The sequence below is a fragment of the Cupressus sempervirens genome, chromosome 1, assembly GCF_028749045.1.
Source record: "Cupressus sempervirens isolate cs-2001-9-10 chromosome 1, ASM2874904v1, whole genome shotgun sequence".
NCBI classification, from domain to species: Eukaryota; Viridiplantae; Streptophyta; class Pinopsida; order Cupressales; family Cupressaceae; genus Cupressus; species Cupressus sempervirens.
Window position 1 is genome coordinate 616,267,765 of NC_143118.1, and position 72,089 is coordinate 616,339,853.

General features: G+C 35.3%; 1 protein-coding gene across 2 annotated transcripts; it reads left to right on the forward strand.

Annotated features, from left to right (window-relative positions):
• The first annotated feature begins 5,725 nt into the window (after positions 1 to 5,725).
• EMB2394 (Ribosomal protein L6 family) lies at positions 5,726 to 35,410 on the forward strand. Of its 2 annotated transcripts, XM_089832620.1 has the most exons (3): positions 5,726 to 6,143; positions 6,361 to 6,675; positions 34,801 to 35,410. In XM_089832620.1, the coding sequence occupies exons 1-3, from the start codon at positions 6,106 to 6,108 to the stop codon at positions 35,135 to 35,137; spliced, it is 690 nt and encodes a 229-aa protein (XP_089688746.1). In that variant the 5' UTR covers positions 5,726 to 6,105; the 3' UTR covers positions 35,138 to 35,410. The 2 variants fall into 2 exon arrangements, with proteins under 2 accessions (XP_089688746.1, XP_089688755.1); XM_089832629.1 differs by lacking the exons at positions 5,726 to 6,143; positions 6,361 to 6,675 and adding an exon at positions 7,362 to 7,649.
• The last annotated feature ends 36,679 nt before the right edge of the window (positions 35,411 to 72,089 follow it).

Here is a 72,089-nt window from a genome sequence, read left to right on the forward strand (position 1 = left end):
TCAGAGTTCCATTAGTGGCTCTTTTTGGGGACGTATGCTCCTTGTGAGCATAGCAAGATCTCAACTATCTCTAGAAGAGAAAACTGAGCATTGATGCTTAATATGATGCATGGTGAAATTTGGGTGGCCCTAGGCCCCACAAAATGAACACAAATTCTTCCCTCTATCAAACACTCAATTCTGATTATGTAACACCTTCTTTCTTCTGATCATGATATGTTTTCCTTTCATCATTTTGGTTTGCTGTCCAAACATCAAACTTGTAGTAGGTGTGCCATCCTCATGAAGAATATTCATTGGCTCCATTTCATCATTGAAGTCTTTGGTATCTATTATACTTGCCTTTGAGAGATCATGAGGTGTAAAGTGGTCTTTGCTGAATAGAAGATCCCCATACTCATGCATTTGATCAATTGCACAAACATCTCCTTGAATGTCCTTCTCTGCACAATCTGCCCCATACTTCAAATATTGTTTCTCTTCACAACAAGGTTTTGAGAATGACTTATCTTCTAGAAGTACATTTTCCCTTTCACCAAGAGTTTGATTAGCTAGGATACTTTGGAATTTTTCAGCACCATGCTTCAATGCAATCTCCTCTTCGCACATATCTGATTTTGTATCTCCTTTACATGTTTGAAATAACCCCTTCTCATAGGATGAACTAGTGCATGGCTCATTTGCTAAATACACCTTCTCATTCATATATTGAGTTTCATCATCTTCAAAGCTATCATCAGGCCTTCTACCTTCATCATGGTGCCGATGGATTTGGCTGCATGGAAAATCTTCCTCAAATAAAGGATTCAAGAACATAGAAAATTCAAACCTATCTTCTATTACTTCTTCTTTAAACAATGGGTTTAAGAATATAGAGAATTCAACCATACTATCATGAGAGCTTTCATCTGGATCAGCAGATGTTTCATCAAATAGTGTACTAAATTCACCCTTATGGGAATTATCATCTTCTTGACCAATAAGATGGATATCTTCATCAACAATATATCCCAAAATTTCTCCATGTTCATATGTCATGCAATTCTATATCATCTTCACTATATGGTTCCTGTGAATTATTATCTCATCTTCCAATACCTCTTGAGAATACACTAATCCATCGCCTTGCTCATCATGGTGATTCGAGATAAAAATTAAGCCACTTTTCTCAACATGCTTCTAATATTCTAGATCTAAAAAGGCTGAAATCTCCTCTACACTAAGAGAATCCTCTTCCTCATTTTCAAATTCACTATCATATGTAGGCGTATAAGCATCATCATGGGCTGATTCTCCTTCAGAATATTCAAAATTTTCATCTCCATTTGAATTTGAAACTTCATTTAACTCATATGTTATTTTAGTCCTACATTTGTTTTCCTCTACAACCAGTTCATTATCCATAAGTTTGAGAAGGTTTTTTAACTAATGGTCATATAAGAGACCTAATTCCCATATCTTGTTGAGAAGATTAGATGATGGAGGTCTGTATTCTAAAGGTATTTCTTGATAAGCATTAAACATCCTCATAAAAAAATGTATTGCAGATCCATCTTCTTGCTTTTCTAAATTCAAATATGCATCAAAATGAGATATATAACTTGGACTTTCGTCCAATATTTGGAAAATAAGCATCAAATTAGGATCTTTTGGCGAGATTCCCAACTCACAAAACTTTCTTATCAACCAAATAGTTTGTGTGAGATAACAATCAAGAAAATAGTTTGTGTGCTACATTTGGACACATGCACTTCCAATGTTAATTGTGGAGTCTTTGATTTTATTACATTGTTCTTGATAATGCTTCTTTGTACTCATTCTCATTGCCATGCTAGTGGTTTGAATATGTCATCCAAGCTTAATAGACTCTAGGGTCTCATAAGATCTTATGATTTAATTTTTAATTATAGAAAATAAAATCCCAATACCACTATAATCATGTCCCCTACAGGGAGTCGACTCAATCTACCCTAAAATTTTGATTGTAAATTCATTCTCTAAATTGTTTCCACAAAAATCACTCTCAAAATTGGTCATACAAATACCATTCTAATATTGCATTCATGCTCGAAACTACTTCATATAATAATTTCTTCTACAATAGTTGGTGGCTATGAGAATATTATTACCCATATACTTGTCAAGTATTGTTCATGTATACTAAATACACACTGACAAAAAGAAGTATTATACACCAATCAAGGTTTTGATTTCTTTCTTTGTACTAAAAGGCATTATCTACAAGTTTGTGGCCTTCAAAAGCATTGATATTCAACAAACATCCTATTATCTGAAGTGGTAGGGCTTTAGCAACTAGGATATATCCTTTGTACCAAATGTAATGAATCAAGTAATTGCTCTGCATAAAATCTATGGAACTAGGGGCTCTATACATACTTCCTCATTTAAATGTTTTAAATAGGACTATGCACATGTAATGTCCTAAGTTAGGGTTTCACCAAAGAAGAGATACTAGTAGTAAGCAGATTGTCTATGAATACCTTATCTCTTTGACCTAATATTTTATTTTGATTATCATTCTCTTTTTAAGTTCATATCTTTGTATCCTAGTTGTTCTCATTGATTTGTGTGCTCAAGAAAATAGTTTGTGTGCTATGTTTGGACACATGCACTTCTAATGTTAACTATGTAGTCTTTGATTTTATTACATTGTTCTTGAAAATGCTTCTTTGTACTCATTCTCATAGCCATGCTGGTGTTTTGAATATGTCATCCAAGCTTAATAGACTCTAGGATCTCATAATATCTCATGATTTAATTTTTAATTATAGAAAATAAAATCCCAATACCACTATAATCATGTCCCCTATAGGGGGTCAACTCAATTTACCCTAAAATTTTGGTTGTAAATTCATTCTCTAAATTGTTTCCACAAAGATCACTCTCAAAATTGGTCATACAAATATCATTCTAATATTGCATTCATGCTCGAAACTACTTGATATAATAATTTCTTCTACAATAGTTGGCGGCTATGAGAATATTATCACCTATATACTTGTCAAGTATTGTTCATGTTTACTGAATACACACTAGCAAAAATAAGTATTATACACCAATCAAGGTTCTAATTATCTTTCTTTGTACTAAAAGGCATTATCTACAAGTTTGTGGCCATCAAAAGCATTGATATTCAACAAACATCCTATTATCTGAAGTGGTAGGGCTTTAGCAACTATGATATATCCTTTTTACCAAACGTAACAAATCAAGTAATTGCTCTACATAAAATCTATGGAACTAGAGGCTCTATACATACTTCCTCATTTAAATTTATTAAATAGGACTATGCACATGCAATGTCCTAAGTTAGGGTTTCACCAAAGAGTAGATACTAGTAGTAAGCAGATCATCCCTGAATACCTTTATTTCTTTGACCTAATATTTTATTCTAATTAGCACTATCTTTTTGAGTTCATATCTTTGTATCCTAGTTGTTCTCATTGATTTATGAGTGGTGAACATGCAATGTTATGACCATCCACATTTATAGAGAAATAATTTTTTGTTGGCTCACCAAAGTGGAATACATTCAATCACATAGGCCAGACATACAAACACATAAATAAAAATGTTGGGCTATTATTTGACATTCATTTAGTTAAAGAAAACAACGTTTATCAAGAATTCCTTTTATTTTTCATGATAGTCTTAGACTAAACACATAAATAATGAAATAGTATAAATAATTGTACAAGAATTGGAACCTGGTATTTCCAGACCAAGGGGTCTCCTTCTAGTTATCCTACTACAACTTTCCCAATCTTGCTTGACCCTATGTGTTCAGCTCTCCAACCTTTTCCAGCTCCGTTGTCCTCCATTTACCGATTCATAATGGTTTATATGATTAGTCCCTAATAGTAATTGACCCAATTTCACTTCCTAGAATTGAAAACTTCCACCCCCTTTTTGTAAATTTGGGAGGAATAAGGTTTTAATTGTTGCATACATGTATACAGTTATTGTCATTTTCAAACATTTTTCTATCATTATTTAGTAATTAAAACACATGAATTTCTCATGTCTTGAATATAATTGGAATGCAATCACATCAACATTAATATATCCTAACTTTTTATCATTGTATATATAGCAGTCAGGGTTAGGGAAGAACAAAATACTATATAAAATTAAGTCAAGAACTTTAAACTTCCTAAGTGGTGTATGGGCTACCAGATGATTTGACCATCTCCTTCCAGGGAGCTATCCTCCTCTATCTCAATCACACTCTCATCTTGAAGTTCTTGTAACTTCTTAGACCCTCAAAACATATTACAAAATCAGAGCATCATTTGAATATATTTGTTTGGAAGAACAAAACTCTATAATTTCAGCATTTTCAAAAAATTAAAAAATGGGCTTAAAAAATTTTAAAAATGAAAAAAATCTTACTAAATTAAATAAAAATAAAAATTATAGACATAAACTTTATCCAATTTTACAAATTTTATCAGTTTATATCATCTTCAAATTCTAAACAAAAATGCCACTTTTATGTTGTGAAAGTTGAACAATTTAAGTTATGAGATCATTTTTAAAAATAAAATGTGACATAGGTTTGTGCTTTTACCCTATTACATTTTGTTTTGAAGGTAGCCTGTTGGAAATTATGAAAGAATACAAGTAACTTGGGATCAACTTTAATTTTAGTCTTAGTTGGGAGACATGTAGAGGGAAAAGGATATGGCGAGGGCAGGGGAGGAGAGGGACAGGGGTGGGAAACTTAGTTTCTACTCGACAACGTATGGAAGACAACTAAATTTTGGGATTGGAAAACCAAGAAGACTCTTTTCAGTTTGTTGATCATGCCAGTGGTTCTATTTGGCTGTGAGGTTTGGAGTGACAACATGTCGAACTGTGGATGGAGAAGCTAGAGAGATTTCAGAAACACCTAATCACAGGCAATCTCAAAGTTAAAACCTTTGTTCCTTATGTTATTCTTTTGGCAGAGGCTAGGACTTTTCCATTGGAAGCCTTAGGGATAACTCAGTTAGTTAGTTATTTAAAGAATGTTGAAAATAGATATAGCCAACACTGGCCAAAAATTGTAAAATGAGAGGATCTTAATCGTAGAAGAAAAACTTGGATCAAGCAAAATAAACAGTGATTGAATAAATGAGACATTAAGCTTCATGAATGTCCTAATACAAATGTGAACATAAAAAAGTTTGCCATAGAGAAAATTTCGAGTGCCATATGGACCACTAACATTAGTAGAAAAAGGCTTACTACATTTAAGAACTAAACCCAAGTGGGGAACATGGTGAGATAGCTTATCTAGAGGTTGCTATTAAAGGAAAAACAAGGTTGTTAGTAAGACAATTGAGAACTGGATCTGATCATCTAAAATATGAGACCAATAGATGGAAGAGGTCCGAAGAGGCTTGGGAAGAGAGAACTTACATGTTTTGTAGGACAAGCAGTTGAAACTCAATGACACTTTCTCACTAAGTACACAATACATGACAATATTTAGATTCATTATGAAATCATCTGAAGACGGACAACATGCACAATTTATTTGAAGAAGATAATATCAACTAAACGATCTATTTTTTGATTACGATCCATAACAAAATAAAAATAAAAAAATAAAAAGAAATATAGAAATTACTTAAGACCATTGTCTTTTTCGGATCCCTTGGATTTGACTGAATGAATGTGAGATTTTAATAATGCCCACAATCCCACAAGTGTCTATGGGACCCACGATCAGCGTATGCTGCAACCAAATGGGTCCTAACATTCTTTGGAGAGAGATTAGGGAAAACACTGATTGAGCTATGACAATCTCCAAAATAGAGTTGTTTTTGTGAGAAATTAAACTGAAAGACAACGCTTGAGTAGATAAGGTGAAAGATGGCCATAGAATCTGCCCGGCTTCTATGTACAATCTTCCTGAAACTGTATCGATTGACGTCGTGACTGCCTTCCCCAGTGCAGACAAAACAGCGTAATCTGTTAGAAAAGTTCACCATCAAATCCCTCGACACCTTCTGTATGACACTTTGCATCCTGCGAGACCCCTGATAGTATCACACTGGCATAACATTGAAACAGCAACACACGACTAGGGAGGCAGAGATGGCCTCTCTCACCTGCACCCTGCCCCACTGTACCTAGTAAGCAGAATTGACGTAGCCCTACTACATTTGTGTTTTCATGGTGTTTTTTTTAATTAATACTCGTTATAGTTGACAGGTAACAATGCAATTCTGCGTATCTGCTTACTATATTGGATTGGTCTCTACGTTGTCGTGTATATATGCTTAATACATTAGATGGTTCTCAGAGCCGTCTCGTATAAATGCTGAATCTATTTGATGGGTTTTAATGCAGTGCTCTGAAAAGCACATTCCTGGGTGAAGACAAGGGCCAAAGAACCCCCATTAACAGACATTCAAGAGGTTCCGTTTCTTATAGAAGGCTGATTATTGAGTGTAAAGAGTCCAGGATTGGGAAAAAGCCTGTGGAAGTGCCATCCAATGTGGAAGTTGTGTTGGATGGACAATTTATTAAAACAAAAGGACCCCTTGGGGAACTTTCGCTTACATATCCAGATGAACTTAAGACAGAGAAGCAGGAATCTGGGTTCCTCAGACTCTACAAGGCTGTGGAGAACAGGAAAGCGAATCAACTACACGGACTATTTCGGTACTGTTTTCTTTCAATTTTGTCGAAACGAAAAAATGCATCGAATTTTTAGTTTTATTCTCTGGCAATGCTCTATTAATGCATGTTTAGTTTGATTGCACATGCTTTCCTTTTTGTTCATTGGTTAAAACTTCTCGTGAACGATTTAAATTAGATTCTCTGTGTCGGTACCGTTTCGTTTCAGTTGTGTCGAAACGAAAAAAAATCCATCAAAGCTTTTGTGTGTAATTATCTGCCTGCAATGCTTATGTTAATGTATTTTTACCTTGATTGCAAAAGCTCTTCTTCTTCTTCTTTTTAGTAAACAAATCTTGTAAAAAATTCAAAATTAGATTCTCTGTTTCGGTACCGTTTCCTTTCAATTATGTGGAAACAAAAAATGCCAAAGTTTTTAAGTTTAATTTCTCTGGTGCAATGCTTATCTTAATGTATGCTTAGTTTGATAGCACATGCTTTCCTTCTTGTTAATCAGTCAAAATTGTTGTAAAAATTCAAAATTAGATTCTCTGTTTCGGTACCGTTTCCTTTCAATCACGTGGAAAGAAAAAAATAAAAATGTTTTTAGTTTTCTTTCTCTGGTGCAATGCTAATGCTAATGTATATTTAGTTTGATTACACATGCTTTCCTTCTTTTTCATCGGTCAAATTTTCTTGTAAGCAATCCAACATCAGGTTATCTATTTAAAATTGAAAAAAATTAAAGGCAAAATGAATCTCCGAGCTTTGTCTTTTCCTTTATGGGGGCTTCTTTTAGCTTTCGGTAGTAGGCACATTTGGATTGATGAGATCAACTACATTGTATCAGAAGGAGGAGGACTGAAGGCCCTATTAACCCATCACCTGGCTATGGAAACATTAGGCAGAATGGCACATGAAAGTCATCTGGACCTGTGTTGTATTAGAATTTTCTGCAATCAAGCCAGCATCTTGGCTTTTGATTCGTGTTACCTTTGTCAACGAAAAACATTCAACCAGTAGGGCACCCACTAAGCCCAGCATCCTTTTCTTTGACAGTTTTTTATTAGTGTAGAGGCTTTTGTGATTTTATTGTAATAGGCACTGTGATGGGATTAATCAAGTGTTTTTAGAGAAGATTAATGGATTAAATATTAATGTTAAGATCAATTATAATACGTGACAAGATTAAATTAGATTTAAATAGTTAAAGTAACTATGACATGTAATAATCTAACAGGAATTATAAAGTCAGTTGTTAGCACAATAAAATGAATAACATAGCCACATCACTCATTCGTATGACATTAAAATCTATCCTTAATATATTTTTATCACCAAGGTTTTTTTCAATATTTGTCTTATTCTTGAGCACTTGGAATGGTCATTCTCGCTCTAAGAAGGTTCCAATGGCTTTGGGTCCTTAATGGATATAGCACCATCAGAGGAAACTGGTTTTTATGCAGAACCCACTGGTTCTTACATAGAACCCAATCTGCCTCCACAACAAAAATAACACAGCCCCAGCTAAGACACTCCTGGATGTATGCTATACTCTGAGTTGGACACACACTGTGTGCCCCTTCTCCAAGTGGCTCATAGCTCACCAAGCCACCACCACCTTCTTCAATGACTGATCTCCATGCCCCCTTCCCAAGTCTCACATAAATGCCTTATAGAATTCTAGAAAGGTTATTTTGTAACTTTATCTTCTCTTGGAGAAAAAGTCACGTAATAGGCAGTGGCACAACCAATAGGGCACCCACTAATTGTTTCTATATTTGAATGCTTTTAAAAAATGGGAAAAATAAATTTGTGTATAGCCTTCTTTGGCAGCTTTTAGTGTATAGGCTTCTGTGATTTTGTTTTGATAGGCACACTAACATCCACAAAAATGATCTGTCACATTGAGCCAGCAGATGGGTCTGACAAAGGTCACCACTAGGGGTGAGAAAACAATGGATGTATTGCTTAAGAAATCATATCAAACCCAAGTTTGTATGACTAGGTGTCATCATTCTATTATTTGTTTAAATTAGGGAGCGGCTTATGGCAGTTACCTTCAACCAACAAGCGCCTGCAAGCACTTTGGCATCTGCACCAGCCTTAGAAGCCTTAATGGAAGATAGACTGGGAAGCCTTACCGTTTTCACTTTCTGGGCCATGTATATTTTTTGATAAGTATGTTAAGACACTCACCCTGCAGGCCTCTAAATGTGAGCATATGTACCTTCAAGGTTAGATACTTTTACTTCAGAAATGTAGAGGGTTTCTTTACTGTTCAAGTTCACCTGTAACTTTCTTGCATCTCTTCCATTTGTGGCCAATGTTAAATGCATAGGGAGTATGCCAAGTGGGGCTTGGACCAGATTATCGTCATTGCACTTGCTCTGTCCTACCATTAGATCACGCCGAGGTAGACACTGTGTATGATTCATTATCTGTTTTACTTTGAGCTCTGGAAGATTTTAGTAAAAACATTACTGATCTATTTGGAAATTAGAAAATTCTGTCAAAAACCTTCCCCAAGGCATGGTGGCCAGGTCAAACCTCAATAAGACTGTTATTTCTTTTTCTTTATACATAATGAGTATGAATGGAGAAGTTGGACACACATTCTGGAATCTTCACTGCCAGGTTTCATTGGACACAGTAAGAGGCAGACTAAATTTTAGGAGATACTTGGATAATCAGAGAGCATCTGATACAGTTGTATGGCATTTGATTTGCTTTGGAAGACAAGATGTGAGACAACCTTCGACGAGGATAGTTCTACATTCAGAATAGAAGAGTCGTATAGTTTTAAGCAAGTTTTTGGCATTCATGTTAAAGCCAAAATTGCTTACCAAGCACAGAGGTGTAGATTCTTTGTTGTAGGGGGAGCAAAGTTAAACAGATGTTAGCTTTTCTGGCATTCATAAGCTGACTTTTACTGTGTAACTCATTGTTTAGTTGATATAACAGTCATGTTCTTTGTTGTAATATAAGATGCATATCTTAAAAGAAAAAGAAATTGGGAAAGACTGCAGATTTTCTAAGCTTTCTACTGTTGTCCATCTTGCCCCTCCTGCAGATTTTGCACTTTCAATATGATCCAGCTGATGTTAGTAAAATGAAATCAGATATATATTGGCTGAAAATTTGATGAATCCAGAAGTTTAATGTGTTACAAGAAGTGGTTTTTAACATTCATGTTTTGAGTACTGAGCATTACTATATACCACAAGTTCATGTCCTTTTTGTTGATATGTGGTGACTGATCAGGAAAGTACTGTAAACTTTTAATAACCTGTGGGATAATTTTTTTTATTTGGTTAACTCATTAAGGATATTTGAGTTAAACTTGTCAACCATTTCCCAAGGTTGACACGTCAAGCATGTTTATGGTTAACTTGTTAAGCTGATGTAGGAGCATCCTGGGTTGTACTGCTATCCTACATGTTTTCAGTTTTTTGTGTTTCTATTGAGTTGCAATGTCTTGCATTGCCGAGTTCTCAGTCATTGCCGAGCGTCCTAGTTGTTGCCGAGCTTACAATTGCTGCCAAGTGTTCTCTGGTCGCCGAGTCATACTTTGGATGAATATATGAATAAAAGCTTTTTACTTCCTCTATCTCCCAAGTTGTTGACATTTGTTGTCATTTCCGCTGTGTTGACTTTGGGCAGGTGGTTTGAATAGCCGGGTGTGCCTTTGGCCCTAGTTCTTTGTAACTCCTTGTGGCAGGTGGTATCAGAGTAGAGGGTTGTTCTTGTGGAGAGTGGATTGTGTAGAACCTTAAGTGAATTTGGTTGTGGGGTAGTAGATCTGAGGATTTGACCTACAACTTGTAGAAGGTTACAATCTTGCAGGAACTTGATTTGTAAAGATGGTTCGAGGTAGAGGAAATGCTGATAATGTGATATTGGATGCATTGAGACAAATTGCAACCAGATTAGATGTTGTAGAGACAGTCTAGAGGAGAGGAGCACATCTTGATGATGTAAGTGATGATGAAGCAGTAGCACCAAATCCTAATCCAGAACTTGAAGAAGATCAAGATGAGGCAATGTTGTTGAGAGTATTGTCTAGGGCAAATTCAAAACTTGTTGTAGAAGTTGTTCCTTATGATGGGAAATCGGATACTAATGCTGTGTTGGATTGGATCTCTGAAATGGAAAAGTTCTTTGAGTATGAAATACTCCTGATAACAGGATGGTGAAGATTGCAGTTACTAGGTTGAAAGGTCATGCCTCATTGTGGTGCGAGCATTTGCAAATTGATAGACAAAGGAGAGGAAAGGAGAAGATCTGAAAGTGGGTGAAAATGGTGAACAAGGTAAAGAACAAATTCCTTCTTGCTGATTACCAAGTTAGCTTGTTGAGAAAGATGCAAAATTTGAGACAAAGAGACATGACTGTGAAGGAATATACTGAGGAATTCTATAGATTGGACATTAGATCTGGACATGTGGATGATGTTGAAAAGATTGCAAGGTACATAAATGGATTGAGATATGGAATTCAAGATGAGATAAGTTTTGTGAAGTTGGAAAGTGTGGAAGAAGCATACTAATATGCCTTGAAAGCTGAGGAGATCTTGACAAAGAAGCATGAACAAAGACAAAGAAGTAGAGATGGTAGATTCTAGAGAGGCAGAGGTAGATCTTATGGAGAAAGTGGTAGATCTGACAATTTTGTGCAAGATAAAGGGAAATCTAAATGGAAGAATGATGATAGAGGCAAGACCGAGTGGAAAGGTGGTGATTCCTATCGAGGAGGTACTGGTTCTTACCGAGGAAGAGGTAATTCTTATTCTAGAGGTGGTTTTCGTGGTAATTGTTTTAGAGGTGGTAAAGAAGGGCATAGATCTTTTAAATGTAGATCTTCTGAAAGTGGGCAAGCTAACATAAATGCTGTGATTCAAGAAGACATTGAGGGTTCACCAAGTGGACCTTAGGCTGGAGAAAGTTTGATGGTGAGAAGAATCTTATGTAATAAGGGAAGCGATGAGGAACCTGTCCTTAGGAGAAGTCTTCTCAAAACTAGATGTAAGGTGGCTGGACAATGTTGCAAGGTAATCATTGACAGTGGAAGTTCAACAAATTTGGCATTAGAAGAGTTGGTTACAAAGTTGCAGTTGCAGAGGCTGAAGCATCCTAAACCCTATCATGTTTCATGGATCAAGGATGAACATAAGATATTGGTAAGTGAGCAATGTATTGTGAAGTTCAAGATTGGACATTATTTTGATGAAGTTTTGTGTGATATTATGCCTATGGATTGTTGTCATATTTTGTTGGGTAGACCTTGTCAATATGATAGATATGCTATATATGATGGAAGATTGAATCAATATACCCTTTGGGTGAATGTGAAGAAACAAATATTGTTGCCTTTGATTGAGAGTCCAGATGAGGTTAATTGTACTACTGTAAGAATTTGCATGGTTAACGGGAAACAATTTGAAAAGGAAATGAAAAAGAATCAAGTTTGTTTTGCTATAATTCCAAGGAGACCGAGTTGTGTCAATAGTAATCGAGTGCTAGAAAACAGTGTTAACTAAATGTCAGTTAGTGGTGACCGAGTGACAGTTGGTAGTATTGACCAAGTACTAGTAGAAATTGCGGAATTGCTGAATGAGTATAAGGAGATTGGTATAGAGGATATCCCTGATGGTTTACCTCCAATGAGAAGTATAAGTCATTGTATGGCTCTGATTCCTAGAGCTAGTTTGTTGAACAAAGCACCATATAGATTGACACCTAAAAAGAATGAATAACTTAATAGACAAGTGCATGAGTTGTTGGAGAAAGGTTTGATCAAAGAAAGTTTGAGTCCATGTGTCGTACCTGCTATATTAACACCTAAAAAGAATGGAGAATGGAGGATGTGTACTGATTCTAGAGCTATTAACAAAATCACAGTGAAATATAGGTTTCCTATGCCAAGGATGGATGACATAATGGATTGTTGAGTGGAGCAAAATATTTTACCAAGATTGATTCGAAGAGTGGCTATCATTAGATCAAAATCAGAGAAGGTGATGAATGGAAGACTGCTTTCAAGACAAAAGATGGTTTGTATGAATAGTTGGTTATGCCTTTTGGTTTGACTAATGCACCTAGTACTTTCATGAGGTTAATGAACGAAGTTCTGAAAAGATTCTTGGGTAAGTTTGTGATTGTTTATTTGGATGACATTCTGGTATTCAGCAAGAGTAAGGAAGAACATCTTGAGCATGTTAGACAAGTATTGCAAAGATTGAAAGAGGAGAAGTTGATAATTAATCTGAAGAAGTGTTCTTTTATGCAAGAGGAGATTTTGTATTTTTGAGATTTGTGATCTTAGCTGATGGTTTGAAGATGGAATCCCGAGAAGGTAAAAACAATTTTGGAATGGCTTGCACTTGACAATGTGAGTGAGGTAAGATCATTTCATGATTTGTCTAGTTTTTGCAAAAAGTTTATAAGGAATTTCTGTTCTGTTTGTAATGCTATGACTAAGACAATGAGAGGAGATAAAAATGAATTCAAATGGACACATGGAGCTGATAAGAGTTTTAAGACTTTGAAACAAAAGGTTGTTGAGTTGCCTGTATTGGCTTTGCCTGATTTCAATAAAGTATTTCAAGTTGAATGTGATGCAAGTGGTAGTGCAATAGGAGTTGTGTTGAGTCAAGAAGGTAAACCTGTTGCTTTCTTTAGTGAGAAGTTGAATGATGCTAAAAGGAAATATTCTGTGTATGATTAAGAGTTTTAAGCTATTGTTCAAGCCTTGAAGAAGTGGAGACATTATTTGATTCCTAAGGAGTTTGTGTTGTATACTGATCATAAAGCTTTACAATACTTGGGAAGTCAACATAAATTGAATCAGAGACATATGAAGTGGGTTGAGTATTTGTAGAGTTTCACATTTTTTATCAAGCATAAGAGTGAAGTTACTAATAGAGTTGCTGATGCATTGAGCAGAAGACATTCTTTGTTAATTGAGATGAAGGTTGACATTCTTGGTTTGATGACATGAAAGAGTTGTATGATACTAAACTTGATTTTTTTAAGGCATGAAGAGAGTGCAGAGCACCAAATCTAACAGATCACATAAGTAAGTATGATGAATATTTCATTCAAGAAGGTATGTTGTTCAAAAGAATTCTGTTGTGTATCCCTAGAAGTTCCATGAGAGTTAATTTGATTAAGGAAAAGCATAGTGGTGGATTGGCTGAACATTTTGGAATTGATAAGACATTGAGTTTGTTGAAGGATATGTATTATTGGCCACAAATGTATAAGGATGTTCAGAAATTTGTAAGGAGTTGTGGAGTTTGTCAATTTGCAAAAGGAGTAAGTCAAAATACTGGTTTGTATACACCTATTACTATTCCTGAGAAACCTTGGAGTGATATTAGTATGGATTTTGTTCTTGGATTGTCTCAAACAATGAAGGGGTATGATTCTATATTTGTTGTTGTGAATAGATTTTCTAAGATGGCTCATTTTATACTTTGTAAGAAGACATCAGATGCTGAGCATGGTACTGAACTTTTCTTCAAAGAGATTGTGAGATTGCATGGATTACCAAGAAGTATTATTTCTGACAGAGATGGTAAGTTTGTTGGTTATTTTTGGAAGACTTTGTGGAAGAAAATGGGTACTGAGTTGAAGTTTAGTTCTACATTCCATCCACAGACATATGGATAGACAGAGGTTGTGAATAGAAGCTTGGGTAACTTATTAAGATGTTTAGTTAAATTTAAGCCAAGTAATTGAGAAGCAGTGTTGGCACAAGCTGAGTTTGCATATAATAATTCTGTGAATAGGAGTACGAGAAAGACACCTTTTGAGATTGTTACAGGAATGCAGCCTAGAGGAGTATCATATTTGAGGGATGTTGCTAGTAAAGAGAAGAGAAGTGTTGTAGGGGAAGAATTTGCTGATTTTATGGAGTCTTTGCATAAGAAAGTAAAATTGAGAATGAAACAAAGTAATCAGAAGTATAAGGAGAATGCTGATAAGTCTAGAAGATATCATGTTTTGGAGTTGGTGATGAGTTGATGGTTCATTTAAAGAAAGAAAGATTTCTTGTTGGAACATACAATAAGCTGAAGATGAAGAAGTTTGGCCTTGTAAGATTTTAAGAAAGTTTGATAGTGGTAATGCTTATGAAGTTGAGTTACCTGATGATATGGATATATCTCCTAAGTTCAATGTTGTTGATTTATACCAATATCGTGAGTTAGAAGATGAAGTGGATGTACCAAATGACTATCCTAAGAAGAAGATTGAAGAAGTTGAACAGATATTGGAGAAGAGAGTTGGTAAGAGCACGAGAGGAAAAAATTACTATAAGTATTTGGTAAAATGGAAAAACATACCTAGTGAAGATGCTACATGGATTTCTCAATTTGAGTTGGATTCAGCTCGGGTTGTGACACTTGCATGATTTAGGAGAATCCTTTCTTTCCACCCTGGTTGTCTGATGTAGGAGCATCCTGGGTTGTACTGCGTTTCTACCGAGTTGCAATGTCTTGCATTTTCGAGTTCTCAGTTGTTGCCGAGCTTTTAGTGGATGCCAAGCTTCCTAGTTGTTGCCGAGCTTACAGTTGCTGTCGAGTGTTCTTTGGTCACTGAGTCATCCTTTGGTTGCCGAGTTCGTGTGGTTGCCAAGTTTGTTTGATGCCGAGTTCGTTTGGATGCTGAGTGTCAGTATTTCGTGGAGCCTTCGTTTGCCGATTTGTCTATGTGTGGTTTCTTGTTGAGGTCAACCTTTGCATTGAATTTAGTATTAGATATCTGTTGCAAGCTGACTTGTGGCTTAGCCTAGCATTTAATATGAGAGTTTATTTAGTTGTATTTGCAACAGGACGACTTGTGGCTGTGTATGTATTTAAGAGACCTTGGTTAGAATCTTAAGAGACAAAACTTAGAGGGAGGAGCAGAATGCGAAGTTGGATCATTGAAGATTGTAATTGAAATTGATATATGGCCGTAACCCAAAAGGCTTTACAGTTGGGCATGCAATTGATCTTTGGATGAATATATGAATAAAAGCTTTTTACTTCCTCTATCTCCCGAGTTATTTATATTTGTTGTCATTTCCGCTGTGTTGACTCTGGGCAGTTGGTTTGAGTAGTTGGATGTGCCTTTGGCCCTAGTTCTTCCTAACTCCTTGCGTCATCAGCCAACATAAGTTATGTAATATTGGCTTAGGGTTAGGGTTTTCTAAGGTGAACACATAGCCTCTTGTAGTGGTATTGAGTTGTAAGGGAGATTGAAGATTGTAACAAGTTGAAGTTATTGGATAATAATATTGGACTTGCTGTTTGGTGGACATAACCCAAGGATTGGGTGAACCACGTCAAATTTGTCTCTTTTGTTCATTTTATTTGTGCTTTATTCCTTCGCGATATTGGTTATATCTGCATGTAACTGCTATTTTTTGTCTATCTAGTTTGAACACTTTTAGTATGTAACCCCTTTATGTAAAGAAGTGTATTTGAAAACAAACTCAATTTGTAGATTAACGATAGTTTGGACCTTTCAATAAGGTACATGCACTAAAAAGATTCTGTAGTCTACTTGCTCCAAGATAATGGCCATAAAGGAAAATATAGAGCAATGGTGAAAGGTAAAGAGTTCAGTAATAGTTATGAGTCACATCAAAATGCAATGGTTCACTTGGGGCTATTGACTTTTGTTCAAACAAGATTCACTTTTTGGATGATATGTTCCCACCTAAATGACATGCTCATTTGAAGAAGACCTGGAAAGGTGTGATCCAAGTATAAGCAATTTTTCTACTTGTGTTGCGAATGTGCTAACAGATTACTATTGCTACATTTGAACCAAATAATGCTCTATGTAATGATTGTACACATAATTTCATCAAATTATAATATTAGTATTACCAACATGACATTGCTTGTTGTGATTGTTGATAGTTGATGTGGACCATATGATCTCAGGATTAAAATTATGCTTTTTGTCATAATGTGACACCCCTCTAGCAACCATCTAGTTAAGTGCACTATTGAAGAAAAGTGGCCTTCAAAAGCAGAGACATTTGCTTTTTGGCAAAAGCTGCCATAACAAAGAATATCTGTGTTGTGTTGTCATTGTGAGTCACGATATTTTCAACATCGCCCCATTGTGAATGGGACCCCTACTTTTTGGTCCGCTTGGTCGTTTTGGCTTGTGTTTATCGGGAAGTTATGTCACCAGTCTCTTAAGCCTCCTTGTTTTCCATTTGAGAATTGATAAATTTGGCTAAGTCTAGAGTGAAGGGTGATTCCCTATCTTTTAGGGTTTCAATTTTGAAGAATTTTCTGGTTAAGAATTGCATATTTGAGTAAGTCTATTTTGGCAAGACCATCCTTATAATTGATGAGCTCTAGTAGGAATAGGAACGAAAAAGTGCTTTGTTCTGAGTTCGAAAGAGTTGAAAATTTAAATAGTTGGTTGAAAATGGTTAAAGTCTAAAGAACATTTATTAAAGTACCTTAAAAGTAAAAAGCACAAAAGGGCATAAAATTTTACATTGTCTGGAGCATCCATGGTCATGTAAACGAGATGCAAAGATTGTCCAAGTGTTGGTCAAGAAAACATGAAGAAATTTGCAAAATTGGCTGTATTGATTAAGAGGAAGTACGAATGGCTAAAATAACAAGTTTTCGAAAATACACAGCACCTTCTTAAATTCACCCAAAACGAAAAATGGTGAATTAATGGAAATGATTAAATGTTGGATAAGAAAGAAGTGAACATGAAAAATGGCTAAGATGTAAAAAAAATTCCTCCATAAGGCTTAATAGGTGCTCATCAACACTAAAACAAAAACGATATGGAGTTTAAGTTCTAATGCATGAAAAATTCTCAACGAGGCCCAATTGAGTGTAAAATCCACATTGTCATAGAATGTGCACTCAAGTAAAAAATCTGTAGCAACATGAAAAAACCGTCCAACTAGTCCTTATGGAAAAAGTTCCCAAGGGAATTTCCAGCTAAAATCACAAAGTGCTCAGCATAGTAGTACTCTATTTTTTTTTTCTTTGTGAGTTTTTATAATACTCTATTTTTCTGCTCCACGAGTTTAACTCGTGTGTTTATACTTATAGGCACAAGAAACCATAATTGCCATTGTGATTAAAACACTGGTTTCACATGTTTTTTACAAGACCATTCATTTTCTTTTTTGAGATGTCAACTTTTTAATTTAAAACATTTTGTCAGTGAGTTTTGCAATTTTTTTTTTTCTTTAAGAAATTTTAATTTTAGTATTGTCTAACTTACCAAGTTCCTCGCAAGCTTTTGTCAAGTCAAAATCTTTGGGCTTGCTGAGTACTCTCCAAATCTGAGTCTGTAAACTATGACTTAACCTTTGAAATGATTTCCACTTAAAATTGCAATTCCTACCAGCAGCACAAAGGGACATTTCCGTCTAAATTGAAAATTTCTGCCCAAGGATAAAAGCAAGGTGAGTTGTGTGTAAGTTGAATTGATTTGATTATAGAAGCAAGTTGGCCTTGCACTTCAAGAGGTGTGATTCTTGATTAGAAAGGTATAAATTAAGGACCATGATCCCAACTAAATAGTAACTAAACTAAAATCAAATAGAGATTAGAGAATTCAAATTGAGTCAAATACTGATCAGAGTGGAGATAGGTGTAAACCTTGGCTGTAAGGAACAAGTTCATTCAGACCCAAGGATGATTTGTGGATTATATTTAGTATAAATTTTGTCAAGGATAAGCATTTTGAGAAAGTCTTCAAGCAATTTTCAAATAAAATTAGGCCTTGTATGAATCGTCACCAAGTTTCAGGACATAGAATGTTAGAAAGTTGGAAATCCACTATTCAGTCTCATTTGCACCCATGGCTAATGTATTTGTCTTTGCCAAGGAGTTCCTCAAGAGACTCAGATAACACCGATGAAATAAGAGATGCATCCATGGGTGTTGGCTTTGGTTGTAAGAAGAAAAATATTCAAAATGTGAAGCTCCTCCACCGACAGTAATGTGCACCCATGAGCACTGAAATGAAAGAGGAAAGAAATTTCTTCTAAATACAAAACTCCTCAATAGGGTGAAATTTGTGCTCACCAACGCGAATCCTTTGTGGGAAAGAAATTGCACTCAAGGACAAAATCCTCCTAAGGCTATTTTCACTACGGGCACGATTCTCATGCTCAAAGAATCTTTAGAAAGTTTCAAAATCTCTCACTATAGTCTAGATGTGCTGGGCACGAACATAAACTATGGAAAATTTGTAAAATTAGAACTCCGTCACTATAGTAAACATTCTCCTCAAAGTGCAAATGTTTCATGGGCATGGAATGTTTAACAAATGAAATTTTCTATATAGGCATCAATATGCACTTGGGGGCATGAATGTACTCGGAAAAAGAAAGTTACAAACTTTGGAAATCCTCCTTCATGATCTATATGTGCTCATGGGTATATACTTGAAGAAGCAACAAAGGGAGTGGATGGTATTCGTGTTGGAAAATTGAAATTAATTTAAATGTTGGCCATTATGAAGACAATTTAATTTGGTTGGTTTTCCAAATTGAATTATTTTTATTACGATGATGTAATTCAAATTCATTAAAGAAATAAGAAGTTCAAGTCAAGATCAAAGTTGATTTCAAAAAGTATTGGATATTGGAATTATTTTTGGAAATTAATTAAATATTGAATTTCACCTCCAATATTTAGTTGATAAAATGTTGGAAATATATAATTGTACCAATACTTATAATCCAATCCATTCGAACATACACCCATGGAGGATGTTTGTGGATGAAGATAAACCACTCAAAATAACATGTTTTAAGGATATTAGAAACTTGAGGACAAGTTGGGGTTTTTGTAAGAGATTCCATTGTCAATTTAGCAAGTTGGGGGTCGAATGTCTATATAAGAGATGGACTTCTCATTTTATTCTCACAGTGAAATTGGAGAGCCAAAAGCAAGAGGTGAACATTTTGGAGAATTCAAGAAGGTTGAGTTTTCGAGAGAAAAGTTGTGCAAATTTGAGAGTGCAGATCTGATCATGACATGTCTATGACATCCAATTGACATCATTTTCATGGTGTTTTGATAGGGGCATATGGTTTGAAGTTATTTGTGATTGCTAAAGCTAGAGTGTCAAAACCCCATTTTGATGTTTTATGTAATTTTTTAAGGTGATTTTTTTTGTAATGATATTTCCAGCTAGGGTAACCAGATTTGGATTGAGTTTTGGGAGTGATTGGAGGTGAAACAACATTTTTATCATAGCTGGAATATTTTGTGAGGTTTTGGTACAAGGGTTTACATATTTTGGAAGTATTTAACAAGGCATACCTAGGGTTTGAAAGACAGCGATTTACATTAGACCTTATAAAGATAGTTGCTGCTATTATCAGCCATTGTGATTTGTACTTCACCTCAAATTTGAAGTATCAGTTTTCTGTTGTAACTTTATGAGACTTATATCCATGCTGATTTGAAGCTAATAAAGTGATCTTTCATTGAGAAATTTGTTGACGTTTCATGCATTTCTTGTTCTTCCATTCCTACATTTTCTCCCATCATTTGACATTGAAAACAAGAAACAAACCAAGAACTTAGAAATCAGAAATAAGACCTTGAATACAAAGTGTTTGACAACATGTCAAACATCCAAACTCGAAAAAAGAATCAAATTGAGGGAGATTATTTGTAAAATGACGTGTCCTACTTTTGTCTAAGATAAGATATCCTTTCATAGCTTATTGCTTCTATACATGATTACCACCCTATGGACATGCAATGTTTGAGAAGATTAGTTTCAAAGGCCACCTTGCAATTGTAGATGACATGTTTTTTGGGTTTCCTTTCTCCTTGTAAGATTGCTTGACGGTCTTCTTTTGTATTTCAAAGGAAGAAAATTAATGGTACCATCTGGATGAGATGTAAATGAGCTTTGTTTCATATTTTGGTCTCCACCTAGTACTTAGTTTGACTTGCCCTAACATTGTGTACATTTCCTTCAAATCAGGTGATCTTTTTACTCATCTTGACCAACACCAGAGGTTGAGGTAGGGTGGGTTTTTTTTTAATAGCTCCAATATACTCCTAGTCGAGGATGGATGTTGTTTGCCATATTTCTCTTTGTAATTCGTAGACATTTAGGAATGCTTTGTCATCTACTTCTTGAGCAACGCTTTCTTCAATTTCTTAATGTGCACTTTGTCTTCAGATCAATAGTTTATCTTCAAGCACTAGAGAAGATTTCTATCCATTTAATATGTATTGTCCCCTTTTTGAAATAGGGTTTAATAGTAGATAATTATAGAATTAAAATATTAAAAGAAGTAAAAGATAATATAATATAATTGCAAGTCAATTAAGTTTGATGAAAATACAAGGGACTTGCAATGAAGAGTTGTGACTCCTTCAAAACACAAGATATGAAATGAGAGTTTATTTGAGAGGGGATATGGAGGAAGAAAAAGGAATGGAGCATGGGAATTGTAAGATTTGGCTATGGAGATAACCACCCAAGATCTAGAGGCCAAATGGAAAGCACAACAAGATAGAATGAATGTGACAAGAATAAATTGTATTGCCATCAATAATGCAATGCAATGAATCAACCAAATTGGATGTTACATAGGAGACCCTTTTGTTATATAGCCAAGGTGAATGCAAAGAAGTAATTGAGACAATGAAAAGTGTCATTGTTTCATTACGTGATAGTCAACATGAAAAGCAACTACCTACAAATGTTGGATAGGTGATAGCACCACAAAAGGTCAATCACCCACAATTGGTGGAGTCACATGTTTGCTAAAGGTGGATCACCCCGCGAATTGGAAAAGTCCATCTGCTATAAGTGGTTATGATAAAATAATATGTTAGGTTCACATGAAGTGGAAATGCTCCAACTACTCCTATGAAATTTCTTGAGTAACCTTTAGCAAACTATAATTAAGACCTAGGTGACATGAACCAAGATAAAATTCTTTAATTACATCAATACCTTGCCTTATGTGCAACTTAGGAAGAATGTACAAAAGGTAATGTTGTAACTGAAGTAATACTATGATAATGAAATGAGTCCCGACTATTGGGCCAAGTTAGGTATCCATGTACGGTGCAAAAGAAATCTCTCATGATTGGAGAAGGGGAAAAAACCACGTGGGAGAAAACTGCCCTCCAAAAGAAAGAAAAGAAACAAACAAATTATGATGCATAGAGAACTCAAGATCCCCCAAGGAATACATATATCATGTATATATAAATTCTATCCCCCCATAGGAAGGAAGGGAGACAACATAGCCTAAATTGATTGCTCCTCTGTGACTTTGATTTAGGAATGAGTACACAAAGATGAGGCAAGACGTTAAACCACCTACAATGTGTGATGATTCCTTTTGCCCCTGACTCATAATTGTCCTAGTTGTAACAAACGGTTTTTCATATCGAAAACAAAGAGAGTTTAAATTAAGAATTCCCATCATTCATTGATAGAGAACTGAAATCCTTTTCATATGACATTAACTGTTTAAACAATTAACTGAAATAACCATAACCATATCAATGATCATCTGAAAATAACTAGTTTAACGATTAACTGAAGATAACTGTATCCATGATCATCTGAAAGAACTAGATTAACGATTAACTACACATAACTGTATTTATGATCAACTAAAATAACTAAATTAACGATCAACTGAAAATAACTGTATTTCTGATCAACTGAAATAACTAAATTAACGATCAACTGAAAATAATTGTATTTATGATCAATTGAAATAACTAAATTAACGATCAACTGAAAATAACTGAATTTATGATCAACTGAAAGTAAATAGATTAACGATTATCTGAAAATAACTGAATTATTGATTACCTATCCTTTCTATATACAAGTAAGTAAATGCTTATCAAAAAAAGAAGGAAAGAAACATACAAGTATCATCCGGAGGGTCTTTAGCTGGTTGTGCAAGCCACAACTTTGGTGAAAGGAGAAGCATTGACATAGGCTTAACCTCCCAACCTCGGACTATACTTATCCCCGCACAATCTATTGAATTAGAAAGGCTCTCTCCACTTCGGGATTGGGCTTGGGATGTTCGTAGTCTAGCCACCTGAGCATTTTGGTGTTTAGAATGTCCGCACAGTTATGAAACAGACATGCTTGCATAACTAGCACCACTAACATCAAGTGATTATTAGATGGCAAACATGCCTATAAACTATCTTGGCCAAGGATTTCAGATGGGTTCATCGACCTGATCACCACTGCTCGACTTGACAACAGGTTTCATAAGAGGGATGAGCATGAGCTATTAAGTAAGATTTATTTATTTTATTTTAAAGTATCAAGTCTGATTTTACTCTCTTTATCCTTGGAGGATTTCATCTCACCTCTTCACCTTTTCCGTGGCTAAACAACTAGTGAGTCCTAGGTGTTCAGAATTTCAAAGCATCCGGTTCTTATTAATTCATGATTATTGCACTCTTCCAGCATTTCACAATCTTCTTTAAAGGTTGAACTTGCATAAATATTTATCAGCCGACTTTAAAATCTATTGGTAGAAATGAATCCATACTTTAACACTTCAATATGCTTATTACTAAGCAACTCTCTAAAGTTATTCAATTATAATTGATGATACGCTACATACCGCTATGGAATTCGCTTGTAAGAAAAATAGCATGCGAATAACATGAACTGGAATGGTTTTTCACATGACCTGATATAAAGGTGGATTTGTCCTGAAGATTTGCAAGTCATCTTGGTAACCAGCTCTCCTTCAGTTGCTGTGGACAGATTACAATGTAGAGATACTTAATCTTCAGTGTGTTCAAACACTTATGACAGAGGTTTAAGGCGTTGCTTGTGTATTTAATATGCCGATTGGAAAAAAAACAGAGAATCAACTCAAGAGAAATAAAGACAGTCGGGTGTTATGGGGAGGTGGTAATAATACTGAAAAACATAGCAAAGAAAATGGTCGGGTGAATGAAATATATCTCTGCCTCTTCTCACAGCTTCCATTTAAAAAGAACAAGTCGAGACTTCTTGGCTTCCGTAACATAAAAGATTATTTGTTAATTTAATTTGCCTAGTGTTAAATCGGTTACAATCAAAAAGAAAGGAAAAAATAAAAAGGAGGGAAGAAAGAGTTGGAAAAATTATAGTTCGATTATTATAATAATATATATTTACATACGTTCATGTAAATATATCAATGAGGTGACATCATTTTATTAAGTTTTAGATTACGGTAAAAACAGGTTTTGAAGGGGCCCCGAAACCCTTTAACAAAAGTAGAAAAGATAAAGCATGAAGCACAACCAGGTTTTACAAGGACTTGAAACCTATTGTTTAAACAATATCAAAATCAGGTTTTACAGGGACTTGAAACCACAGAAAATATCCAAAAAATGAACCCAGATTTTACAAGGACCTGGAACCTAGTTTAAACAACTGATTAAAAACCAGATATCACAACCATAAACAAAAACCATTTACCAAGACCAGTAAATAAGACCGGGACTAGAACAAAAACCAGAGACCAAAGACTAGTTAAAGCTGCTATTGCAGCTCTTTGATCATTTTGACCACTTCGTTACCAATCTCCGCAGTATCTTGAATGGAATTAACAGCCGATCCACTAGCAGCCTCCACAACTCTCTTCCTGGAACTGTGCCTGGTTCTCTTACTAGGACCCCTTGGCGACATAATGTCTTCATTGGTACGCTTTCCAAGACTTGCAGCAGCAGCACAAATATTGGATGTAACTTGTTCCATTTTATTACCGCTTTCCTTGATAAGCAGCCGAAGGTTTTGTTCATAGTCTTTGAGTTTGACTGGTATGTTTCCCACCTGGATTTCCATTTGACTGAGCTTGCCGCGGTCCATATCCTAATTTTGCTACATATTTTCCACTTTCTTTTTGAGACTCATTAACTCGTTATACAACCATGAGTCAGCTTGCAACATGGTATCAGCTTTTAGTTTTGCAATGTGCAAAAAGGAGAGCATAGAATCTCTATGAGGTGAGCCATTCTTATCCTCCTCCATATCAACTTTGGCAGGAGGCACCACCTTTTCAATCCGTTCCTCCTCCCTCATATTTACGAGGTCTTCCTTAGCCCGCTCCATCTCCTCTTTATCATCCCTTACTTCTTTCGAATGGTCACTTTGGTTTCCCTCAATGTTCTCCTCACTATTTTCTTCCTCATCCTCCTTCTCGCTTTTTTCCTTGCTCTCCGGGTAGCCTTCCAAATTGGAGCTAAAATCTCCCTCATTTGTGTTTTCTTCTTCCTCCAGGTTTTTGTCCTCCTTATTTTCCGAGTTCTCAGATTCAGTGGCCTCTTCCACAATTTGCTGAGGAGATTGCTGGGTTTCATGTTTCAAACTCCTCCTCTTACCCTTAACAATTTCATCACCCTTACTCTTCCTAGAGTGGGTTTCAGTGGTAGAACCCTTCTTTTTATCTACCGAAGGAGAAGAAACAATGGCCATATTTTTATAGTGACCTTCAATGAGAAGAATCAACCCTTCATGCAATATAGGATGCGGCTCTTTTTCCTATGAGCTTGCAAACTTTGAAGAAGAGAGAATCTCAAATAAAAAGGAAAGGAAAGTCTATCCTTATGCCTAAAATGATTAAGGAAGACAAAATGAAACTTATGCACTCATTTATTTCTACCATCTAGGATAAAATACTCATGAGTACATGAAAGCACATCTCCCCATATGGTCTTGATCTGGTCCAGTTCATAGAAATCCCCATTTTTCTGTAGGTTTTTCTCCTTTGCTTCCGTTTTGGGAAATTTCTTGAATGCGGCATTTGAGATGCTTGTTTGTTTGTTGAACTTAATGCCTTCCATGGAAAACTTGTAATCTCCGCTATGAAATTTTGTCAATTGCATAGTGATGCCATGCAGAGAAACACTATCCTCTGTCCAATTTTTGAAGAAGGCCGTGGTAACATCGGGTTTAAACCCATGAAGACACTCTAGGAAATTAGTCATCTTCCCCTTTTGCAGAATCTTCCAAACATCCTCTTTGTCCTTCCAAGCTTTGCAATTTGGGGGTTCTTGTTTTCATGGCTCTTCTCCCATTTCTAGAGAATTCAAAATGCTATGCCAAACCAAGTTCAGCAGAAGGTGGAAAGCAGATGGGTTAAGCATACAGAGATTGTTCATTAAAACAAATAAAACCCACTTTATGCCAGATACGTGCAATACCAAGATTGCATTCGCATAAATGTACTTCCTCGGGGAAGGAATTCTGACAACCGTATGCCCATTTCCAAAAATCATTAATTTGCTAATCTTGGCATATCTTTCCCACCATCACGTGAGTAGCATCATAATTAATGAGGGCTTTAAGATCCACATTTTTGCTGCGATCACCGTTCCACGTCATCTTATGACCCATTTGAACCGCAAGTTGGCAACCCAATCTGCCACCCCATTGCCTTCGCGGTAAGTGTGGGTTATAATCACTTTTTAAAATTTATTTAATAAAGTTTTAATCTCCATCACACTTGCCTCAATTGATCAAGTGATTGAGTTTTTATTATTGAGCATATTTATCATGTTTAATTAATCACCTTCCAACCAGAGGTAAAGACAACCAGTTTCAGCTGCTAACCTTATAGTATATAGAGCAGCAGTAGCTTCTGCTATGTGGCTGTTAGAATTACCTATAGGGATAGCAATGACATCAATTATATTACCTATATGATCTCTTAAGACTCCTCCACACCTTGCTCTACCCGGATTACCCTTAGCAACACCATCGAAGTTTCCTTTGATCCAGCCAATAGGAGGAGCCATCCATCTAGTAGTCAATCTTGGGTTATCTTTTTTCAAATGAGAGCCTTGTGATCGCATTGAATAATCAATTTGGAAAGTTTGATAACTTTTCCTTTGAGACTTGAAATTTTCCTTTATGGCTCTAACAATATTCTGTCCAAGCACCCATCCTGGCAAATCTTTATTTCTAAAGATTTTGTTATTTCTTTCTTTCCAGATGCCCCATCAGAGATGGCATCATTTTATTAAGTTATTATAATATAGTGGTGCCATTTCATTTTTATATCTATATGCACGTATATACATATATATTATAACAATATGAGGAAAGATCATTTAAAATCCTTTGAGGTATGTTTTATATTTTAATTAGATTATAATATGATTTCTTAGATTATTTATTTAATAGCTTATGTGGGTCCCACAAATGTATCCTGTGTTGAAGTTGTTGGGTCCTTACCAAAGAAGTTTAAGGTCATACCTGTCAATCCTGATGACTGAACTAAGCGAGCATCCCATTCCAATGATCCCGTTATGCTTCGCCCCCCCCCCCCCCCCCCCCCCGCCCTTCATCTTCTCCTGCAATCACCCATGAAAACACTTCCGCCATAATAACAATTCTATAATAATTTTCCTATAAACATTTAAAAGACTTTAAATTATTAATCATAATTCCAAAATCAAGCAACTGCTAACATCATATAACAGTTAATGGTTAACGACCATCTTCATTAATAGTTAATACAACGGATATAAATAACTACCTGTTTCACATGATCATGAAAGAAAAATCCGTTAAATCCAATGGTTATGAGCAAGTTTAAAATTAGGTCAAAAATTTGGGATGTAACACTAGTCAAAGTTATTATAGAAGGATGTGTTGCATAAACCATGATTATATAAATGATAATGCTGAATTCAGAAACTAACTCAACAAATAGGTAGAGCACATAATTCCATCCCAAATGAAAAAAAAAAAACATTGCTCGAAAAAAGGAGTCCGGATGACTTAGATATCGCTATTTGAAAATTAATTGTGTAATTATGACACCTAAATTGCTGCCGCACTTCCAAACTTCAAATTGATATAGATTTGGCCTCTGCTATCTGATTTGGATGAAATAAAAGTAGATCTCTAGGTTTTTGGACCTCCTCAATGTGATGCCAACATCTGATTTGTACTAGCAAGCTCCAATTTTGCCTTGCAGCAAAAAGTCACAAAGTGCGAAATAGTAAATTGCTCTAAAAACTCTCCAATGGCAAACCAATGACACTATGGGCTCTAATACCATGTAAGATTTGACTGTAGAGATAGCCTCCCAAGATCTAAAAGACAAATGGAAAACACAATAACAAGAGAGAGTGAATATGACAATACTCAACTGTGTTTCTATCAATAATGCAAGACAATAACTCAATTAGATAACCAACATGAAAAATGTTGTCTTATTACAATACAACCAACATGAAAAGCCATCACCCACAAAAGGTAAATAGGTGATAGGGCGATAACACCATAAAAGGTGGATCACCCACAAAAGGTGGAGTCACATGTCTACTAAAGGTGAATCACCCTCCAAAGTGGAAAAGTCTATCCACTATAAGTGGATATGATAAAATAATACCATGATAAGTCCACATAAAGTGGAAATGTTCCAACTATTCCTATGCAATATCTTAAGTAAGCTTAAATGGAGTGTAATTAAGGCCTTAATGACAACTAACCAAGATCAAGTACCTTAGTTACACCCATAGATGGAAAACTCTATCTTGGCAAAAATTTGCCAAGCCTCAAAAGAAACTTGGGAAGAATGCAGCCAGTTTTTGAAAAAACTTGAGAACCTACAAAACGGCTTAAATTTAATAAAAAATACATTTTTTTTTGCAAAAATCAATGAGGAGTTGCATCAATGAGTTAATTAATGAGAAAGCAAAAGAATCATTAACAATGCAAAGTGGGGACAAAGTCACACTCATACAAAATGTTGATGGTGGGAAGCAAAATAGCAAATAGTTTCTATAAAACTAGAAGTAAATACATCATAGCAAAATAGTCCGAGAGTGAGTTTGAACATTGAGCAATTTTGACCTACTGGAAAGTAATGTTTGTCTTGGTGTGAGCAAGTGGTTGAGCCAAGTCTCTCATGACTCATAGATATAGAATTAAAACCAAGTGATTTGTGAGAAAATGATTTAGAATCATTAAAAAATCCTTGTTCCAGCTTTAATTTGACCTCAAAGAGCTAGGATAGGTTGTGGGAGAAAACACTGCTGAAGGCATGTTGAGTCTTGAAATTTGGCTAAGCCTGGAATTTTTTGGAAAACCCCAAAATCTAGAATCTGCATATTAACTCCTATGAAGCTGAAACCTATTTTGAACATCCGTACAGTATTTATTAAAATACAACGTTTAAGTTTAAGTAACTAAATGTAACTATACTTAAATGTTATATTTGTATAAATCCTCTTTGCCCCCGAGATGAAAAAATGATTAAATCCCACCGCAAATAAGAAACGAGCTTCAAAAATGACATTTGTTTTGTGTTTAGACGCTAAAAGAAACAGTGGTGAGTTTTTTTTCAAAAACTTGCCAGTTTTTGCTAAAAACTCTTTGATTTGTCGGCGAGCTTTTCTTAAAACTATCCCTCGTTAACATGCGATTTTTTCTCTTGAAAATTTGCCAAGCTGAAATACTTGGCAAGTAGTTTGTGAGTATGCCAACTATGGTTACACCAATAGGAATTAAGGAAGGATTAGTGGAAGAAGAAAGGAATGTGAGGAAAATAAGGAAGTTACTTTTTAAGGGCAGGATTTCTGAAGGGTTGTACTCCTTCAAGGTGTGGTAAGTTCGAAAGATTGCGACTCTTTCAAGGTGGCAGAAATTATGTACAGTTGTATTCTTTCAAAAGGTGGTAATTATGAAAGGTTGTCTCTCTTTCAAAGGGCAGAAATTATGAAGGATTGCACTCTTTCAAAGGGTGGTAATTGTGAAAGGTTGTCACTTTTTCAAAGGATCGTAGTTTTGAAAGTTGGTGACCTTGCAAGGGAAGAAATGATGAAGAGGTGTGTCTCTCCGTCACATTGGAAGATATAAAGGGGGGAAAGATAGCAATGGAGGATGGTGACTCAATCCCTATGAATGATTGTGCTCCTTTCACTAATAAAGTTGAAAGGAGAAATTGTTCCAAGCATTCAAGGATCACTTATCAATTCATGCAAGAGTATTGAACCCTCCTTTCTTCTGTTTTTTGGCATAGGTTTTTTGTTTCATTTTTGGGCTTGTTGGTTATTTGGAGTTAGTTTTTGATCATTCCTTCATCAGTTGATTCTTTCTTCGGTCATCATGTAGCCAAAGTCAAGAGACATGTTAACCATTTTGGGGTTAAATCTCCTTAGTCTAGGATTCTTCTTTCCAAGTTAGTTTCTTGTTGCACATAGCCAATTGACTCTTGTTTGTAAGTTTCCTATTTGGTAGCTATTATGGAAGTTGGATGTAATGTCCCCTTTTTAGCTCACCATGATTGGTGGTTCAAATGGTAGAGCTAGAAGCCCCACTCCAGAAGTCAGGGATGTTTAGGATTGCTCTTTGTTTGAATCAGATTGGCACAGTATTAATAGTGAGTGTCTATTTCGGGAAACTCAGGGTTACTATCTTGAGCAAGGCACTTGAACAATTTGGTAGTAGTATGGATTTGTGGTGAAATTGATGGAGTCTGTAAGTCTGAGACTTACTATTTACAGTAATTCAGTCTTCCATTTTACTTTTAGCAGTGCACCTGACTTTGGTGTTAGCAGAGGTCTTCAATCATCTGGTTTGGGATAAATCTATTGGCTCAAGATTAACTCGTTTATATTATTAATAAAGTATCCATACATTAATAAAATATACTTTATTAATAATTAATATTAGTCGGTTATTATAAGTCATAAGTGTAATTGGTGCCAAAGTTATCAATAAAGTGCATTATTAATATTACTTGACTTGGCGCCAAAGACCAAGGCCTTTAATGATGAATTGATAAGTTAATTGTGCATCTAAAAAGAAAATATATTAATTCATTAATGAATCTTCTTGAAAAAGCCACTTGGGTCGAACCCTTATGAGAATTATGAAAAGAGGTTTGAGAAGAATGAAAGCATCATTATCAATAGTTGATTTTGTTTGCACTAGGTGAATACTCAGAGAAACTTCCACGGTTTTCAGAATTGGCTTGAAAGTTGAGAATTCTACAGGCTTCCAGCACTCTGAGTTGGTGAAATACCCAGTGAGATTATGCACAGGCGTTGGTCTTAATTCAGAGACTAAGATTGGATTAACAGTTGGAGGGAATTGCAGATTAATCAAAGTATAATCAATTAGCAAGTGAATAAGGCCAGAGTGGTTTGAATAATGCAGATTGCAGCTAGTTAATGAACCCACATCTGGGAATTAGAGGCAGCGGCTGAGCTAAGAGTCCAAGTTTAGGTTGTGGGTAGTGGTGTTAGCGTCCAGAAGGGCACTCTTTGGGCAGATTGGGGTTCTGAACCTGCAATTTGCAGTTTGGCGTCAAGGATTATGGGTTATCAGACCCCTGTGTTTCATACTTGATGAGCGTTATAATCAGCGATCAGATTTCTAGGTTTCTGTTTGCGCATTCAATAGGGTTTAGTTGCAAATATTTGCCATTGTATATATATATATTCCTATTGCTATTTAGATCTCTTATGCTCAGTTGTGTAATTTGTTTGAAATGTCAAGCATTGTCTTTGTTATTTTAATTTGTCAAAAAATCCAAAAAAAGCAATAACTTTGGAAAACACAAAAATATAAAACTCGCATAACCAATTTCTCTCGGAGACGGTGAAAAAGAGTTAGAACCATTGGGCTTCTGACAGTAGTGTCAGAGCTTGCATGCAAGGTCTTTGACCGAATGTCAAACATTCAAAATTGAAAACCCAAATCAAATTTGAGAAAGTATACTAGTGTGGGATCTGACATTGAAGGAATGACATTAGGGAAGTTGGAAAACAAAACTAACAGAACAGGAAAAAAGCAGGAAGGACAACGAAAAGAGGAAGATGGCTTTTCATTTTAGGCCTGATTGGAGGGGAAAGGGGGTTGGCTTGATGGAAGGGAAGGGAGTTGGATCCTTGGTAGGGGGTCTCATTGCATGAAGGGAAAGGTATGATTGAAGTGCTTGGAAAGAGAGCCTTGACCCTTTGGAAATTGTATCAGAGAAGACATGGTATACACAAGGGAATGAGTGAAGTCTGTGGCCTGCAAAGATGAATAAGACTGCAAACAATACTCTGTAATCATTTTCCTTGTGTTGCAGAAATAAAATGATCACTGAATGGAGGTTATCTGATTTGTTGTTTTACTTCCTGCATCACATAAATGTATTGTACACTGCCCTGGTTGAGTTCCTGATGTTCCTGTACAATACAAGTTAATGCCTGACTTTTCTGTGTTCCATTAATTGTCGCAGGCAGAGCTAGCTTGCATTAGTTGTTAGGCACTGGCTGGTACGATCAGTCATTACTCGTGAATCCACAGAAGCAATCATTAATTATTAAAATAAGAAAACAACCAATCAGAAAATCATTCTATCAAATCGGCTTTTGTTCAATCATCATAAACCGATATATCAAATCACCATTCATCACATCAGCTACACCAATCATCTAATCAACCATCACTATCATCACCCACCTGTACCTCAAATCATACAAGCAAAGCAATCCAGTCAATAAATTGAACATTCACACAAATATCAATTATTCAACAGCAATCCTCAATCAAATGGAATTAAATGATCATGGAAACTAAGCAGATATATAATTGAAACCAGAACTGAATTAATATCAGTAGCAATATTAATGAAGAATAGAGACTGATAGATATGTAGAATTATAGATCTATGCATATATGTTTATGCAGTAGAGGTACATGCAGAAAGTATCTATCTTTGTGAGTAATCTAAATTATGAACATACAATAGAAGAATCGTATTATGGTCCCTTCCAAATTTATAGAAACAGATTGCAAATTGGAAGGACAGCCGGCCTTTCAAGTTCACAAGACCTAAGGTTGTCATCCCAAGATGAATGTTATGATCCTGTAAGTATTCCACCCCACAATTAATGTAGTGCTCGTGGGCCAAGTGGCTTACTGTGCTCTTGGGTACCACCAAGTACACCACCCTGGGATGGAATGGACGGCCAGCCTTCCTTGCTAGTGGGCCAAGAGGAATGAAAGACCAGCCTTCATGCTCTTGGGATTGGACAAGGAGAATAACCAGCCCCCAAGCTGAACTGAGGTATGGAAGGGCAACCTACCTTCCAATGCTCTAGCAGTACAAGGGCGACCAACCTTGAACTGTGATCTGTAAAGGATTCAACGAATTCCTAATGAGAATATTATAGGAATCTATTTTGAAAAGGCAATGGCTTATTTGGATTTCCGTATGAATGTTGTTTATGAATACCTTATATGTTATTATGGCTTATGATTTAATGTCAATTTCCAGTGACTAATATTGTGCGCAGAACATAGACCAGGATTTCACTTATAAAGGCATCTCAGTTGCTAAATTTGTATTGTTAAATGTTCATATTCTTGTTCTAATTGGAATTGTGGTTTTAGGGCATGTAATGTCCCCTTTTTGCCTAGCACGTCAATAAATAAATAAATACTGATGCTAGTCTGTTATCTGTTCTTCCCATAGGCTAAAGTGCTACGTTAATAAAGAGGGTTAAGTGTTTAATTATTAAAAAAGAAGGCAAAAGCTATAGTTATTGCTAATATGAATTTAATTATTCATTGACAATTATTAAAAAGGGGCCTACTTAAGTTATGACCAAGTCTTTCCTAGGCCATGGGGTTGAATTATTAAATGTGAAGTTGCTAAATAAAAGAAACAGAAGAAGGAAACCATTATGTTTTTCGCTGGGGATTTTTATAAAAAAGTTTGATTGGTGTTTGGAGTCTGATTCTATTATGATATGTTGATTTGATACTTGATAATTTCTTCATTGTTGCTGGTTTGACTGTAGAAGCCATATCTGAGGATGAAAACCCTTTGGATTGGTTGGATGGAAACCCAACATTACTTGAGAGGTGGGCTCACTCAGGGTTCATCATTAAGTAGATTTGCATCATTTTAAACAGGCTTTGGAGGAAGATCTATGCGAGTTCTAGCTTTGCAACAACTATATGTTTGATGTTACAGCCATGCATGTTTTATATCAGAATCATTATCAATATATTTATGCTTGGAATTGCATATTTCCTTGGAAATCTATATCATATCCTTTGCATATTTAGTTTGTATGTTGTTATTTTGCGATGTAATGAAGCAAAACATGGCAAAAATTGAAAACCCAAATCAGATTTGAAGCAATATCCTAGTTCAGGATATTTCAGGGCAAAATTTAGGAACCATCAAGGGACATTGGATAACATATTCATTAGAGAGGTGCTTGCTTACCTTGGGCAATCCCTTCAACTTGGGCACCTTTTCTATGAGAATTGCACAAACTTTCCTTTCTTCTACAACGTTCTGACCGCTGCTCACATGAAATAGCACAAAGCTACTAGTATGAATGACAATTGTTCAAACAGCATAGTTCTAGTTCTTGAAGCAAGTCGCTACCTTCCTATGGGCTGAAAGGGCCGATAATTCTTCCTTTAATAAGCTACTACTTTCTGGACTAATTTTCTGTTACTGCAGCTGTGTATATCAAACTCTTCAGTTCTAAAACATTCGCACAGAGAAAAATGGTGTGCTATAGATTAAGATGAGTGTGTAGGAAGACCACATTATGTATTTGTATCCTTCTTGGTTGATGTACATAGAATCTGAAATATTGTAGAGAATTGGTTATAGATGAGTGGCCTTTCGGGCTCTTACTAGTTTATTAGTGGTCATAGATGTTGAGTTTTTAGGAGCTTACTGGTTTGTTTTTAGTTGGTCATAGATGATGAGCTTTTAGGAACTTTCTGTTTTTAGTTGCTTATAGATGTCGTGCTTCTAGGATCTTTTTGGCTGTATTTTCGACCATTTTAGAGTTATTTTTCACTATAATATTGCTTAGTTTATCCCAGTTTATGTTGTGTATATCATTTCAATTTATTTTTTCCAGTTTAGATTTGAATAGATTTCTTGAATGGCTTCTAGATGAAAGCTCCCCCGAAATGCCAGTCATGTGTTACCTAGTCTAGACAAGATTTTACTTCCTGATTTAGTATAAATGCTCTCAAATAATTTTTTAAAAATTAAGTTTAATTTTTGTTTTTCCTTTTGATTCTGCATTAATCATAATTCAGCTATATCTAATTTTTTGCTTGTTCTTGTTTCTTGACATTTGTGACCAGATTAATTAATAACATGTTTAGTTGACTGTTACTGCAGCACTCTTACTGACAACATAATTGTTGGAGTATCAAAAGGCTTTGAGAAGAAACTTCAATTAGTTGGTGTTGGTTACCGTGCTGCTTTAGAAGGGAATGAATTGGTCATGAATCTCGGATTTTCACATCAAGTGCGTATGGAAATTCCTGATGATCTCAAACTCAATGTGGAAGAGAATACTAGGATTACTATTAAAGGAATAGATAAAGTAGTAATTGGGGACTATGCAGCTAAGATAAGAAAATGGCGACCCCCAGAGCCATACAAGGGTAAGGGCATCAGGTATGCTGATGAGAGAGTGAGGTTAAAGGAGGGTAAAGCTGGAAAGAAGAAATAAGGCTTTTTGGTGTTCATTGACACTCTTTTTCCATTACTGTGGAAAATTGTGTGTTTACATTCTGTATAAGTTCAGTAGGGATTTTAGTTGGCTGTCTAGGACGTGCTTTATCACAGGTTTGAGCATTGGAAGAAAGTGAAACACATTGAAATGAATTTACTGTTTGACTGGTACTGGACCTGTTTTAATTCAATGCACTGGGCTGAACATGGAACTAGTGAACAAGTCATGACTAGTTATAAATTTTCAAGCTCTATTTCAAATTTTTGCACATTCATCAGTGTTCACGGTTCAATAAGTGTACTCGTTTCATTTTTCTTTCAGCAGTACTTTTGTATGTGCAGCAGACACTGAAAATGCTAAGCTATATGTTGATATATCATTCAAAAAGAGGTATAAGATTCATTATTTAAAATTTATAATATTCTGATAAACAGAAATTCATGTACTTATCATTATTCTCCTATTCCTGTAATTTCATGTAGCTGGACACCTTTCCCCAGAAACTTCAGAATGCTTGAGTGGAATGTGGATAGTATCTTCAAATCATGAAAATCCAAGGGCTGGTTCCTTGTTATATCACAATCTCACATTAATACATGCCTTGCACGGTACATTTTCATATTTGGTAATACAAGGGTGCAATTTGGCACATAATTGTGCACAATAATTTTACATGCTTTGATTTGAAGGTTTATGTTGAAATCTCATTGAGTTAATTGAAGAAAGGAGCTGGGGAAAATTGGATAGACTTTTGTGAAAATATAGGCAAAAGTTATAGATGGAATCATACCTGGCTGGAGTAAAGTTATAAACATAATCTGAGTCAAGCGTTGATTTTTCCTAGAGTAAACGTGGGTAGACGATAACTATTGGGAAAACACAAGATAAGTGGAGAGTAGTGAACAAAAAAGACACAAAGCAAAAATCCTCATTGACAAAATGCTTCATAATTACATCAATATACTTACTATTTTGTTAGTATGGAGCAATCATGTTGGTCTTCAAGGGTTGTTCCCTCTCATGTGTGTCCTATTAGGAAGAAGGCTAGGATTTCTAGTCCTTGGGCCATGAGAATGGGGTAACTGGAGTGTGGAGAGGTACAAAGCCAGACAAAGAATGGTACAGGGCTACAATGAGGTCTTTGCTGCAATGTTCACTAGATACAATGAGGTGCTTGGGATTACCCGTGTTGCAGCTTAGCATTAGTCCTGGAAACCCAAACAATCTGGAAGCTTGGAACAATCAATTGCCTTTCTGAAAGTGTGGTGGGAGCTGTTGGAGAAGGCCAACTATTGTTTAAGGATGTGTCGGTTATCTAGTCTATAAGCTACACTTCTTTATGATTTTTTTGAGTTAAATTCATTATTCTTCTATACTAAGGGTCTTGATAATGTGTGTCAAGTGTGAATACAAACGTACACTAATCATTATATGGAAAAGCAGTAGGAGGTAAGCTCAAGAAAATAAAACTAGAAAGGTAATGTGCTAAAATAATAGATTAAATCTGTTCTCTCTTTTGAGTTCAACCTTCCCTTTTCTTTGAGGTGATTTTGCAGACAAAGCTGGTCCAACCTACTTATATATTCAGCTAATACATTGAAATGCACAAGTAAACAATAAAATAGAAGCCCACTATTGGCAGGAAAGCAGAGAAGTGCAGGCAGAGTCGAGAAGAACTTATGATGCATCGTGCTATAGAGCTTGTGGACCCTAAGACTCAAAAGACATCACTTAGGATAGGGATAAAGTAGATGGGTCATGTCCCATGTTGAGATACATGTATAGGTGAAAGTTATATGGAACACAGTGTGAATATGGACAAGGAAAATATAAAGAGAAGATGTATGGGAATGCATAAGGAAGATATATAGATGAATATGTATACATGAATAGAGATGATGTAAAAGGAGATACAAGTATACATGAATGTACTTGATTGATTTTCAATAAAGATGTGGGAATTCTATACATGATGTGTTATGCTATATTATTAATGTTCAAGTGGGTAGTTAATTCTTCACTTGGATAAATTCTATGCCACCTTTATATAATTGATTCTAAGGTATAAATTAACATTCAAAAAGTAATCGGGGGCTCAAAATTTTGGTTTGTGTTCATGTTTCTTGCTAACATGGGTTCCATTACTTGGACGTTAACAAGGTTGTATAGAGGACAAAATGGACTTATTCAAATTCAAATTATTTTATATTGGATTGAGAAATGAAGGGGTAGGAATATTGAACGAAATCCTTGAAAAGATGTAACCAATAATAAAAGATGCCAAAAAACTACCATAGGAGATATTTGAAACTCTAAACCGAACACATTGATGGGTAAAGGAGATAAATGAAATTCTAAAGAAATTAGAGAATAAATTAAAGTAACAAAAAAATGAAATGGAAAACTCAATGGAGAAGAAAGGAGAAAAAGACCAAATGTTGAGATGGAGAGGAAAGACACCACAAAAGAATGGAAAAATAAGGGTTTAGTGCACCAATTAGGGTGTCTTTGAGTACACCAAGGTGAGTTTTGTTAGTAATAAAGGAAAAGAAAACAAAGAGTGAAAACAACAAATAAATATTGTTGGCTTGTACAATGTAAAACAAAAATGGCCAACATTGCTCTCAAACTAGATGATATCATATTTGCAAGATTTTTAAAGGTTGAGGTCCAATCTCGATCTTTAGTTCTTGACAAAATAGGAAGTTGATAGATGATTGATGATGCCATTGATATTCTTAGGTTCTAGAGTTGTGAAGGTTAGCATTCTAACTAGGAGATTGATTTTAGTGGATATCCTAAGTCTGTTGATGGTAAGGATATAATGTTTGGAAAGGATGTCCTACAATTGAAAACAAACAAGGTCCCTAGAGGTTTAATAGTCCTAGAAAGGGATTTTGATAATAAAGACAAGACCAAAGTCATGAAGACTATCCATAATCCCGAGGATTTGGAGGAAGTAAACCTTGGGACAATTGAGGCACCAAAAAATGTTTTTATTGGAAGAATTTTCTCTCCTAAAATGAAGAGGTTGATTGATCTTCTAAGGAAGTACATGCATGTCTTTGCTTAGTCGTATGATAACCTCAAAGCACACGTGGATGATTTCTCTTAAAACATGATTCCTTTGAAAGAGGGTGCAAAGGCTTTCGGACAAAAACAAAGGTCTATAAATCCCACCTTGGCTCCTAGACTCAAGAAGAATTAATAAAATTGAGGGAGGCTAGTAAAGCCTATTAGACACTCATCTTGGGTGTCTAACTTAATTCCCGTGAGAAAGAAGAATGGAGACATAAGACTATGTGTTGATTCCAAAAATCTTAATGTGTATTCCTTGAAAGATGATTATTGTTTATAAATATGGAGGCTATGTTGCATTAGGTGATTAGATGTGAATTCATGTCTATGATAGATGATTTTTCTGTGCACAACTAGGTGGTGGTTAAGTAATATGAACAATTTAAGACTGCATTCACCACACCATGGGGAATGCATGTTTATGTTAGAATGCCTTATGGTCTAACAAATGTCAGAGCTACTTTCTTAGGGCCATGGTCGTTGCATTTGTAGGTTTTATTGACAAGTTCTTGGTGACATACCAAGACAACTTAACAACCTTTCAAATGATGCCGACCATCGTGAGCATATAGAGAATTTTTTTTTTATCATAGCACTTGAGTATGTCTTTGAATCCTAGAAAATGTGCATTTGGCATGACTGAAGGAAAGTTGTTTTAAGGACGGGGTAATAATTGACCCAGAAAAAGTGATTGCAATTGACAAGGTGTCTCAACATAGGATTGTAAAATAAATGCAATTATTCTTTTGCCATGATAAGTTTTTAAAGAGATCTGTTATAAATTTTGCTAATATTAGTAGACCTATGTCAAAAATGTTGAAGGAAAAAGGCAAAGGTTGAGCAGAGTGTTGAGTCTACAAAGGCTTTCTAAGATATCAAGCAAACCATAAAGGACACTCCTATCTTGAGAACTCTAGGTTATAACAAGCCCATGCAAATATTTGCTTCTTTCTACATTGTTGTTGCATTGCTCTTTCATTGCTCTTGCATAAGAATTTAGAGGGATTTTAACAACCCATAGCCTTTTTCAATTAGTCCTTGCAAGTTGTAGAATTGAAGTACGAAATCAATGAAAAGCAAGAAAATGCACAGTGAAAGCTATTAAAGCTTTTAGATGCTGTTTGGTTGGAGTAATTGATGTTGCTTATGTATCCAATGCAACTATCAAGGATATTTTCACCCAACAAGAGGCCTCTGAAAGAAGATGCAAGTGAATCAACAGGATCCAAGGATTTAACATTGATCTTCAAATCACTAAACTTCTAAGAGGACATGGATTGGCAAAACTACAACTCTAGAAAACTTGGATGTTAATCATTTCAATCCATTGGAGGAGTAGCAAAGACCATTTATATGTGATCTTTACTATTCTGACTGGTACACAGCTATCATTGTGTATTTATAGAAGATTATTCGCCCACCTGAGATGGATGACAATAAAATGAGAGCTAAAAAGTTACATGCTATGAAATACGCTATAGTAAATGAAGGATTGTGGTGGAGTAGTAATGAGGGTGTAATGCTTAAATGCGTAGACCAAGACCAAGCAAAGGGACTGTAAGATAAGATAAGATAAATTTATTAATGTCCAACAAGAGACCACAAGGGTCTACAGGATTGAAAAGCATACAAGATACAAGACTGCTAGCAAAAAGAGCACCAAATGGTGCCAAGGAAAGAAAGAAAACAGAAAAAAATGAGATACAAGAAGAAGCAAGGAGCACAAGAGGAGGCAAGGACTAAGGGTCCTTCCTTGGTAAAAAGAAGCCAAGCACTGAAGGGTACGAACTAGGGTGAGCATGTGCCCTAATTTTCCATTGAGAAAAGTTGGGAGGGTGTCGCTGATGAGTATAATAACTATGAGATCTCACATATCTAGAGTGGCTAGTGATGGTGGCATTGGAAGACCGCTTTGTCCCTTGTGTAGGAGATGAGGGAGAGAAGAAAGCAGTGATAAGCTAAGCCGGGGTCACTCTCTATGGGAATAAGAGCTATAAGGTGTGGTCGTGGAGCCACATAGTCTCTATGAGGTACAATGCAAGGCATCTTTGGTCCGTGTAGTTGAAAAAGGTCGTGAGGGAGCTGCACTCCTTAAATAAGTAATAGAATCTCCCATGAATCTCATAGTAGGCGAGACAGTGAAAAATGAAATAGATCCCTGTCTCAACCGTACCCAAGGTACACAAGTGACAAGTCCGGTCCTCTTTGTCCATGTGGTGATTTGTTTGAATCCAAAGCCAGTGGAAGCCAACCCTAAAGGATCTCGAAGAGATATGTAAGGGATGACACCAACACTAAGATAAGTAGCTAGGGGGCACAATAATATTGTCTTTGATAACCTAAAAGTGCTTGGTGTAAAAGGCCATCTTCGGGCGTAACTCATCTGCAAGGTCACACCAAGTCGTGGTGATATATTGTCTATAAATGTCCAGTCTGACATGCTGGTTCAACTCTTGCTGTGAGGGGAGGAGGTGGGCAGGAGCATCGAGAGAGAACTGGAAGAGAGGGAGGTGATCAATATCAATCCTAATAGATCTCAGCAAAGATGAAGCTTGTGCGAACTAGCAACAGGCCCGGAGAGTCGGATCAGAATAATCCACAATGACACAGGAGCAATAAGCCAAGTAAGAGTACCTAAACTGGTCACCCGCAGAGTCAACAAAACCATGAAGATGATGAAGAAACCAAATCAGGGTGAAAATGATGGCTAGCCTAAAGGGATGGGCCATGAACTCGGCCAGAACAATATTGTGGGGGGTGACCCAATGACATTTGATAATACGCCAGAGAAATAAAGTATGGACACAATCAATGGAAGCCCATTCAGAATCAAGGAGAGAGGGCCCCCAAAGCACTAAGCCATAAAGAACCATCAGTCTAACCAAGGAGTCCAGGAGGGACAACTTAGACAAAGTGTCTTGGAAGTGATGTCTAAAGCACTGTCTCTCATGCATGGAAAGGGAGCCCATACCCTTACTAACCCTAGGCTAGATGGTGGGTCTCAAACTGAAGTGAGGTCCAAAGAACTTGACCCCAAGGTACACATATGATGTGGTGATCTCGATCTCATGACCCTGGAAGTAGAAGTGCAGGTGAGAGGTCATTAGGCAATTGAAGACCATAACCCAATTCTTGCTTAGGTTCACTGAGAGTTGAAAAAGGTCACAAAAGGATGCCAAGCCATCTAGAAGTCTCTGAAGACTCACTAGAGAGGAGGCCAAAAGGATCATGTCATCAACAAACAAGAGAATGGAGATCAAGACCTGATGTAGGTAGCAATCGTCCATTAGAAGTGAGGAGTCTCTAAAGAAGGTCTCTAGCTCATCAATATAAATACCAAACAATGTGGGGGAAAGAGGGAAGCCTTGTTTCACCCCAATAGTGCTCTTAATAGGGGCTGAGAAACCCTTTGGCATCCTGAATCTACCAGTAACACTCATATAATCTCATAATGACAACGAACAAAGTCTCTGAAATACCAATGTCTCCTAGTCTCTGGAAAAGGGCACCCTGTGTGACAGTATTAAAGGCCTTGCGAAAGTCCATGAAGCAACAATAGACTTTATTTGAGCAATGACAAGCCTCCTTGATGATGGCTCGAAAACTAGCCTGACCCCTAGCTCTGCACGCTCTCCTAATCAAGATCGTTAGAAAGAATAATATTCAAAGCTGTAGCATAGAGCTTAGCAAAAGTGTGCCCAATCATGATAGTTATGTAGTGATCTGAAGTCGAGCCAGTCTTGAGAATCAGATAGATGATGTGCCTCGACCATGATTTGAGGAAATTGATGCAAACAACACTATTGAAGAGCTCAGGAAGAAAGGAAACCAGGACAGGGATGTCGATTTTGAGGAACTCGACTTGAAAACCCTCCTCGTCAGCAACTCTACTAGAGCTCACGAATTTGATGGCCTCACGAATGATGGATGGGGTGAAGATGTGGCAGTTGGGAGGCAAGGTAAAGAGGAGAGGAGGCTGACCAAGGATATTGTAGAGAGTGGAGGCATGTGGGGTGAGGGAGCGGAGGTTGAGGGTGGAGGGTTGGGAAGAGCAACGTGGGAGAAAAGTATACTAGAAAAGCTTTGGGTTGTAGAATAAAGTGTCACAAAGGGCACACCACTGGGAAGAAATGAATGAACACTTCTTATAGCCAAGGAAACAACTATAGGAGCGACAAATACTAATGAAATCATCAAAGTGCGACAAGAACATAGAGCACAGTTGGTGGTGGAAGGACTTACACTCATCATTGAACCAACAGTTCATGGGACATGTGCTATGACAAAAAGCAGAATGATAGGGGTAGTGGGGGATGGAGAGGAGATCAAACTCCCAGATTGCAGTGGCCAAAATGTCAAACATGGAGGAGATCTTACAGGACAAGAAGGAACCAACCAGGGGAAGGAGCCGTCTGAGATGGAACAAGAAAAACTCACCATCAGTCTAAAGGAAGTGGAAGCAGACAATGATGCAGACTGGCACTTGCTCGACACATGAGGGGTGTAGATGAGGAGAGGAGGCAAACGATAGTGGGAGAAACAAAGTGCGAGATTGAGAAGAGCATGGTCTACTAGGGGAAGGTGGGTGACAGTGATGTGATGAATAAAGGGGATGAAGGGGGCACAAGCGAGGACATAATCCACAACACTAGCACCACCCTATGGGGCCTGCAAGTGAACAACTTAGAACCATGAAAGAAAGGGAGGAGGTGACAACCATAAACAAAGAGTGGCCCTTAACAATCCCTCGAGGTGTGCTGAAGACCTAATCTAGTGTGGTTCATCTCAGAAGTACAAGTCGAGTTAGAGCGGTAGTCATGCATAAGAGTTTGCAAATCTCTGGTTTGAGCATTAAAATCCCCTAGTAAAATGATGTCACCCATAGCCACACACTTGGAGATGCACTCGTACAAGTCAAGGAAAGATGGGGAAGAATCAGGTGGGAAGTAGAAAACAATGATAAATATGTCCCTTTAATGCTGAATAGTATGATTAATACAGATCCACATGAATCTAGCATGGACGTTAGTGCAGACCAAAGAGGTAGCACTGAAGAGATAATCTCTAACCAAACAACCCATGCCACCAAAGCCCCAAACACCACCAAAGGCCCACACCTCCTCCCTACAAGTATATAGCCACTAATACCAATGAAACCTAAAAGAGGACGAATGAGACTCTCATGCATCTTGGTGGTGACCAGGATATCCATAGAAGCAACATCATGGAGGAGACCCGATAGGGACTACAAAGAGCCATTACCGTTCCAATAGTTGACAAGAAGAGAGTCAGAGTAGGGTCCACCCTTAACCAACTCCTAGCAAGAACATCATGCGGTCTTGGGGGCCTATCTCAAAATCCAACTTCTAGGAGGAGAATCACGAATAATTGCGCTGAGGTATGAATAAATGCCTACTTACCATTATGCCTAGCCTCATCCATGAGGCTCCTGGAATGCTTCAACTCATCCATTTGGGATTTTGTGAGGTCCTCATCTAAGTAGATCTTGGTGGGAAGAGGGAATAACTTTCTCTTATCCTTAAGAGCCCACAACCCATTTGAGAGGGAGAGAAACCAAATAAAGAGAGTTTCTTTAGAGCCTAACCAACACCTGTCAAGTGTGATGTCTGAGATACCAAGCTGGTTTGTGAGAAAGGAGTACCCAACTACTGATGGGTCTGTAATGGGGGGGAGACCATGAACCCATAGGTTCAATTCATGAGCCTGCCTCACATGCTTGTCATCCATCTTCCTTTGAATCTACATCTCAACACTAGCAAGGGGTGCATCAACATTCGAGTTGCACAAGGAGGCCCAAGTATTCACCTTGTCTTCAGTTTCAGTCAACAGAGAGGAATGCCTCTTTGCAATCTTCGAATGTCTCTCTTTGATAGTATCTAGTTCATTGAGCTACCTGATAACAGCGTCTAGATTTGATATGAGGCCTATAGTTTTGGTGACTAGGGACTGCACAGTATCCCAGAGAGCGATTCTTAGCTTTGACCTTGCTCAACCGATTAAAGAGTTTAAGAGAGTGTGGATGATGAAAGAGCTGCATCTTTTAGAGCTACATTATTGGTCTCCACTAATGACAAGCTGTCAGTAAGTTGTTGGAGTGTGACCAAATCAATTGGGGATCCATGATACAAAAGGGACCACCAAACACAAGTCCCACATCCAAGAAAGGTGGACCCACAACAGGATGTAAATGCAAAGATAATGCTGGGGTTGCTATAAATTACAGAGGCATTTTGTCAAATACTTTCTTGGAAAACTGATTGCATAGAGGAAGTGCCAGAAAATGACAGTGGAGGAAGAAAATTTAATCACTAGTCTTTGGTGAAGCCCGAGTCACAAAAGAGCTGGACTGCCTGGGTGACTGCCTTTGTAGGGTTAAGCCACATATGGGGCAGAGCATTGACATCAACTATGACCAAATCGCAGACAACCTGTCGACATTAGAGCGGATCGTAGGGCTTTGGCCACGAAGATCACAAGCAACACAATGGGAAACATAGTTTATACGAGCAAGATCTCCCACAAAATTGACATCCAGAGCTACATAAATCTACTACTGGAGCTTCTCATGGAAAAAAAACCAATGATAATTGAATATCGTAAAAACCAGTGGTTACTTGTGAATTGGAACAAAGGAATAGAACCAAGGGGACAACAAAGCTTGGTTCAAGGCTCAGATGCATAGAGGAGACCTAGAGGAATTTCATAAGAATTTCATAAGAGATGCACAATGACACATGTGGTGGTCATTATAGGGCTAAGATCACAACTCATAAGATATTGTGATCTAGTTCTTAGCGACCTACTATTTTCAGGGATGGACATCATATAGCGAGGATGTGTGATGCATGCTAGAGGTTTTTTGCTAAGATAATTTTTTTTGGTAACTTGCCTATTAGACATGTAGTTGTTTAAGTAGCTTTTCAGAAGTGGGGTTTGGATTTCATTAGTGAGATAGTAGGAGGGTCTAGTGGGGGACACTCTTGGATTTTGGTAGCTACAAATTACTTCACTTAGTGGGTAGAGGCTATTCTCACTAAGAATGCTACTAGTAATGTGGTAGTTGGTTTCATTATGGAAAACATTGTCATGAGACTTGGGTGTTCTGAAAGGCTAGTGTTTGATAATGTAATGTGTTTCAGATTAGATAAATTCACCCCATACTATAAAAATATGATTTTAAAATATCTTATTCTTCTCCTTATCACCCACATGAAAATGGTTAGGTTGAATTGAGTAACAAAATCTTGGTCAAAATCATCAAAAGAGTCCTAGAAAAAAAAAGGGCTAGGGATTCTAAGCACACTTGAAGTGTGGGATAACAAGGTGACTATAAAGAAGGTAATTGGGTGTGCACCATTCAACTTGGTATATGGTATTCAAGCTAGGTTACCAGAGAAGAACTTAATACAAATGTACAAATTTGTACAAATGTATGATAAGGATTTGGACAATGACATGAGAATCAGGATAGATGATATTATGCAATTGGGTGAAGTTGCAATTGAGGGTGAATAATTTGTATGACATGAAGATTTATTAGAAAATTTGAAGTAGATGACTTGGTTCCTATGTGGAATGCTAGATTGGAAGATAAGGGTAAACATGGAAAGTCTGATCCACTATGACTAGGCCCCTATCTTGTTGACGGTAATGGGGTGAGGATTCGATCTATTAAAAGAGTTAACCGAAGATTTTTTAGAATTTCCAGTTCATGAACAATTCTTAAAAAAACTATTTCTCATGATATAAGTTCTCATATCCATGAACAGTAAAATATGATGTACATTTGTGCACACTTTAGATTTAGGGTTTTGTGCTCTACGAGTTGATATGCTTAACCAAGATATTCTGAAGTTCTCGTCTTATCCCTGAGTGATAAGCATCCCCAATTAAAGCCATTGTTAGAACTTAAAAAATTAGGTTAAATGTTTCACATTTTTCCCTTTGATTTTTTTTGTGTACTCATTTTTCATTCTCTTCTCCACACCTAATTTTGAATATGATGAACTAGAAAGTCAATATTTCCCTTTTATCCAACTTTTTGATTATGTTTTGTCATATGGTTACCCTATTACACGTTTGTGTCAGCCATATGTCTTTTTTGTTGTTTGCGCATGTTCATGGGTAAGAAGTAGTCAAATTTCATTTAGCATGTGAAGGGTTAAGTTTTGTGTCTGTCATACATTCTCGAGGTTAAGAAATGCCAAGTCTAAATGGTTGTAATCATGTGAAATAGTAATGGTTTTGAGTTTCTTGTTGGTTTCCCTGTTCGTGAGATATGTGGCAGTTAGTTATCCTAGCTTGCAAAGTTGTGATCTCAACTATTGTGGTTAAGTTTTATGACTACACATGTTCATAGACTGTTTTGAAGGTTAGGTTTCTAAAGAAACATATATGCAAGTGATTTCCATGTGTCAAGAAATCTGCCAAGATATAACTAATCTTCGATCATGCACATGATTGCAAACTTTATCAAAGGGGAGCCATTTTGTTGTTATGATGATGCAATTGGTTGCTAGGTGTGTCATTTGAGATGAGGAAAGGTGGAATTTTATTGCATGATTGCAAAGATTTAATTTGAATAAAATTTTGAGATGTAAGCATGCGAGATTGTGCTACGTGCTTAACAAGATAGACTGACGGTGTATACAACTGGGCAAAATAACTTCACCAATTGTTGGCTGTTTACAAGGTGGAAATTTTTTTGAGATAACTGTTGCATGCAATCACAAGGTTAGGTACTAGACATCACTTAGGGGTTGTGACTATGTGAAATGACTATTGGTGGCATATGTTCGCAAGGTTGTAAAGTTGTTAATTCTGAAATGTGCAACAATGCAATTGTTTGACATGTGGATCATGATGATGAAGTTTCCAATGCAAAGGTTAGTAGAGACATGAAAGAAACAAATGGATTAATGACATGTTGGATTTCTCTTTTCCACATCATGCAGTTTAAATTATTTTAAGTTCTTTCTAGTAAATATTGTGTTCTAGCTATATTGTGAGTAATTGACATGCATAAGACATTTATGTTGAGGTTCGTGGCTAGTTTGTGTATATAAGAAAAATTATAAATTTGCAGGATTTTTCATCATTGTGTATTTGTATTTGACCTTCTTGATTTGTGTAATAATTTAATGAGTTTTTGCAGCAAATTTAAAATTCCATGGTGAAGGTGATCAATGCTGCGAGGTATTTTTAGTAGAGGGTGGTTTCATTTTCCTCAAACATGGTGCAACCAAGTTCTCATACTAGGTCTGGTGGTGCTAAGAAGGTAAAGAAAAAGAGTTTTCTGATGAATGGGTGCAACTACTACCTAAAACATCAAATGCACAGTCTGCAAGTGATCAAGCTTGGAGGGATATATGTTTTAGATGTAGTGATCATGAAACTCCCAATTCCATTGATTGATCCTTATTCACATGCTTCTACAATAACCAAGTTAGAGGCAACTATATGCAACCCTTGGTTTTTAAATTTGGAAAAATTAAAATTTCTCAATGTATTTGTGGATGTCGACCTACTTAGAGTTCTGGTAAAAAATTATGACCCCTTCACAAGATATATCAGATGCCTAGACAAATCAACTATGGTGCGGATTGACAAAGTGAGTATTGTGCATGCTTTTGGTATTGATGGTGATTTGCGTGTAGATATTGATTTAGAACATGAAAATGATATTTATGACACACATAATGAGGTGTTAAAGGAGGCCATACAAAAACTTACGCCAAGAGAAGGGAGGAAACTAATTTCCATTCCAAAGGACATCAATCCTCCTTTCATTTTGGAGGATTTTTACAATTATTTAAAGTACACAGTTCATGGTTTGCATAGAGTGTTGAGGATGGATAGAGGAAACAAAGTAACAAATGATTTCTTAGCAATGGCTATGTATGTACAAAATCCCCATATGAATAAAGATTATGATTATGTGGGGTATATTGTCAACAAGCTGCACGATGATCTTGTGGAAATCCATAATAGGCCAAGTGAAATTAATTTTAGGTATTATTCTTTTCTGTTGCAACTCATTTTGTTTCATAATGTCAATCATATGGATAAGGAAATATAATGGAGAAGGGAAGAAATGGGTGTGCCACTATGGGTCTAATTCTAAACTAGGGTATAGTAAATTACTACATATATTTCCTCTTTTGTATGGTTTGAGAATTGGGTTATTTACCCCTTAGGAGAATGCTAGGTGCAGTTGAGTATATAATTTCTCAAACACTGATAATAATGCTTAGAACCTTGAATACTAATATTGATAGCCCTGTTAGGCATAGTTTGCGGGGGGGGGGGGATGACCTTTTCTTTGATAATTGTACTTTCATCTGGGTATATGGTTGTCCTCATCCATTTCATATTATTCCCAAGTATATCCCTACTAGGATTGACATTGTGGAATTTATCTAGCAGTTGACATTGGTTGATAAAGAATTCTTAGGCCCTAAGAAAAATGAAGGCACCTTAACTCCTAGGTTGTGGGTAGTTAGTGACTTTAACATTGGGAAATGGGCATTAGATCCTATGAATGATTTCTTGAGACATTATAAAATGACTACTACTATGTGGAGGTTCTGTGACTCATAAGGATTCATGAAGAAAACATTGAGAGAAACGACTGGTGTGCCTTTCCTTGATCACGACGAGTTGCCAAAAGAATATTTTATCATAAACTTGGTTTTTGTTGATATCTTAAATGAAAGGAGAAGAAGTTAAAATTATATTCATAGAGTATAAAAAGAATTTAAGGAGTTGGAACCCTCTTTTCCTGGTTTTCGTAGTGAATTATATTACTGTAGTAGGTTGAGGGTGTTATTCTAAAATTATGATGATATTATGAATAAGATTCTTGATGTTCCACAAGGTACAGAGTTAAAGGTAAATCTCGAGCATGTTGAGTCTTCATATGGAAATGTTCCTCTAGGTGACAAATATGTCATTGTTGAACCTAATGATGAAACAAAGTCTTCATAGAGGTTAGCTACCAAGAGGGAAACAACATTTCATGTTGGTCGGGAGATTAGGGATCTTGTTAAGGCAATGGTTACAAAACAAGGAAAGTATTTTCAAGAGTTAAGAAAGAGTTTGACGAATTCTTAGGTGCCGCCTTAAGTGAAAAGACTAATGAAAATAAAGTTGCAATTGTGACACAAATGGATGACAAACTATTCTTGTCGAACTATTTTATACAAGATGATGATTTCATCAAGTCTGATGAATTTAAAAGTTTCTTCATAAAGTTGAAAGAAAAAGAGTTGAAGAAATTGATAGAACCTGATGAGGATGGCGATAAAAAGGAAGAAATTGGTATGACATTGTAATAGTATGGTCTTGAAAGCCACAATTTCATTGTTGAGTAGGCTAGAGAGTTGGTCCAACAAACCAGAATGTTGCTTGTACTTGGATGGGACTTGAAGTCTTTGTTTGTTATTGACTAGATAAAAAATCAACCTGATCCAAATTTCAATTTAGAATAGGAATTTGGAGAACTCATTTATGGATTAGATTTTGATCCACAAAGAAAGGGGCTCTCTAGTCATTGACCTTGATAACTCATATGCCCCACCTGATTGAAATCTAGGGGAAGAGACATGGAATCAAAATGATATGGAAGATAAACAACATTGATAACTCAGAGAGTTCCAACATAATATCTCATTTCTCCTTTTTGGGTAAATCTAAGGAAATAGATATGGAAATATAGCTTTCTGAGTGTTATACTGGTTCTAATAATTTTTCTAGGCAATATAAAACATGATACACTTCAAGTTGGAAGTGAAGATTCGAGAATGAGATAAGATGATTGCAAATCTTTCTATTTCAATTCCAAAGGAAGTTGTAGATGTTGCAATTTTAACAAAAGATAGTCTACTTCCCTTCTCTCCCAGTGTTGTTGTCTTTATTTTCTCACATAAAGCTAGGATCAATGAGTATGTTGGAAGGATTGAGAAGTTGGAAGAAGAGAAAAACACACTGGGTGTTGAGGTTTTGATAGATATGGTTTAAAGTCATTAATGAATCTTCAAAGAACTAAGGCCAAGTGCATTGATGTTATTGCCTTGCTAAATCCTCTTCATTTCATATGATCTGTGAGAAATATGTTAATGGAAAATATCATGTGGATCATGCCCTACATGCATGATTTTCCTGACAAGATTTTAGAGACATGGAAAGAGATTAGAAAAGTAAATATGATCATTGCATTTTTCATAGGGGAGGGCTCAAATCATCGAAGAGAAAGTGCACTTGTTTGTCAGCTTTCACAACACATATATCTTGACTATTTATGATAAGGAAGAAAAAGTGAAGGATGTAGGCACATGTGTTGCAGATTTTGACATGATCATATAGAATGTGGAGAACTTGTTGCATATGTGGAATAGGATCAATATGGCCACTGTCAATAAAGTGTTGGATGATCTATTTAGAGAAGAGGTTGGCATTGTAAAGTACACATGATGCTAGGGATATCAAAGATGCCCATTGGATTGACTTGATTTTTCAGTTAGAGGTTGTTCAAATGTTTTCTTGGCCAAAAAATAGGGAGGTGATAATTTGGAGAGCGACAATGACTCAACCAAGGCTAGCTTCGTGGTTTTTGTTTCCTTGTTTTTGTCTTTTTGCAAGGGAATTACAACAAGGCAACCAACTGTGAAGAGGGAGAACAACTATCTTATTTGAGAAGATATGAGTGACTCATGATGATTTGAAAAGAAGTTGTATTTGAATATTTTGAAATTGGTACCATGCATTTTGTTGCAATTCTAGGGTTGATGTCAGGGTCTCTTATTTGTCTATTCAGTTTCTTTTTGGTTAGGTAGTTGTAGTTTTGATTCCCCAAGTGGTCCTTTGGTTGTTGCAATCCTTATTCCACAAAAGGATTTTCAAGATCACTTCGAAAGGGGCTGAGAAATTTTTGTAAAATCTCACGTAGAGCCTTGAGTCTTAGTCAGGAGTAATATATGTTGAAAATCATTGTATAACTTTTCAGAGCAATGAAATCTATGTTGGAATCTTATTATTGTCCATAATCTTTTCAATGTACAAGTTTGATTGTAGAATGTTGATTGAGAAGTTTAATTGTATAATATTTGGATTTAGTACTCTCATATGTGTCATTTTCATGAGTTGTGAATTTAATAATTCAAAGTCTTATTATGTTAATTACACTTATTTCAAATGCGTATGCATTAGTCTCTAAACTTTAATCAAAGACCAATAATGCTAAAAGATTAATCCAAGAAATTCATGAAATTGCATGGGGTCATCATAAGAAGTTTGATTTTCTTAAAATTACTTGAGAGACACTATTGTAATGCCATAATAATGTTAGTCATGGATCTTTACAAGGCATGTTGTTTACTTGATAAATTGTTCTTAGTTTTGATTACTCAATGGATAAGGGACTGCTCTAGGTCTACTCATGGGATAGTTATTGTTTGGTTTTATTGTCCAGTCATACCAAAAATTAATTTAAATCTTTTTAGTATTTCAATATGTTTTTGGTTTTTATCTCACACTCCATGACAATTGAGAATCAATAAATAACTAGCCATTATTTAGTGTTTTCTTGTCATTCTTGAGATTCTACATGAGATCATCTATTTTATTGATTCAAGAAAGTGTTAAATGTTTTAAGATAAGTCTACATGTGCCCACCTTGATTTTGTTGGAAATGATTGAAATGATGGAACTGGTAAAGAATGTCCTCAATCATTGTTTTGTCGTTGATGTCAAACTTGCTACCCTCAGGAATGACAATTGCTTTAGTGATCCAAATACTATCAATTAGTTGATTGTCAAGGAGGAGGCAATCAATAAGATGTAACTAGAACACCTAGAGAAAGGTTGAAGTTATGATGTTGTAATGAAGTACAAGGATCAGCTAAGCCATTGATGAAAAAGTGTATTTGATGACATACTATAAGATACAAAGAATGGGCACACTAGAACATATCAAAGATTTAAGGTTTTAGCTAAGTCTTTTGTAAAGCTCAACTAAGTTCATTAGAGAGAAGGAGCCGAGCAAGCTAGTAAGAGCCGAGCAAATTCCTAGTTAATGCCAAGTAAACTTTAGATGCCGAGTAAATTTTAGATGTCAAGTAAACTTCAGATGCCGAGTAAACTTCAGATGCCGAGCAAGTTCAGATGCCGAGTGACACAGAGTTTATCAAGTGCCGAGCAGAACCAAGTGCCGAGCAGGTATAGGTGCCGAGTAACACAGAGGTGCCGAGCACTAGTAACTCAATAATGCCGAGTTGCTGCATTATTTTGAAAATCGAAGATTCACCAGATCTAAGCCAACAAGGTTGTTGTCTAGAAATTTGTGAATTAAAAGGAAGATAAGAATGATGAGTTGGTGGCATAGAACACCATGTAGAACATTTTTAAGGATACAACTAGTGAAGTTTCTAGAAGAAAACAAGATATGGGGTAGATACATTGTATCCTACCTAATCCATTTTGAAACCCTAAAATTGGAGAGGGAGAATTGAGGGGCAAAGGCAAATTAGATTTCTATTTAAGAAGACATAAGTTAATAATAAGAGAGAGAGAGAGGTGGTTGAGCATAAAAGCATGAAGTACTGAAGAAGGTGCTAAGGAGAAGAAAGTACAAGAACTCTGTTTGGATAGACGACCACAAGTATGATTGCATTGGCAGAATGAGTAAGAAGACTCAAGGAGACGAAGCTCGAGAGGAAGACAAGCAATTAGAGCTGGAGTGATTGAAGCCAAGCATAAGGATTGAACTGAAAGTGTGATATGAAATCTGCAAAGTATGTTGTAAGTTATATCAGATCAAAAGACCATTATCGTTACTTTCTAGCAATTGTAACAGTAAGTTTAAATCCTATGGACTTAGGTTGGTTTAATAGCCATAAGATAAATCCTTTAACAGGGTGACATTCTAAGCGAATGTTCTAAAGACCTTTAACCAGGCCCATTCCTAACAGTTTGGTGAAATCCTCTAACAAGGTCACATTTAATAGCGTTTTGTAAGCCTTTAACAGGGTAGGCTTTTAACAGGGCATCACTTCAGAAGAGTGAGAATCAAGTAGCATGTTACTGGTGGTTTTCCCAAATTGGGTTTCCACGTAAATCATTGTGTCATGTGTTGATCTTGGATGTTTTATCTTTGCATATTGATTTACTGTAACTTGCTTATATGATTGATTTAAGTTTGGATGGATGAAAAGTGTATGGATTCATTAAAAGTAGTAAAAAGATATTAATAGGGCATTTGGACCTTGAATAACTGATTCACCCCACCCCCCTCTCAGTTATTCTAAAGAATTCTAATAGATTTTACAGAGCCAAAAGTGTAGGAGGATATTCTATCCTTGTTTTTTGATCTAGTTATTCAAGGTAGTATGTTCATGGGAGTCGAGAACTCTACAAAATCAATATTGAGTGTACTGGTGGCTTGAAAAACATACGACCATTTTGGGAACCAACTAAGCTAAAGAAATATCAATATGTTCTACAAACTACATGATAAGGATAAATATTAACAATTTGGACAAGTTGTTAAATGATTATGGGAGATGTAAGATGTTGTTAGGAGATTGTAGTAGCACATATGCTCCATTCCTCTACAACTCTCAAAAATCCAAAAAATAGATCAAATTTATCAAACCTAAATGTCAAGTCGGATGATAGATTCTCAAACTTTTGAAAACTTTGGAAAGGGATATATCCATTCAAGAAGAGCGTTTGGAAGATTTAATTAATCGAAGCATAAAGAAACCAAGGAAAGAAGAAATATAAAAGAAGGAAAAAAGAAATAAGAAAGAAAAAAAGATTAGATATAATTTTGGAGAATTATGTTCTTTAACTAATGCTATGTCACTATCAAATAAAATGGTGATGATATGTTACCCGGAGTTACAAACCTCAAGCCAAGACCTATCCCCCAACTCATATAAGAGTAAGGGAGTTCTGTTTGAGGAGATACTGCTAAAAGAGGAGATGAGAGAGAAATAACACATAATAATATAATGGGAAAAATTCTTTTGAAGAGTACTTTGAGACTCACTTAGCAAAGGTAGAGAGCACAAGCCCTATATTGTAAAGAGTATAAAGAAAAAGATAATAACAATCCATTGATCCATATACCAAAATAAAATAATCAACAAAGACTAATTCTCAAATAAATTGTTAGTATTTGACAAGGACACAATTGAGGCCACAAAGTATATTTTTCTACTAGAATCACTTTAGGAAAGACATGATGTTGAGGAGGATGGGTGAAGGTACTAAACTTTGTATGTTCCTTGTGACAAGAGATACTAAATCGGTATCAAGAGACCTAGCCAAAGCATGAGAAAAGTCAGGACAACATCAAAGAAGAGTTTTCATAATATTTTGGCACTCCACATATCCGTAGGTAAAAAAAGTTTAAGCAAAATGAGATCTAATTTATAAAGAAATCAAACTTTTATAATCCCTATGAAAAAAATATTTAATGAGGTTTGTTGGAAAGTAAGACCTTAATGACAAAAAATTGAATCCATTTGCTAATCTAGCCTTTAATACTACTCAAGTATCACTCACCACGGTAACTAGTCTAATTGAATTTAATTTTTTCTTGAAAAGACTAATTAGACAAGAATCATAAGAAAGTCTCAAATGGACCTTACTTATTAAAGTGTTATGACACTAAATATTTATTTCACAAGAAGATTTGAGACAACATTCACTTGCTTAAAATAAAGACCACAAGAAAAATGATCTTGAAATAAAAGAATAGTCTACACCACAAATGGAGAATAGGAGTATCGATATTATATTGCTTTCAAAGGAAAGCATTACAATTGGCCATGCTAAAATGTAAAAGGTTTTGATACACCATCCTTACAAAATGGTCTTCCTTATATATGGAAGATACAAATCTTTTGGCTAAATATGCATGTCTTTTCATTAGAAAACATTAACTTTTTTTTGATCGATAAACGACTGAAGCCTTATATTATATTAATTAAAATATTAAAAGATTACAAGATTCTCTATTCTGACGTGCACTGGTAGGAAATAACGGGTAAGAAAACCTCCAGTCTAGCCCAAGACCAAAGTCCTTTATAATACAAGAAATAAAAGGGGCATACCCCAGTCAGAAAATTGTTCAAAGAATTCTTAAAACATTCTGCATACATTGATGTACCAATAATAAATAGTCCATGGGCACTTCAAGGAATGCAACCTTATGTTAAGAGTAGGAGACCTGTTAAGAAGGGAAACAAAACAAACTAACCACCAAACAATTTTAATCATTAATCCAATAAAATGAATTAAGAATCCAAGGAGGAATAATCTTTTAAAGGAAAAAAAGCTACCTAAGAGCTAGAATGATCTGATGGATAAACCTCAACATGTAAGTTAGAGTGACAAAAGATGAAGTAAAAAACCTCTCTTATGAGTCTAATTATAATTGGGTTTATTGAAGTCTGAATCTAGTTTGATTTATGGATTAAATTGTAATTAATTTAGCGTGTTTCTTTAATTAACAGGTTTTAAGAAGTGTTCTTACTATTAATTGTTTTGTTGGTGTTTGTTTAGTCAATTTACCATTTTAACCTCTAAGGTTTTTGTATGTAATTAAATAATTTATCCGCCCATGCCAAATTTTAATCTTGTACACTGGGTCTAGGATTACAAGTGTGAAGATTATCAAAATTATGAGATTTGTGGATTAATTTCATAATAGTAGAGAAAATAATTGATTCACATCCCAGATTGGGTAGAAGGACAAACTGGTCAAGAGCCATACCAGACCATTTTAATTCGAGTCAAGATACACTAAAAATCATATTATATTAAAATAGTCAGATATATACAAAAGGCCTTACCAGGCTGAGACATGTGTTAAAGTAGCCCAGTTTTTACATAACTATCCTATTTGCCTAGGAAGATAATGCAAGTCAACATCTACCTAACTACAAAACTATTTTTATTTCCTAAGCTGCTAGGAGAAAATGTAGCCAATCCATGCCTAAAATACCTTAATCTAACTACAGTAATATCAGCTTAGAACTATAGTAGCGATAGAGAAAAAAACCAAAGTGAGGACTTAGATTTTGCCTTCAATCCTGATTATCCTTCCTAGTATCATTTCTTGAAGACCATGGTAATCTCTAAGGCTTCTTGGAGGTTTTCTGCCTTGGAACCTGATGGAAATTCATAGGCATTCCTTAATCTGCTTGACTTGTAATAATTGGGTAGGCAAAATTCTATTGCTTCCAAGTCTGAGAAATCCACCTTTGGATGAATGTAGGTGTCAAAAGCCTGAAGGTAATTTGTGAGCCATTCTCTTGCTAGGTCCTCTTTGATGGCTTTCTAATGTAGTAATAATTGCACACTAGCCTCCATTCTTGGCCATTCCCTGAAGAAGAGGATGTTGTCTCTCATGAGCAAGCTAGGGCATTTAGGGCTTCTTGTTAATTCGAGGCTACCTACTTCAAACTCCATATAAGCTTCAGGCAAAGGGATTTTTAGTTTATCATCAATGTTGAAAACTACTTCCTCCAAACCTATTAGCCAGCTCGATTCAAAAAGGTTAAGGCTCAATCTGATAATGTCCCATTTTTCTAGTCTGGCCCTAGCTAGGTATCGTATCCATAATCCCAATATATCACTATTGGTTCTCCACAAGTATTCATAGTTGAAAACCCCTTCCCCCAGGACCCTACTTACTGCAAAACTACTCATATCATCGATGGGTTGAAACAACCAATTCCATCATTCCGGTTTAATAGATCCGCAAAATGCCATCATTCTATTTTCAAAGGCATGGTATAGGAAGATTTTGGTATCCATAATAGAGGAGCAATACAATGCTTGATACTAGAAATGAGGGATAGAAATGAGAGCACCAAAATTGGTCAAGGTTAATATAACATCTAATAAGAAGGATCTAGAGCTACACAAGGTGATGCCATCCATATGCTTTCAGATGATGATTTCTTTCTTAATGTCATAATTAAAGTGTTACTTTGATTCATGATATCCCTATGAGGTCGATTTTATGCAATCATAATACGTGAGCCAATATTTGTGCCAATATGGAAAATCATGAATCCAAGTGTCGAGGGGAATGAATTTAAGACATGACTTAGTATAATATTTATGTTTTAACTATGATTAAATATTAAGATGTGTTCTCCATCTATACCTTTATTTTCTAGATAATCTACTTCAGTGTTTCCTTCTCTAAATATATGGGAGAATTTGACTTCTTCAAATCCTTCCAATAATTTTAATGTTGCTTCCAATTGAGAGTTAATAAACCAGTTTGGAGTTTTTCCTTTTTTGAGTGCATTTAGGACTATTTGTGAGTCTCCTTTGATTATAATTTTCTTAATTCTTAGTTGAATACAAATTTTTAGTCCTTCTATTGCTTCTAGTTCTGCCAGTTATTTGAAGTGACGCCGAGAGGCTTTGCTCTTTTCGCTAGCTAGTTCCCCATATCTTCCCTAACTATAAGCCCTATTCCTGCCTTGCTAGGATTACCTCTGGAGGCCCCATCAAAATTTAGTTTCTTCCAGTCTTTTGGAGGTGGTTCCCATTTGCATTCTTTTTTGGCCACATTATTGTTCCTTTTGTATGTTAGGGGTGGATTGATTAGAAGTTTCTAGCATTTTTTGATTTCAGCGTCCCATTCTGTAAATGATCCTTCTTCTATCATCTTTTTCCTTATGTCATTGTTTAATACCTCCACTATATTAGCCTCAATTTTATCATAGAGTGATAGTGTATTTAATTCTTTGTCTTGAAAGATTCATTTACAAATGTACATTGATATAGGAGGTGCTCTGTTGTTTCTGATTCTTCTTTGCATAGGATACATCTTGATGGGCCTTCAAATCTCATTTTTTTGACTATGTCCGCTATGAGGATTCTTTTTTGGATGGCTACCCAAAGGAAGATACCAGCTTTGGGGAGCTCTGCTAGATCCCAACATAGATTCATCAAGATTTTTAAAGTTTCCAATCTCTGTGAATTAGTAATTTGTTTATATCCTTCTTTAACTTTATAATTTCCATCTTTAGATGCTATCTAGATAAGCCTATCTTCCCTATTTTTGACTTTGGTCGGCCAATCTTTTAATATATTTTCTAGAGTTTCCTGATATGATCAATTAAGGCCACAACCATTTAAGGATTTCCATTCGTAGGAGGTTGCTCTTAGGTTTGGATTTCTTTGATATAACCTTTTACTTTAGAGCCCCAGATAGTTTTTAAATGAACTTTAGCATTGTGGGTCAAATTTGAGAATTCAAGGGGGGTGGGGGGGGGGTATCCATTCCAAGAGTCTTCCCAAAATAATACTTTACCACCGTTCCCAATATTCAAGGTCATATATTTGGTTATGAGGGGACGACACTTTATTAAGAAATTCCAAGCTACCGAGCCTCTCAGAGGATTCCTAGTTCTAAATAATGAGACATTTTTAGATGCATTAAGATATTTATTGTATATAATTCTAACGCACTTAATTTCTTTTTCTTAATACATTCTCCACACTTGTTTTACTCCTAGTGCTTCATTTTGCCATTCTAGGTTTTTAATTCAAAGACCTTCTACTTCTTTAGGCCTGTATATATTCTCCCATTTGATTAATGCCATTTTCTTTTTGTCTTCTAAGCCATTCCAAAAGAAGTCTCTTAACTTCTTTTCAATTTTTTGATTTATGTTCTTGGGTAGTTGTAAACACAAGAGTTGGTAGATAGGTAGGGCTGATAATATAGCTTTGGTTTTTGTAGCTTTCCCTACCTTAGTTAGCCATTTCCCTTTCCATGCTTCTGTTTGTTTGTCTATTCTTCCCAAAGTTTGTCCCATCCTTGATTCTTTCTATTTCCTTTTTCCAGATATATTCCTAGGTACTTAAAAGGGAATGTCCCCTTTTTGAAACCTAGTTTGTTATAGATATAATCTTCTCTTTCTGCTGTAGTATTTAAGAAAAATATTTATGATTTTTTTGCATTGATTTTTTGACCAGAGGTTTTAGTGTAATTGTTTAGAATCTTTTTTAAATGGTATGCTTCTTTCTTAGTGCTTACTCCGGCTAGAATTATGTCATTAGCGAATTGCTGGTGAGTGGTGTTTTCCACATTTTTGGTAACCTTTACTCCTACAATTTTGTTTTGGAGTTGCACAGTTTTGATTGCTCTTCCAAAGGATTTAGCCATGATGATGAAAAGGAAGGGGGAAATAGGGTTGCCTTGTTTGAGTCCCCTAGATATACTAAAAAATCCTTCTAGGGTTCCATTGATGAGAAGTGAGATTTTAGGGGTGGAGATGCATTGAAAAATGATATTTATCAATTGTTTTGAGAAACCAAAGGCTTCAAGAGTTTTACATAGGAATCTCCAGTCAATTTATTGTAAGCTTTTTGTATATCTAATTTTAATAACATACATGCTTCATTATTTTTGTTTGTTGAGTGAATTGTTTCTTGAATGATTGAGATACCATCTAGGATAGATCTCCTAGGTATGAATCCTCTTTGTTCTCCTGATATTAACTTAGGGAGGAAATTTTTGAGACAATTAGCTAAGGTTTTAGAGAATACTTTGTATATAGTATTGCAAAGAGCTATAGGTCTAAAGTATTCTAGTTCTTCACTCTTGTTTTTCTTGAGTATGAGAGTCAAAAAGGTGTGGTTGATCTTTGCTAAAAGGGTTCCTCCATTCCTAAATGCTTCCAATGCTTCTATAAATCTTCACCTATTATCTCCCAACATTGTTGGAAGAAGAATGTTTGAAATCCATCGAGCCCGGGTGATTTGTTTGGATTTATATTAAAGAGGGCCATTTTGATTTCTTGCAACGTGAATGGTTTGTTAAGGATTTTATTATCGTCAAGTGAGATGACCTTGGTTATAGTTTTCAACATTTCTTCTTGTTCTATTCTATTAGATGTATCACAATTATTGAGAATGTCTGTAAAGTATTTCACAATTTTTTGCTATCTTATTTGGATTTTCAGTTAGTTCGCCTTGTTTGTTTTTGATTTTTGATATATTATTGCAATCTCTGTGGTATAGGGTGCTGTTATGGGATAATTTCATATTATGATCTCCTTCTACCAACCATTTTTCTCTAGATATTTGCTTCCAATACACTTCTTCTTTAGCTAATATTTCTTCTTGTTTTAATAAGTATTCTTTTTCTAGTTGGTAGGTTTCATTATTCCTTCCTTTTTTAATGACTTCTTTGTTTAATTTTTCTAGTTTATCTTCTATGACTAACTTTTCTTTAAATATGTTTTTGAATTGTGTGTTATTCGATTTTAGTATCTTTTCTTTTATGCTCTTAAGTTTGGATACAAAACAGAACATTTTAGACCCCTGAAATTGTTCTTCTTGCCACCATTTTTTTATATTATTTATGAAGTTTTTATCCATAAACTACATCATTTCTCATTTGAATGGGTTTCTACTGGGTTTGGTTTGTTTCTTGATTTCAATTTTAACCAAAAAGTGATCTGATCTTGCCATCAGAAGAATTTTTGCCTTGATCTCTCTGTTCAAATTGCTTAATTCTTCTATAAAGAAAAATCTATCCAATCTTTTTGCTATGTAGCTAAAGTCTTTCCTTTTTTATTCCAAGTATACACTCCATTGGTTGTTGGGATGTCAATGAGAAAGTTCCTTTCCGTCCATTCTCTGAAATCTGTTATGGCTGTAGACATTGTTCTTCTCCTATCATATTTCTCATCTTTATTCAAGATTGCTATAAAGTCTCCTCCAATAATGATGTTCTCATTCTGAATTGTGCTAAGAAAGGTGTTGATCTCACTCTAGACTATTACTTTATGTGTTGTTTGTATAGGTCCATAGACATTTATTACTATCATTTGTAGATTCATTTTAGTGCTAGAAACTCGGCTTCCCATCCAATTTGAGTGTGAGATGATGTCTTCTATATTAACTTTTCAATTATTCTAGATGATGCCTAGTCCTTGTGAAGTTCCCTGTCATGGTTTAAATTCTGATTTCCAAATTCCTGATTTCTATCATAATTTTAGACCTTCATCTTTACTTAATTTTGTTTCTTGTATTAATAGAATCTCTGTATCGAATTTTGTTAGATCACGCTTCAATAAGCATTTCTTGCTAGGGGCATTTAGGCCCCTAGAATTCCATGTGGTAATTTTCATTGTTCCTTGGGAAGGTTCTTCTCCTTGTTGCCTTGTAGGATTTCTATAATCTTAGTTTGTTCCTTTGCTTGTCTTGCTGCTTCCCTTAACACATTTAATGATTTCCTTCCTTGTTTCTGTTTAAGTTTTCCATAGATGGGTGTCTTTATTCCTTCCTGATTCATTGCTATACCCAAATTTTCCAAGTTTATTTGATTGTTTATTCTTTCTACAGTTTTTGATTCTTCTGTGATCTGATTATCCTCTGCTAAGATTTCTTTGATAAGTTGGTTATTTATTTGGTCCTCTTTTGTTTCTAGATCTTGCACTTCTTCCTCCAGTCTTTTTTCTTTTGTTCCATCCTCCCTATTGGTGCTTTCCACCATAGGTCCATACTCCTCCCATATTTCTTCTTCTCGAATTTCCTGCCTTTCTTTTTGCATTCTTATTTGCTTATCAATTTGTTTTGGTTCTAATGCAACTTTTTTGGTACCTGTCTCCCTCCTAGATTCCTCTTTATCCTAGTGAAACATATCCTTTTTGTTACTTGGTGTCTGCCAGAATTTATAACTCTTCTTTTTTGTTTTTTTCCTAATAGTTATATAACTCCATTAGGCTGAATCTACTGGCAGGATATTTGGACTTTGTTCTTTCTTCTTCATTGTTTGATCTTGTTCTTGATTACTTTCTTTTTCTTGGTCAAGTTCTCTAAGAATCCCTGATTCAGGCTGATTATTATCAATCTCTTCTTCTATAAGTTTGAATTGTATATTGCTTTTATTTAGTGCTTCCTCCTCTATGTCTGTCTTCAAAATTTCCTTGCCCTTGTGTATTGTATGATTAGATTCTGCTATGATACATTGGTCTTCCAAATCATTTTGTAATAGCAGTATCTCATGAATGAGTTTTTTTTAATTTTTTAACATTGATCTCTATCTCATCTATTTAGTCCTTCTTTATTTTGCAGTCTTTACATTTTCTATATTTATCAAGTGAGTGTTGGAAATCTGTGTTTGTCATCCAACCATAATTTGCCTCTTCTTTTCTTTCCGAATTCTTCGTTTGAGTCCCTTGGTCTATCTCTATTTTCTTCATGTCTTTATTTCTTCCCTTCTCTAGTATTCTTTTTTTCTTGTTTTCCTCTATTTTTTTATCCTTCTTCCTGCCTGCCCTTTGTATTTTCTTAATGTTATTTTTGATATTCATGTTAATAAAGTCTATTCCCACAATATTATTGATTTCTCCTATATATTTGGTGAAGGTTAGATTATATATTGATCTATTTATTATAATTTTTTTGTTTATGGAGTTGCTTCGATTAGTTTTTACTAAGAATTTTATTTTGCTTTCTTTGTGTTTACTTGCTTCAATTCCTATTAAAGCTCCCAGAGATTGACCTATTCTTTTAATAATGTGATTTAATTTAATTTCGATGGTATGTTTGCACATTCCATCCAAATAAAATCTATAAAATGCCCTTATTATAATTATCATTGAAATTTGGCTACCAAGCTATAAAATCTATATAATGCCCTTTATAAAAATAGTTTGGTAATTGTAAAAGTTCATTTCTAAACTCTATATCTTGACATTGCAGAAACCAGTAATGCTTTGCATAGGATGTTATGTTACTTACCTTTACTTCACAGATTTTAGCTAGGTTCCATTCTAGATTGGTTCTAAATTTGTCTAGACTGTTCCAATATACATAAATACCCTTTTCAACACATTCCTTCCATTTTTCTTCATTGTATATGTTGCTAATGATTATGGTATCAACGTTGTCTCTTTCTAAAAATATGTTTTTAGTGTCTCTTCCTTCACTAGGTTTGCTCGATATGTTTTGCTTCTTCTGGGGGGGTGGAATGTATGCCAACCAGGATGATGCTTTGACTTCCTTCTGAATTGGATTTTCTGGATGGTTTTTTAGTATAGAAGCATATGTTTCCTGTATTTTTGCTGGAGCCTGAATTCATGATGGGGAAGGACCTAATGGGATGTTATTAGGCTCAGATATTAGGGTTGGCTGAATTAATCGCTTTTAATGTTGATTTTGCCTCAGCGAAGATTTTTGTTCTTTCCTGCTAGGGTATTTGGTTTTATTGAAGAATTCCTCTCGCCTCTTTAGCCGTTGATTCATGCCTTCAATCCTTTTGTGTGATTTTGTATGCTGACTGCTACCTTTTTGTCTCAATTTCTTCCTGTTTACAATGGTTTTCCATTTGTATTCATTTATGCTCTTCTGACTCTTTTGGATTACTGCATTGCATTTTGCAAAGCCGAATCAGGGTTTCAAATCATTTCAAAATTTTAGGTGATATGCTACTTTGTTGATTATCCTAGGTCTTATCAAGAACTTCAAATTGGTTTCTGATTTGGAGAGTGTTGTTCCCCTTTGCTTGGTGGAGAGACCCAATTTTAGATATGCTTATTTTTCTTGTTTACTTTGGGTAGTTCATCATGTTCACTGAATATGTAGAGAAAAATCCTATAAAAATAATTTTATCTTTGTATGTCTATTCACAAAATATTAACTTTAACTAAAATTGATTGTTTGTTACAATAAACTCTTGATCCTTGTATACCTAGACATTGAGACTTCCATGTTTCATTACACATTCCTATTCATTGAAAGCACCAATGATCTTCATAAGGTGCAATGCATAATTATCATCTTTGACTACCTCAACAACTTGGGTCATGCTCTTTGCAAATTCTTATTTCAATTGTTCAAGTGATAATTTTTACCTATCATGTATAATAGCTAGGAATATGTTAGTTTCATTTCTTTGTAGCCTCTTTTTGTCATCTTTCAGTTCTTTAAGGAACTCCTTTTGTCTCTTGATCAATTCCTTTCATTATTTGAGATGATCTAGTTGTAAAGCATCTTGTGACTCCATTTTCTTCTTTATCTGACCTTGTAACTTGTCGTGTTTCAAGGATATTTAATGTCCATGTGTATGTGTTCCACAATTTTGGTCCAAGCCAAAATTGTGTGAAAGTAGTGTTTAATTATATCAATTGCCATTTAATTTATTTTTGCTTCATTTCTCCTTTGATTTATTTTCCATTTTTTAAAAATTTAATTCTCCAGTATGTGGCATCTCAAAGAGAAAAGAAACCCTTTTTAGTATAACAATCTCCTCTATAAATTAGACTCATACTTTAGGTAATAATTTACAAAGTTTCCATTTTTCCCTAGGTCTGAATCTTCTTTGGGAATTTCCTCTTGAATTTCTTTGATGGTGACTAATTACATACACTTGGCCATTTCAAGACATGTTTCCCCATTATGATCTATAGTGAGGTGAAATATGCACATATTTCCTTTCTTTGAACTAGGGGAAGCTTCAATTGCCAACCTCTATTGAACATGAGGTAAAAGTAATTTCTTACCATCTACTTTTTTCCTTAGTACATCATGGTACAATTGGTGGAAAGGTGAATTTAATTGTGGCATTTTCCTTTTTAGTGCTATTATGTCATTGGTTAATCTTGGTAGTACCTCTTTAAGAGATGAAGACACATTGTTGTTTCTACTAGCTTGCAATTTTTTCTTCCATGTACCTACGGTGATAAAAACATCTTCTAATTAAATGGTAGAAGTTTATGCATTATAAAATTTTTCTCCTCCGATTCTTCTTAGGTGAAAGCTAATTTTCAGAGGCATTGCATTAAAAAATTAAATCTTTGATGTAACTATTTGGTTTTTTATGGGCAGGTATCTAATAGATGAATTTTTTGAACCATGCAAAAAACTTCCTCATAGGCACAAAGCTTTCATTTTTGATTTGTGTCAACTAGGATAAAAATGAGTTCTAATCCTCCACACTTTTGAACCTTACTTCAAATTGATTTCTCATGGTGGACAAATCTATAATTAACCCAAGAGCTAGATGATGAAACCAATCAACAATCCCCTCTAAAAGTGTTTCTATATATAATCTAATAATATATTATTGAAATATGCGTCTCTAGAGGAACTTTTGCATGTCCAATGTTTCTTGGAAATTTCTTCCAAATAATTATGGGCTACAAGATTCCATGGATCAATCTTTTCTTCTCATGGTATAGATTGAGCCATATTTCTATATAAATTAAAATGGATAGGAGTGAAATTAACCTTTGAGGGAAGGTTAAAACCATTGAAGGTTAGTGCATGACATGTACGATATAAAGTGTTCTTTTTTTTTTTTTTGGAGGTGTGTGTGGGGGGGGGGGGGGGGGAAGTGAATGCTTCTTCTTTGATGAAAATTGAAAATTGAAGAAAATTTGGTCTCTTCAAGCACTTGGAACACAAGGTCAATAATTCCTTTCTCTCTTTCACTACCCATGTATCTCTTGAGCTCCAGTCTATCAAGTTGGTTAGATATCCATTCCAATGGTTTCTTGGTCATTCCTATTATACCTTATTCTCAAGAGAACACTTTTCCAGGTTTGATTTTGTACCACATTTTGATATTTCCTTTGTTGTTGCGTCAATAGAAATAGCCTAAAATTATTTTCTAATTCTTCTCTTTCTAGAACTTGGCTCGTCCTTTTGTAATCCTCAACATTTCTATGCAACATCCAAGAAAGTGTATTTAATTGATTGATAGTATCTTCTTTCTCATCTTCAAACCTTAGGTCCAATTGTAGTACATTAAATTAATTTTTTTTGTGAGCGAGCACAATTATACCCTCATATGTGGGCAACCAATATTAAAATAACTATTTGTTTTCCTAAGTAAAACAAACAAATATGTTGGTACCTTTTAAATAGTTTTAAAGTCAAACCCTCAAAAAGCCTCTCCATTTATAATAGTTAAAAAGATGTCAAACAATTTGATCTTTGAACTAGTAGGTACAAGTACCTAAAATAGATATGCAATGAATGTATGTTTGTGAATTTCTAAATAAATGGGTATGCTCTTAACTAAAGGGAAGAAGAGGCATCTAATGAAAATCCATTACCATGAAGCATTCATAAAGAGGATATAAAATCATATGTTTAAACATAAAACTTAAATTTGTGTTGTCATGTCCATGACCTTGAAAAATTACACACATCATGTAATCATGAAATAAGAAAATCTGTGAACAATATGAATTAGAAACAACATAAAACCAATAATGTCACACAAAACATCTCATAATCACATTTGTTATAACACAATTCACAATTATAACTGATTCCTTTAATCCATTCCATAGTAGAACAATATTAAAGTGATGAAGGGTGCTCCCCTTAATACCATAAAGAAATAAATAACATCAGTTTGTGAGAAAAAAATTGGTATTCTTATTATCACCTCAAACACAGAATTATAGAATTTTGAAATACAATATGCAAACCCACATGCATGTCTTCCTTACATTAATTTGCAAGACAAACTTGCAAAATATCACCCAAATCTATCCTAGACAATCTACTGGCCTTGCTTATATAGGAGATGTTATGTCATCTGAGAAGTTTCTAGACATCAAACCATAACCCTTGATGCCAACCAACCCTAATACTACATATATAGTCATCTCAATACAATTATGATACTAATTTTGGAAGTTTCAGTTAGCCTAACTTCAAAAGACCATGACCTGCAAATCATTGACCCAATTAGCTATTATAACCCCATTCCCATATCCTCAGTTTCTGATCGAGATGGCTTAACTTGCACAAGCTCTAGTCTACCTCATTTCGGAGCCCATTCGGAGCCTCTCAAGCCTTCAAAATTGAGTGTGAAGATTTTATACCAAAAATACAAACCAAAAAATTGTAATAACTTCACAAGTACTCATGATATGTCACTGAGCCCCAATTGGCAAGCTGATACATCCAAGATGAAGCTTTGCCTTTGAAATTAGGACATTTTGAGCTTGTCTGACCAACTTACTAAGTAGAAAGCCTCCATAAATAACAACTCTACATTTAGACAATCCTTATTCATGAACATAAAGGAAATATTTTTGGGTGATGCAAGATTGCTCTTACATTAAGGATGCTCCTGCATCAGACACCTGGGATAATTTGAGAAGTGACCCTGTCAAATCTCACGTAGTCAAATGAAAACCAAGATAGTCAACCTCCTCCCTTTCTTGCAATGATGAAACTTTTACTAGTCTATCTTTCCATTTGACCATATACTCTTCATATGTTTTGTCTCTTGAACTTCTGCCAACACTACTATACACTTCTAGTCTTACACTTAGGATGCTCCTGCATCATAAAGACATATTAGAGAACAACCACAACGATACACGATACGAGTGTCACTAGTTTCTCACAAAAATAAGGAAAATATGTTTTTTTTTGTCAATCCTTTGTTATGAATTTCAAATGCTAATAAATACTCCTTTTACCTCTCACAAATCGGCCATCAGATAGAAAAATTCTCTTAAAATGATTCATAATTTTTTTTTTTTTTGTAACTAGAACTAATCATGAAATAAACAATAAGAAAACATTAGGCTCATGTGTCATTGTGACCTCCTTCTCTTCTTTCTAGTTGGCCCTCTTTGGTTTTTGAATCTCTTTGTACTCCTGGAGGGCAGTGATTCCACAGGTACAGTGATTCCACAGGTAATATTTTCATTCGCTGGCCAATCTTTGATATCATATTATTCTACACTTGCATTAGATAGCTATAAGATTTGCCTAGTTGGGAAATGAAAGGTAGACCTTGTACCTTGAAGTCTTCTATCCATGCTTTGATCACATCACTGAGATGTCTATCTTCTTGTAATTGTGTGATCAACGCCACATTTTGATCATAGGTGAGATCTGATATGGTCTTAGAAGTACCGTCTTCCTTGGAGGGCAAGTGTGTTAATATCTTTTAAAGAATATTTAAAAGAAACCCAACCATAACTTTTAATTACTCCTTATCCATATTCTTTTCTGCATCATATTATGTATTTTTTAGTTTTCATATTCCCATATTTTCATGAATTGAACAAATTTGTGTAGCACTATATCAATTCTTGTTACTTGGAAGTCAGCTGCTGTGACTAAATCAAGTTAATTTGTTGGTAAGGGATGAGCCAATTCCATAAATACATGCCTTATTTTCTCATCCAAATCTATGTTAGAAACAATTCTAATTTTATTTCTTTTATAGGATGATGGAGTTTGCAAAATTTTTGAGACAACCTATTAGGGTTGCCTATCTTCTTTTATTTTACTCCTATTGTCTAGATTTTTCTCCAATCAGGTTGGAATGGTAAGAAATAAGGAGGCAATTTTTACAAACTCATAATTAAGAAATAGAGTTATCCTAATAAGTGGGGTGTTGTGGTGTGAGTTTGGCCCTATTTTATGTGCTTTCCCTTTGTTTCCTCGCTTGCCTTTACTTACATTGTGAGTTCTGGCTCTATCTGTTTGGGCTATGACCTCTATGTGTTGTTCTTTTTAGTTCTATTTTTTGTTATTACCCCTCATGCTTTGTGCAACCTTTATGCTATGATTGGCTTGTCATTTGGGCCTTGTATTTGTATATTCTTTGTACCATGGGCCAACACCCTCTTACTTTTAATTTTTTTAAAATTAATGAAAGGTTATAGTTTGAGAAGGTGTCAAAAAAAGAAATTTTGCTACTTTACTAAAAAATGATTACGAGGGAGGGTGGTCTTGTATTAAATTTTTTCTTTGACCAAATTCTTCTTGGAGAGTCTTTTCTTTTGATTCCTAGGCTTTCTCTCCTTGAGCTTCTTGTTCTTGGGCTTCCTCTTCATCTTTAGCTTCAAGCTCTTTTGGAAGATTTGCATTATTCTTATTAGATTCATCTTCTAAGGTTGGATCCAAATGAGTTAGAGAACTTGAAGAAAAGGTATGTTTCATGCCTTCCTCTTTCTCATATGGTTCATCTGCCCCACTTGCAACATTTGATGAAGTTTTCATTGGTACATTGGAAACATGGGTCATGGGTGTTGTAGAAATGATCAAGCTTTGTGTAAGGATTGCAAAATATTTTGGCAAGGCAGTTCCCTCATTTCGACCCTTTCTATTCTCCACCCACACTTTGGTTCTTTTCAGAAATGGGATTGTTCTTGACTAGTAACACCTAGTTTGGGTAGTTTCGATTTATTTGGATTCAATGGACTTCCTTCAACTTTTGTATGATACTTAGGATTTATTAGATCAAATCCATACTGTCTTATCCTTTTTACATCAAATGAAAATTTATAGTACTAGATTTGGTATATGTTAACCATGACCATAGCCTTTTCTTCTAAAGAAGGAGCAAGGTGGTAATCTAGGCCCAATTGTAGATTATTCTTCACAAATTTTGTAGAATAAAAGAAAGGACTCAAAACATCACATGTTTCAAACTAATACTTACCAACTTCTTTTGTACCATTATTATCATTTGAAACTAAAGAGCATGACTAAGCACCAAATAGAACAAGAAAGGAAATGGGGACCTTGTGTTTATTAAAACACCTCTTATTAACTTCGACAATCTATTTATACAATTCTATCATAATCTTCTTCTCATCAACATACCTAGGTATCTTGTGAGGAAAATTATCAAATGTTCCTACCTTAATGTAGGTAAATGTCAAGAACTATATAAAATAGTTGTCACACTCTAAGATCATTGTAGCGACATTCTGGTATATTCTCCATTTAGAAAATCCCCAAGAATATTGAGTTAGATTCATAGTAGAGGTGTTGTCAACTCTACAAAAATTAGAATATCTCTTATGTAGTTGCAAGCAAGGGTAAAAAACATGAATTGGATGTCATCAACGAATTCCTCCACATACTCCAGATTAGACCATTATTGTGTACAAGATAGAACATAATTAATATATGAAGGAATATAAAATAATTTATTAAGGTGAACTAATTGACCAAGTGGTGTATTTGAACACTAAAAATTCCAACCAAATCAATACAACTAGCCTCGAAACAAGTTAGATGTACAATGAAAAATCCACTCAACAAGGCATATTGCACTTTCATCTCCTCTTAACTTGTGCAATAAGGCAAGTTTCTCCTTTTAGATTCACGTTGATGATTATTTTTAGAAGCTTTGTCTAGCTTGCTCTTTTTTGTTCAAACCAATCTCTAAATGATAATGTGTATGAAAAAATAAACTAATTGATTAAGAAAGGTAAATATAGATGTCAAGAGTATACAATCAACCCAATTAAGTAACATATTAATGCTATAATTATGAATGAAAATGAAAGATAGAAGACTTACCTTGAAATGCATAGAGGAGGTTGTATTTTGACTTTAGAAAGTGTAGATTCAGTCTTGTAACTAAAAATATAACTATAAATCCTTGAACAAAATGAAAACCCCTAAAAAACCCAGAAACTAATTTTTCGGTCAAGGAGTAGAGAATAGGTTGACTTGGTGGTAATTGTTTAAGAAAGATTTCCACGAGCTCATTGTGCTCTTGGGGAATTGTAAAAAGGTCGACCCAAATTTGTTGGAAAGTTTTCAAAGAGTAATTTTAAAATTTGCAATCACAATTTTGTTATTTTGTTCCTGCACACATGAACTAAAGTATTTTGTTGAGTGGATGAGGGATTTCCTTAGTCAAGCCTTAGATCGAGGAGTCAACCTTGAATTAAAATTTAATTGATAAGGAAAATATTGACATGTAGTAGGAATGAATAATATCTAATGAAAGGCACAATTACCTTCATAGATGCAAATGAATTTAATATGTGATCGAGTATGTAGATGTAATAGCCTTGACTCAAAGAAACCAAAGCCTCATGAATATGAATGATTGAAGAAATTGAATGGATTAGCCAACTCCACTATCACCTTGAAGGAAGAAGATTGGCGCAAAGGGAAATGCTTGGACTTGATGAATGCTAAAAAAAATTGCTTTCTTGCTTGAACTCCTGCCTTGATTTCTTGATTTCTTGAAAATATTTGTGAATGCATGATGTGAAAATGAATCCTCAAAGCCTCCTTATATACTAGTTCTTAGGCAGGAACAAAATATAAGCTGACTAGGAAGCATAGAGTTAATAATTGAAACCTTGAGGCTTTTTGGGCTTTGAGCCCCATAATCACTGGGGAAGAAGTCGACCTCTTTTATAATAGGTCAACTTGGTTCAACTTATTCTAAGAGGAGGGAAAAAATAGGGGTTTTAAAAGGCTTAGAGGGAGTGCAGATGGAATGTGGAGATATAGAGTCTTCCGTAAGATATGACCAAAAAGGCAATAAAGAAACACTTAAAGGACCATATCAGAAGGAAAGATATAGTATAGAAGCATGAAATGAATTAAGAAGAAATAAGATAGACCAAAACCACACTAAGGAGGGCTAAAAGGTCTCAAAATGGAGTGCATCCATTTTAAGATGATACATAGGTACAACTGTGCAAAGAGAGAAATGTAAAATGAAGAAAATAAAATGGTCAACATTTTTTTAGGGATTGTGGTACCCTAATTATCCTCATGAAACATAAGGTTTTTATGCTTAATTAAAAATAAATTAAATATTCATGTAGCACCATTGTGATGCTAAGAGTTTGGGACATTCTTGTAACTACTTATCAACTCATATTAATGTTAACAACCTATAATTAGTATCTATTTTTTGATTGGTCTAATAATTAGCACATATTACTTAATAAATATTGATTTATATTCATTAAGTAATAGTTGATAAGTCACTAAATAAACATTTACACAAGTTGATAATTATTTTATTGTTGCATAAATTCATATTTTTAATTAAGAGAACTATTTAATA

What these genes read in the sequence shown, in the direction of transcription:
- EMB2394 (XM_089832620.1), top strand. Translation starts at nt 6,106, where the DNA reads ATGGCCTCTCTCACCTGCACCCTGCCCCACTGTACCTA. An exon ending in ACCCTGCCCCACTGTACCTA is followed by an intron (nt 6,144 to 6,360) that starts GTAAGCAGAATT and finishes GTTTTAATGCAG; the next exon opens with TGCTCTGAAAAGCACATTCC. An exon ending in CAACTACACGGACTATTTCG is followed by an intron (nt 6,676 to 34,800) that starts GTACTGTTTTCT and finishes CTGTTACTGCAG; the next exon opens with CACTCTTACTGACAACATAA.